Source organism: Panicum virgatum, chromosome 6N (genome assembly GCF_016808335.1).
Source record: "Panicum virgatum strain AP13 chromosome 6N, P.virgatum_v5, whole genome shotgun sequence".
In the NCBI taxonomy this organism is placed as follows: Eukaryota; Viridiplantae; Streptophyta; class Magnoliopsida; order Poales; family Poaceae; genus Panicum; species Panicum virgatum.
In genome coordinates, this window is record NC_053150.1 from 24,485,825 (window position 1) to 24,556,614 (window position 70,790).

The following is a 70,790-nucleotide window of genomic DNA, read 5'->3' on the forward strand; positions in this document are numbered from 1 at the left end:
TCCTCCTGTACTATCTGTAGGCCGGGGTGTCACATCCCTACCCCCTTACAGAAACCGACGTCCTCGTCGGTGAATCCCTGGATATCACATCCTCTTCGCACTATCCTTCTTCTCAACAAGCAAGACAGGAGAAACCCAAGGCATGATAAGGTAGAGAGGATAGAGTGGATGGTTTTACCCCCAACGATCTAACTCAATTTTATTAATTGATTAAACTTTAACTTAAGACTGGTTTTCATTAAACAAATTTAACTACTAAGCTATGCAATCAACCAAAGATCCAAATCAAACATTTGCATAATCACAAGCATTCAAATTTACACTTTAGCTGAGTTTAACACACAACTCAATTAACACAACGTGTCGCAGAACGTTCTATCGTGCTATTATAAAGGGGTCATTTAGCATACACCTATGATGGTCAGTCGACTTACTTCAGGCCAGAGATCTACGAAAACAATTCTATAGAGAAAAATCAAGGCAAGACGAGTAAAAATCTCAGAATTCAAGGAATATAATAGCAAAATAGTTTCAGCAGACAAGGCTTAGAGAGAAGAAGACCTAAAACTCGACCAGTTCTATCTAGGCTTTCGTCCTACAGTCGATATGGCTCTGATACCACTCTATAACACCCGTATTATAAAAGGACATAAACCGAGCAATCATATACGTGCCAGGATCAAGTCACACGTATATACAACAGAATGAACAATATATCACAGCACATATCACGTAAAAAGATATAATAAAGCGAGTACGAATGTTATTTATTACATTAATGACAAAATGTCTGATACAGCGGAAGCGCAAAAACATATACAAAAACTCTCGGAAGCTGGGCGCCACAGGGACGTCGACTGGGAGACGAACGCCTAGAAGTTCTCGTACTCCTGGTAGCTCCGGGTGAACTCCTCCGCGTCGGCAGGAACTGAGCAACAGTAGAGTATCCCCAAAGAGAACAAGAGGAAAAAGAGTAGAGTAGGCAAAAGTGAGTGCACAACTTGTACTCAACAAGTATAACACAAACTACGAGGCTCTAAGGTTGGCTGACTCAACTGCATTAGCTTTTAATCTTGGCAAGGTTTTATTAAAGCTATTTACTACAATTTGATGAGTTACCATACCCCAGTTATATAGTAATTAATCAGAATTAATTATGAACTACTGAGAACCAAACCAAACCACCCGGGGAACCCCCCCTAATCAAAGGAAGATAACCCCACTAATCAAAAGGAGGATCTGGGCCGCTCATGACCGTGAGCACGGCTAGTATACCAGTTTTACACTCTGCAGAGGTTGCACATCTTTACCCACAAGCCGTGAGCTACGCTAGTTGTTCATCACACTTCCGTAGGTGAGATGACGAGCAAACTCACTACGAGGCCTTTACAAAGAATCTCGTTGGTAAGGAGTAACCGCGGGGGTGGATCGGCGACTTGGAGCAGGTCTAGTGGGCGTCAAGACACAGAAGCACAGACGAGGCCACTCAGTACGAGGGCCATAGAAGCTTACCTCCCCTGCCCCGCAGGTAAGTTACTCCAAACCAAAAAGACCTAATTAGTAAGCCAAGACCGTCCCATTCCAGTCTTGTGGTAGCGCTGTTATCCCAGGTTGTCGCTCTATGAACCGGTCCTTATGGAGAGTGGCCAACCCAGCACTAAGCACCGTGCTGGCCCCATAAACCATGTTTCTAACAATAACCAATTTTTAACGGGATGTGAGCCAATCAAGCACAGATCACAGAGGGCCACTCCCAGAATTAAGTTGCATATACTATTAATCAAATTAATTAAAAAGGACCAAGTGTGTTATAGTGCGGCACCTAACACAACTAACCAAAATGCAACCCAAGGGATATATAAAGGATATAAAGTGGCTAGGAAAGTCCTTATAGGCATACAGTATTAAAATGCAGTATGAAATTGTATTTAAAGGTGATGGGTGTTGTTCATGGTATACTTGCCTTCCTCAAAGTTCTCTTGCTGCTCAAACTGCTCTGAAGACGGTGGCTGCTCCGGGTATTGGTACTCCTCCGAAGGATCAACGTCTACTCACGATCCTAACGCCAAAACAAGTCCAGTACATACACATACATGCAAACAAGAGCAAACACTAAGAAACAGTACAACAATATATAAAAATAGCAAACAAAACTGAGCTAGAACTATTCTACGCGTTACAACGATTGCGTGGACTTAAAAACACCTAGAACGGAGCGAGAACGCGAAAACTAGGCTTAAAACAGGGTCTAGGGGCTTTTCTGCAAGAAAAACTACGTTTCTAGGGGTTTTCTGCAAAAAAACCAGGGACCTATACGTAATTAAAGGGTAGATCAAGGGTCTAACTCTCAAAACTACAGGGGCTGGATGGCGGGTTCTATTTCTGGAAAGCTCAGGGTCCTAATCGTTAAAAATCGGACCTAACTGGAATTATTTTTGAACTATGCTGGACTGCGGCTTAATTTTGAAGAAAAGCAGGGTCTCTTTTGGAAAGTAGCGGGCGCTGACCGTTTTCTGGTTTATCTGACTTCGGCCCAACCGGATCCTGACCGTAGGATGCGATCCGGCGGTCCAGGATGCCCGAGCGAGGGCCGCGGCGGCGCGGGTCGCCGGTGCGAGAGTCCACGACGGCGAGTTCGCCAGCGTAGGCCGAAGTTGGCCGTCCGGGACTGGTTTGGCTTGATTTTTTGGCCGGGAAGCACGAGCGTGGTTCGACGAACACCACCCTGGGCTCGAGAAGATGCGTGGGGGCTCCGGCGAGGTGGGCGGCGGTGCAGGGCGGCGCTGGTCGCCAGGGTTCGCCGGTGTAGGCCGAGATCGGCCCCCACAGCCGGGTTACGCCCTGATCCCGGCTCGAAATGGTATGCGCAGCATGCTGAACGCGAACACGGGCTCTGACCAGTGCTGCAGCGACTGGAAAGGGCAGGCCACGGCGGCGCGGCCATCGCGCTCCGGCGAGGCGGTGCAGGGGCGCTGGCGTGCCAAAGGAGGGAGGGTAAGAGGCTGGTGAGAGTCCTCACCATCCCGTGAAGCGCTCGCGGTGCTTGAATTCGACGCAGAGGGCTTGCGGCGGCGGATCCTCGGCGGTGTGGCGGGTCGGTGAAGTTCCGGCGAGCGATTCCCGCGCGGAGCTTGGAGTAGGGGCGGAGAGAACGGACGGCATCGACCTCCTCCACCTCGCGATGCTCCTGTGGCGCTCGGTGGCCGGAGAGGGGCGCTGAGGAGGTGGGTCTACGGTGGCGCAGCGGCGGTTCTCGAGCGTAAGGCTCTACGGCGGTGGCGCTAGGGTTACCGGGCTGGGATCACAAGCGCAAATTAAAGGAGAGGCCGGTGATAATGGGCGGGCGTGCGCGCTGGGGAAGGCCACGGTGATCGCGGCTGTGATCCGTGCTAGGAAAGCGGATCGCGCAACCGCTCAGCGCGATCCCGGGCTTCTGGGATTGCGGCCTCTAGAAGGAAGGGGTGCGGTGGTGCTAACCAGAGGGTCCACAGGGTTGGGATGGCCCATGGGCTGGGAACTCGGGCGCGGCTAGTCCACGGGTAGGGAGGCGCGGCAACGCGGAGCAGCGCAAAGGAGCGGGCGTCACGGTGGGGAAGAAGGGCCTAACCGGTAGGGTCGTTGCGTCTCGGGTCTATCGGGTCCCGGGCGCGGCTTCTAGAAGGTCGGGGGCGTGCGGAGATCTGGCGTGCGGCCCCCTGGGTGGAGTGGTCCACGGCACAGAGGAGGGGGCTCGAGCGCGGCGGTCCCGCGAGCAGAGACGCGGCGTGGGGAAAAAGAAGGGGAGGGGAAAGGGATGACAGGTGGGCCCTACCTGTCAGTCGCATACACGCGCGACGCGGGCTGCGGAAACTGGGCTGGGTCGAGGATGCGGAAACGGGCCGAGTGCGGGAGAGGGGGGAGTGGGCCGGGTCGGCTGCTGGGCCCGGTTGGGATTTTCTGTTTTCTTTTCCTCTTTCTCTTCTCTTTTCTTTTTCAAACTACACTCAAATCTAATTTGAATTCAAATCATATGCACTCAAACAATTAAAACTTATGCACCAGCATGAATGCACAAACATGTTTATTCTAGAAAAAATTTAATTACTCGTGGAAAAAATTAAATTAAATGCAAGGCTAAGCATATAAATCTTAGAAAATTAAATAAAGCCAATTAAATTTATTATTAAATTCTGAAATTCAAATTAGGGTGTTACATGGTGTCGAGCGAGCCCTGATGCACGATCTTTCCTTACCTTTGCCCTTCGCTCTTAGCTCTCTCTGTTTTCCACTGCCCTTCGTCTGCTGTCCTTCGTTGTGTCTTCCCGACGGCTTCGCTCAAAGAGATGGCGCCTCGCACTACTGAGAAGCCACCTCCCACTCGTGCATTGGGTTACAGCCATGTGACCCCCGAAGTCCTCGAAGGGATGATCCTTCACGATTTGGTTGACCGCAGCCAGGTGCGGGCTCCGCCTTCTGACTAGGCCTCGGCGAGGCCCAAGCCGGACGAAGTGCTAGTGTTCCGTGACTTCTTCACTGCTGGCCTTCGCTTTCCACTGGACCCGGTGATCGTGGACATCTTCCGACTTTTCACGGTCTACCTCCACCAAATGATGCCCACCTCCATCGTCAGGCTTAACCTCTTCATGTGGCTTTGCGAAGACAGGCCGGGTTGAGCCCACCGCCAAAGCCTTCGCGCACATCTTCCGCATCCACTACCAGCCGAAGTCCATCGTCGTCACCAAAAAGGACGGCAGCAACGGTGATGCGGAGCCCCAGTACGGGTGCTACACCTTCGCGTTTAGGCAAACAGCCCCGAGCCCCATTCAAGCATACCGGAACAAGTGGCCTGTAGAATGGACCAACTCCTGGTTCTATCAGAAGATTTGCCTAGACCCAGAGATGAACTCCAGCCCCTGTGGGTTGAGAAGATTCCTCTTCTTCCGAAGACCCCGGTGGTTGCACCGCCGGACACGGCAGAGGCTAATGCTTTCGTGGCATTGTTGCGGGTGGTGGTGAAGAGCTTCAGCACCCGAGATATCGTCGAAGAGGTCTCGGTGTGCCAGTGCTTCGCCATCCGGGAGGGGTGGGCGGTCAGCTCCTGGGCGCCCGAAGAGAAGTGGATCGAAGACATTCTGATGCCTGACTTTATGGAGAGCTTTGGCCTCCACCGCGACGGTGCATTTTTTTAATCTGTTGTCTTCAACTTTGCTTACAGACGTTGATCCAAAGGCCATCGAGGCTGCTACTGACAAATTCGTTGGCCCTGTGGGCAATGTTGAGTACAAGCAATTGATGGAGAAGCTCGGTGGCACTAGGAGGAACCGAGTTTTTAGCTTCTTCGGAATTGATCCTCCCTGCCGCGACGCCGAGGCAGTGCTGGCGGAGGCCGAAGAAAAGAAATCGTAGAAAGCCGCTGGTGGTGCGGGCACCACTAGCGCCCTAGAAAAGAAGAAACGGTGAGGAAAAGCCGCCGGCGCGAGTGCGCCGAACCGTCTGAAGCTTCTGGACTCTTCGGCTGGTAGCGTCCGAAGCTTCGGCTCGGAGATGCTCTAGTCGAAGGGCGACTCCGAAGACGACGTGGAGGAAAAGGAGCATCTCGGAGAGCCTCCTCGTCAATCTCTGACTATTCCCGCTCCGATTGCGGTGGCTCCCATCATCGTGAGACGTGCGCCCACGCTGGAGTACAGCGTGATGGCAGAAGAAAGCGACGAGGACGAGGGACAAAATGCCTCCCCTATCCAAGTTGAGTCGCGACCACCCACGACGACTCATGGTGTGCCTCCTACAGGTGCTACTGCCGAGGCCAATGTCCGAGAAGATTCCGAGTCTTCTTCGACGTCCGGCAACGACGGCGAAGGCAAGCCTCCGGGTGACGCTCCAGAGAAGGCTGCCGTCTCTACCTCGAGCGCGAGCTCGGGCTCTTCGGGCGACAGCAGTGCCTACCGTGTTAGCAATGCTGATCTACGCGAGGTGGCTGAGACCCTTGATGCCTCGGGAGCCAAAGTTATTGGGGGTCAAGTCATTGGAAGCCTCCGTTTTGAGAGCTGCAATCGGGAACGCGAGTTCCTGGCGGAGGCCGGGGGGTCCTTCTGCTTCCACCTAATTGAGAAGAGACTGATGAATACCAGGGCGGCCAATGCCCTGCAGTGCGTGGAGGACCTTGCTTTGAATTCCTTTGTGGCTGCCCGCTGCGCCCGAAGGCAGTTGGAGGCCGAGGCTGGGGCCTCATCGTGTGTTGCGAAGCTCGAAGAGATGGTCTCCGTCTTACAAAAGGAGAAGAAAGATCTCAAAGCATCACTGGCCTCTGTGTGCATTAGGGCGGAGACCTCTATAAAGCAACTTGATGAGGGGCGCGACCGGGCAAAAGCTGCCGAAGATGCTGCCGAGACAGCCGAAGAACACGCAAGAGTGCCGAAGAGCTGGTCAAAGCCTTCCGGCAAGCTGTTACCAACGAGGTCGTTCCCCTTCAGAGCGATGTGCACAGTCTTCTTGAGCGCTTCGGCATCGAAGCCCTGCCACTGGCTGGCGACGACGCGAGCTCTGTGGAGCCCATTGAGCTCTTCCGTTGGCTGCGATGTTGTGTGGCCATGACCGATTGCGGCAGCCAATTCTTCGGTGAGCTGAACGCCGGCATCACGGCCCACTCGCTCATAGCCGCGGTCTACTCTCTGCTCGAAGCCCCGGCGGGTGGCGAAGCCTCTATGTCGAAGACAAGACTTCGCACCCTTTGCGATCCCGCTGTGCAGTGGCCGTCCACTGATGAGGTGAAGCCGGAGACGCTGGCAGCTCTTCCCCGCAACATTGCCAAGAATTTCATGGTGACATTCTTCCAAGAGAAGGGGCGAGAGCTTGTAGCGCACGAAGGAGAACGCATGAAAGTTCAGATAGGTCCGCTATTCGTTTGTTGTTGTCTTCGGCTCTTTTCCACTTGGTGCTGACATCCGCTGTGTTTAGCTACAAGAGAAGGCTACGGGGTGGGCCGCCGAAGTGTTGAACCTGAGGCGAAGCTCTCTGTCCAACGATGATGGAGACGCCGAAGGCGAGGCTGGAGCTGGCATGGACGAAGATATTGGAGAGGTGTTAGCCTTTTGAGAGTTGATTTTTGTGGAATGTAATCATAACTCCTGATTAATGCCTTCGGTGACTGCGCAGGACCCTGCGTCGGAACCTGCACTGATCGCCGAAGGTATATTGCCCTTGCGGATGAGATGTGGGAACTTTGTTATTTCTGGTGCTATGTGGCACAAGTTTAATGTGAACAGGCCTTGGCTGACCTTCGCTGAGTTCTGGTTGACCAAAGAATGTGCTTATAACCGGCGCAACGTGCAGTCAAAGTGTTTTTTTTCATAATTTTACGTGTGACGCGGAGAAGCATCGCGAGATTCTTCGCGATCGTTTTATTCGTCGCGAAGTCAAGCGCATGTTGAATAATGATGTTCCGTACTCGCCACCTGCTGGTCTTCTTGAGCCGAAGGCGGAGCCCGTGGAGGAATTCCAAGGGGACTATTACTTCATGTACAAAGAAGAGGGTGCCTTCGTTCAAGGCGACTGATGGGAGCCATCATTTATTGCAGGGCCAAGATTCGAAGCATATCTCCGAAGTCTGGCCGAAGAGATATTAGACATCGCGGTACGCAAAGTCATTGACGAATTGGACCGCATTATATTCGAAGAGGAAGAATCTGTTGTAATGTCGGAGTGAATGGGCGAAGGCCCTATGTAATTTTTATGTTGCACTATAAAAAGAAACCATTGTGTAATATTGGTCGAAGCTCCTGTGTGTAATTTCTGATTTCGAAGCGCCACCCCTAACGATGGAATTTTTCGATCCTCCGAGGATGCATTGTATTTTATTTGCAAAGTGCCACCCCCCCTTTTTGCGTTATTAGAGGGCGACTCTTTATGTGAAAGAAGGGGTCTTCGGCTACGCGAAGGCGCCTTTGTGTTCTTTTTGTGCCAACAGATTTTGTCCCTTCGAGGACGCATTTTATTTTGTTTGCGAAATGCCACCTCCCCCTTTTGCGTCGTTGGAGGGACATTAGACTGGCGAAGAATATTAGTGGCAAAGCGCCATTCCTAAACTGGCGAAGCCTTATATTAGTGGCGAAGCGCTGTTCCTATTTGCTTCTTGGGGTGACTCATGGCTGCAAGTACGCAACGTGTTTGTTCGCAAAACACCACCCCCCCCTTGCATTCTTGGAGGAGTGGGGCATGCTACATCCGTTAATCAAATTGCATGTGCCTTCAGAACTAAGTTCTGAAAGGCTTTTGATATGGGGACCTTCGGCACTTTTGCGCGCTTGGGAGATCCTTGCCTTCGGCTTTCGCTCGAAAGGACTTTCCATGCCCTTGCCAACTTGGCGAAGAGGGACTTTTATTTGTAGGGGGCCTTCGGCTCTTTAGCACGCTTCGGCAAGCTCTGGTCCTTCGGCTACGGCACGATAGGACATTTCCTGCCCTCGGCGCTTTGGCGCGGAGGAGTTTTTCTTTGTATGGGGCCTTCGGCTCTTTAGCACGCTTAGGCGGGCCCTGGGCCTTCGGCTTTCGCTCGACAGGACTTTTCGTGCCCTCGCCGACTTGGCGAAGAGGGATTTTTTATCCCTTCGGCGCTCTGCGCGGAAGGTCTTTTCAACTGGGGGAAAATAAGAACTGAGGCCCAAGGGTACTGCGGGCCGTTCAGCTCTGTGAGTCCTGGGCTCATTCTCAAAGTGTTAATCACGCACAACGAACCGATGACTCCCCACTTCACTGCGATGAAGGGGATAGATGCTAGCTTTTTATGGGGACCTTGTTTATATTTCATAAGGGGTTACACAGGGTTGCCGCCTCGTTAAAAACCTCACACCTTCGGCAATCACAACGATTGCGCGAAGGCTTCCCCTGTGAGGAAAAGAGTAAGGGCCCTTGAATACATTGTTCAAGCTAATGCAGAAATAAGATTACAATTTATTACAAAAAAGGAAAAAATGGTCGGAGACTAGATATAATAGCGCTGAAGCATGTCTTTGTTCCAGGAGTACGGCTCTTCGACTCCTTCAAGTGTGCGAAGCCTACAAGCCTCGGGTCTTGCCATCGAAGTGACCAGAAACGGTCCTTCCCATTTGTTGTACACTTTTCCTTGTTGCTTGCTCTTCAGGATACGGCGAAGGATGAGATCGCCCTCCTTGATTTCCTGAGGTCTCACCTTTTTGTTGCGCCACTTTCGGGTTTCCTCCTGGCATCTGCCAAGGTTGATTACCGCTTGTGTTTTGACAGCTTCGATTGTATCGATTGTTGGCTTGATGTCTTCGTCAGGTGCTTCGGTCCTGTAAGACCCATGGCGAAGTTCTTCTGGTGTCATGGCCTCTTCGCCATAGAGGAGCTTGAAGAGAGTAAATTTTGTGGCCCTTGACTCTGTCGTGTTATGAGACCAGATTACTTTTGGTAGCTCGTCAACCCACTTGCACTTCGGCTGTTCTGTGATATTCTTTTTTATTCCAGAGAAGATGATTCTGTTTGCTCTTTCTATTGCCACATTTGACAGCGGATGGTACACTGCGGCGAAGCACAGCTTGGTGCCCAATTATCGACATAATTCTCTGAATGTGGTACAGTCAAACTGTTTGCCATTGTCTACTGTGACTTCTTTGGGTACGCCGAAGTGGCATACAATATTCTGCCAGAAAAATTTCTGAAGGGTAGCGGCCGTGATATCGCGAAGTGCCTTGGCTTCGATCCACTTTGAGAAGTACTCTACAGTGACTGCCGCATACTTAAAGTTTCCTGGAGCTGTTGGGAGGGGACCCACAATGTCGATGCCCCACCGAGCGAGGGGCCAGACCGGAGGTATGAGGTGGACTTCTTCTGGCGGGAACTTACTATAATGGGCGTGCTTCTGACAATTTGGGCACGTGCATACAATTTCATGGGAGTCCGCCACGGCCGAAGGCCAATAAAACCCTTAGCGGAAAGCCTTTCCCACCAGAGCCCTTGTTCCGATGTGCGAAGAGCACATTCCTGCGTGTATTTCTTGCAATAACTGTCTGCCTTCAGCTTATGAGATGCACTTTAGCAGAGGTGCACAAATGCCCCCTCGATATAATGTGTCATTGACAAATGAGTAGCTTCGCGCTCGAAGGGCAAGTCTTTTTTCCTTTTTCTCGTCCTCCGGGACGAAGTGTCCCCGAAGGTAAGACATTATTGTTGACCTCCAGTCTTCGCTTGAGATTGCATTGAAAAACTTCGCTGGCTCTTCGGCACAATATACTGATCCACTCCTGAGTGTTTCAAAAAACACATCCGGAGGCAATGAATCATTTTCTGCTGCTGTCTTCGCCAAGACATCTACCTGTTTGTTCTGTTTTCTAGGGAAGATTCACACACTGAAACCCAAAAAATATTTTCCCATGCTGTGGACTGCTGCCAGATACTTCGCTAGTTCTGGTTTGAGTGCTCTGTATGTTTTGCCAATGTGGTTGGTGATGAGCTCGGAGTCAGATTTGATTGACAGTCTCCTGGCTCCAAGTGCTCGTGCCTGCGGAGGCCAAGAAGCAAGCCTTCATATTCAGCGACATTGTTTGTGCATCCTGGAAATTCCAGCCTAACTGCGTACTTGAGTTGAGTTCCCGAAGGTGCTGTGAGGATTGCCAAAGCGCCTGAGCCATTTTTGCAGTAGGCTCCGTCACATTCTAGCTGCCAGATTGCTTCAATGACCAGAGAGATCTGCGAAGGTGCTGATGGTGTCCAATCTACCACGAATGCTGCCAGGACCTGGGACTTGATTGCGCTTCGCGGGACAAAGTCAATGGTGTGTGATGCCAACTGCATTGCCCATTTTCCAATTATTCTTGAGGCTTCTCTGTTCTCAAACATATCCCGAAGGGGGAAAGATGTCGGGACCTTGATCTTGAAACTCTGAAAATAATGTCGAAGCTTCTGGCTGCCATTACCATTGCATAGGCTATTTTTTCCATTTCAGAGTACAGTAACTTCGATCCGCTGAGGGCTTCGGATACAAAGTAGATTGGTAACTGCTTCAAGGTGCCTTCGACCATTCTCTCTTCGACTAATGCTGCGCTTACCGCAGAGCTTGAAGTTGCAACGTATAATAGGAGCTCTGCCCCCGGCGAAGGACTTGTCATTACGGCGAGGTTATCCAGGTATCTTTTCAGATCTTCGAAGGCTTTGTCTTGCTCAGGACCCCAATGAAACTTTTTGTGTGCCCTTCAACACCTTGAAGAAAGGGAGGGACTTTTCTGCGGACTGTGAAATGAATCTGTTCAGCGAAGCCAGACGACCTGTCAATTTATGTACCCCCTTTTTGGTCAAAGGTGGTTGCATTCTTCTGATGGATTCGATCTTTACTAGGTTTGTTTCGATGCCCCTCTCTGTGATCATGCATCCTAGAAGTTTTCCCCTTCTAACCCCGAAGACACATTTTTCTGGGTTCAGTTTGAGCCCGTGCTTGCGAAGGTTGGCGAAGGTCGCTCGAAGATCTGAGATGTGGTCTTCGCGTTTTTTGCTTTGCACGATGACATCATCGACGTATGCAGAGATATTCCTGTCTAGCTGGGTGTCAAGCACCACTGCGATGGTTTTGTTGAATGTGCAACCTGTGTTGCGAAGCCCCTCAGGCATTCTTACATAGCAGTAAGTGCCGAAGGGAGTAGTAAAACTGGGCTTCTCCTCATCTGACTTCTTCATGAAGATTTGATGGTAGTCGGAAAAACAATCTAACATGCTTAACATTTCTAACCCTGCTGCTGCATCTACCAAGGTGTCGATGCGAGGCAAAGGAAACTCATCCTTTGGGCAAAACTTGTTGAGGGTGGTGAAGTCGATGCACATTCTCCAACTTCCATTCTTCTTCGGGACCATGACTACATTAGCCAGCCATTTTGGGTACTGCACTTTGCGGATTACACCCGCATCAAGTAACTTCTGAACTTCACTTTGAGCGGCTTTGTTGCGGTCTTTGGACATCGTGCGAAGACGCTATTTCTGGGGCTTAACTTTTGGGTCCACCCTCAGTTCATACTCCCTGACTTCTCGACTTACTCCTCGCAGGTCCGAAGATGACCATGCGAAGACATCCTGGTTATTTCTCAAGAACTGGATCAACCTAGACTCTTCGCCTTCCTCTAGTAAACTTTTTTGGTGTGCTCAGCTGGCATAACCCCTTCTTTGTCGTCTTTTTCAAAACTAGGTTGCTTCTGTTCCTCCTCTTCCTCATCATTATTATCAACTTCGATTGCATGAACATTTTTCATGGCGCATGCTGCATTGTCTTCGCATCTCCTTGCTTCTTCTTGATTACTGAGGATCGTGATGACTCCTCTGGCTATCGGGATTTTCATGCATAAGTATGCTTGATTGATCACTGCTGCGAACTTTATGATGTTGTTGCGGCCGAAGATGGCATTGTACGGGTAGGCAATGTCTACCACGTCGAAGGTTATGAGCTCTGTTCTTTGGGTATTGCCTTCGCCAAAGGTCACATTCAACTCTATTTTGCCAAGGGCTTCGATTCTTTTGCCTCCGAAGCCAACAAGCAGGTACTGAGTCTTGTGCAGGTTCTTCTCTATGAACCCCATCTTCACGAAGCATTGCCAAGTGAGAACATATGTGGAGCTGCCGTGGTACACAAGGATCTGACCTACGTCGTTTCCCGCGAAGTGTACAGAGTTTCTGCCAATGTTTGCATGGATAACATGGGGATCGTTGTGTGGGCAGTGTTGAAACCTGAGGTCGGCTTCGGAGAAGGTAATTGGGACGTGAGACTAGGGAGTGCAGAAATGTTTGCCTTCGCAGACATGCGAGACGGTGCGGAGGTATTCTTTCCTTTGACGCTCCATCTCGTGTACTGGCTCATTTGATCCGCCGGAGATGGTATTGATGACGTTCACCGTGCCTCTGACTAGATCATTGGCTCTCTCTAGGATCGTACCAGGTTCTAGCTTTGGCGGTGGTGGGAGGTAGGTTTGTGGCTGGGGTTGTGGGTGCCACCCTTGATGTGGTGCCGAAGGTGTTTGGATTTGCGGGAGTTGTGGCGACGAAAGTGCTGGAAGGGCTGGTGGGGTGTATGTGGGGTTGTAGTGGAAGGTTGGGAAGGATGGTGATAGGGTGGGATATGCCGAAGTCCAGTGAGGTTGTTGCGGAGGCTGACACTGAATTTGTGGTGGCGGGCCTCGTGGCTGGTTGTTGTGGGGTATAGTTGATGGGCTTCGGCCGTGGTTCGGTGTTCGCGGCTCGGTCCAATTCTTCTTTCTTCTCCTTGATGAGGGTGCACTCACTCGTCCAATGACCTTTGTCTATGCCATGAATACAACAATAGGGTACTTTTTGCTTTCGGCCGGAGTTTTCCCTCTGACCCCGACTGGAGTTGCTTCGGTCGCTCCACCCTCCTCTGTTGTTCTGAGGCCGGGAGTTGCGGGCTTCGTCACCAGAGACCGTGTTCATGGCCTTCGGGGTCTTCGCTTGTTCAGCCTGATGTGGCTTCGGTCGGTCGCGATTGCGCGATCTCTTCTTGTTCATCTCTTCGATTCTCCGGCGGTTTCCTTTGTCTGAGATGCAATATTCTTGCATAATCTCGAAGAGCCTGTTCAGGGTCTTCGGCCTGCGGCGCTCAAGGTACTCTCCACATGAGCCAAGACTTAAGCCTACGATTGTGGTATCGATGATGGTCTTCTCCGCTACATCTGGTGCCCTTGCGCGAAGCCTGATGAGACGGTGCAAGTATTCTTGCAGTGTGGATCCTTTTTGCTTCAGGTTGTGGAAGTCACATGAATTGACTTCTTCAGACTTCAGTGCTCTGAAGGCGGCTGTGAGCTCTCTTTGGAGCTAATCCCAGGTGTGGATGTGGCCACCTGGGAGGTTGTTGTACCAATGCTGAGCGAGGCCCTTCAGCGAGAGGACAAACGCTTTGACTTTGCATGCCGGGCCGCCTCCGAATGCTTCGATGGCCGCTTCGTACTTGAGGAGGAAATCTTTTGGGTCGGAGTCCCCATCGAACTGTGGGAGAATGGTGGGGTTGAAGCGTGGAGGCCACAGGAGCTCTTCGAACTCTGTGGAGAGAGGCGTGGCGAGGCCTTGTTGTGGTCGAAGCTGTTGCGGTTGAATCTGATGTGGCATCACGTACTCGCCTTCCTCTTCGTCCGAGTACTGTTCTTCAATGAGAATGGGTTGTTGGCGGAGCCTATGTGGCTGAGGCGCCTGTTGCATGGGTCTGGGGTCTTGGCGAAGGGGCTTCGTCATTACCAGACGATCTAAGTTCTTCTTCTTTAAACTTGTTGAGTTGCTCCTCCAGCTCTTCGGCGGTGAGCTCATGACCTTTTCCCTTCGTTCTTGTTTCCACCGGCGCATTCGATGTGCCGGCCTGTGCTTGCGGCGCTTGACGGATATGCTCGGAGAGGCATGTGTCAATTCTCTTCATGACTTAGATGTCTTCGGTGGAGATGCCGAGGTCATGGAGATCGACCTCGAAGTCCCCGTCAGTGAGGTATTCTACCTCAAAGTCTTCGCCGTGGTCTTCGCTGTTGTCGCCGTTCGTCGTGACGAGGGTGTTGTCTGTCGAAGCCGGGGCTTCGGTAGAAGCGTTGGCCTCCGAAGCGCCAGGGTTTGGTTTCTTCTTCGCTGTCATGTGGTCGTGTCGAAGACGAACTGCGGGTGGGCGCCAAAACTGTTGGTGTAGGATACTCTCCGGGACGAAGAGATAACAACAGCCCAGGTCGCAAAGGGCGAAGCCTCGAGAGATTAGTAATGAACACAAAGACAGCACGAAAATCAAAGTGACAGTGTAATTGCCTTGTATTCAATCTCAATCCTAGTTACAGGGGGGTATTTATAGCCCAATGGTTCACCTACTCCTTGGCTAAAATCCCTTTACTACCCCCTAACTGCTAGCATCTGGGAATATTCCTAGGGTAATTTCGTGATGTTACAACATTCGACACAAAGTAGTAGAATTACAGCTGGACACGACACTCCGTACAGATTTTTGACAGTGGGTTTGCCTTCGTCTTCGCGTTTCCTTGCGATCAAGGTCTTCGCTGCCTCGTTCGAATAGGCTCTCGGAACCGCTTCACCGTACGTCCCTTCGCCATGCGCGCCGCCTCTTCACTTCTCTTCAGGCGAGACCTGCCTTCGCTCTTCACCCTTCGCCCCAGGGCCTCCAAGTGCGTCCTTCTCGCCTTCACATTTCGCTTTGCCATTTCTTCCGCTTCCTTGCTCGCAGTTGACTGCCTTCAGCGATGGGCGAAGGTGGCGTCCCCAACATCTAGATTTACCTCAACGGGTAAAACGGCCTCTTGACCATACACAAGCTCAAAAGGAGTAACTTTAGTAGCGCCATGTCGAGATATGCAATGAGCCCATAATGCTTCGGATAACACTTCATGCCACCTCCTAGGATTTTCTTCTATATTCTTCTTGATAAGTTTGATCAAAATCTTATTACTAGACTCGGCCTGTCCATTGGCCTGAGCATTGTATGGAGATGAATTGAGCAACTTAATCTTGTAAGATTCGGCAAAGGCACGCACCTCTTTTGATATAAATGAAGAACCTTGATCCGTTGTCAAAGTTTGTGGAATGCCGAATCTATGAATAATATGCACAGTAATAAACTCAATTACCTCCTTATGTGTCATATTCTTCAAAGGAACTGCTTCGGTCCATTTAGTAAAATAATCCATAGCAACCAACACGAAGTGATGCCCCTTCGAAGATGGAGGATTAATTTGTCCAATGAAGTCCAACCCCCAACCTTAGAACGGCCATGGTTTAATAATAGGATGCATCATTGCAGCGGGCACCAATTGCAAATCACCAAACCACTGACATTCTTCACACCCTTTATAATATTTGAATCAATCGGACATCATGGTAGGCCAATAGAAATCGGCTCTTCTAAGTAGCAACTTCATCTTGGGAGCCGATTGATGAGTACCACAAATGCCTTCATGAACCTCACGCATAGCAACTTCGGCCTGATCTGAGCCCAAACACCTAAGAAGCAAATCTTCCGCAGTTCGACGATAAAGCTCGTCGTCAATCAAAATATATTTGAAAGCCAAACGCCGAATATTTCTTTCTGCACCACGACCAGGATCTCTTAAATATGATATAAGAGGAACCCTCCAATCCTGATCTCCGGCCTTGATGATCAAATCCTCTTTCACGGCCGAATTGGGATTTCCAGCATCACCACCGGTCACACCGGTCTCTAGACCGGTCAGACCGGTCTGTGCGGTCAGACCGGTGTCACCGACCGGTCGGACCTGTGCGTCCATAACCAAGAATTCGGCTTTCGTTTGCATCGGCTTGCGAATGTTAAAATATTTTTTCATAACATTATAGCCAGATGCTTGCTGAGCCAGAGTATTTGCCTTTCCATTCTCCTCCCTCGGAATATGTTTTATAATAAATTCATCAAAGGAAGAAATAATATCAAGGCATTTATCAAGATATGCTTTTACAGAACCATTATAGCATTGGCATACCTTGGATTCTTGCATGTAGGAGCTTCAACTTTCTTCATGGCCTCAATTCTCTTAGGATCAATCTCAATACCGCTCTCATGAATAATGAAGCCAAGAAACATCCCAGCCGATACACCAAAAGCACATTTGAGCGGGTTCATCTTCAAACCATACCGGCACATCCTCTTAAGAGCAAGTCTCAAATCGGCCAAATGATGATCCAAACCAGCCGATTTAATGACAATATCATCAATGTACACTTCAAAGTTGCACCTGCATTTTTCAAACCAAAAGTCATGACAACCCACTCAAACAAGCCGACAAATCCAGGACATCTAAAGGCCGTTTTAGACGTATCTTCTTCGGCCAGAAATATTTGATTGTAACCAGCGTTACCATCAAGAAAACTAATAACACTATGTCTGGAAGACTCATTAATCAACATATCGGCTGTGGGCATAGGATATTCATCCTTGGGAGTAACTTTATGGAGATCTCTAAAATCAATGCACACTCTAATTTTCTCCGAATCTTTTTTTCTCAACGGACACAATATTAGAGATCCAATGAGCATAACGATAAGACCGAATAAATCCAGCATCAAGTAAATGATTAATTTCAGCTTTATTTTGGTCATACACAACGGGATTGAAACGCCTAGCCGGTTATTTTATAAGGTCTAAAACCAGCTTTGATCGGTAAACGATGCTCAACAAGATCACGACTCAAACCAGGCATTTCATGATACTCCTAAGCAAAGCAATCAACATATTGTTTCAATAAATTAATCAAATCGGCTTTATATTCAGCCGATAAATTCTTGTTTACAAATGTCGGCCTTGGAATAGTTCCATCACCAATGTCTACCTTTTCTAAAGGATCAGCCGATGTAAACCCTTGGCCCAACTTGTCCAGATCATCAAAGTCTTCAATGGCTTCACAGATATCGTTCATACGCGCCCCATACTGATCTAGCCTCTGCTGCAGCCACTCTGCATTGGACCGGTCTGACCAGTCGTGGTGTCCGTTCTGACCGATCAGCCCTGTGCGCCGAACGGGATCGGACCGGTCGGCACAAACGGTCTGACTGGTCGCTTCTGGAGTTTCTGTTGAACTCATTTGATTTATATTAAATGATTTAGCCGATTATCCATCGGCTTTAGTACAGCAGAAACAAAACCATCCTTAGTGCAACTGATCAAATCATAATCGGACAGATCCACGCCTGATAACCATTTGACGCTGTCATGTGCACTAATAGAATCGGAATCAGCCAAAGCAACAAAAGATGAAGTGTCTCCATGGACCACCTCAACCTCATCGCCGATCCACTAAACAAGAAATTGATGCAAGGTAGAGGGAACACATTGATTTGCATGAATCCAATCCCTCCCAAGGATCACGTTGTAGTTACCTTGCACCTCCGAGACGAAGAAGGCTGTAGCAAGCGTCTTACTTCCAATGGTGAGCTCCATGGAAGCAACTCCTTTGGCACTAATGGCCTCGTTCACACCAACGCCACTATCCATCATGTTCGTCTTGATCAAGTCTTTGTCTTGGCCACCGAGTTTCTTGTACTACGAGTAGGGCATAAGATTTATAATGGCCCCACCATCCACCAGCATGCGAGTCACCGGTTTCCCGTTGATGTGTCCCCTCATATAAAGAGCTTTGAGATGGTTGTCCTTCTCGCTTGGCTTCTGGAACACAGCTTCACGGGGCCCAAACTGAAGATGCACCATGTCTTCCTCCGGAACTACGAAGTAATCTAAAGATAAGTGCAACACATTGACTTCCAAGTTGGTACGCTCCGGAGACGCTTCATAATCCACCAATTCCTCATCTTTGGATGCTGGAGGAACTGCTAGGGCTTCATCAACAGAAGGAACTGAAATAGGCGACGTTGATTCGGCTGCTGGCTCTGCACTGGGCTCGACCAGTATGACCAGTTGGTTAGAGCGGTCTGACCGGTCGGCTGCGGCGGTCCGACCGGTCTCGCTGGCTGATCAACCGTCTTCATCTGCCAAGCCTTACCTTGAGGGATCATGGGCCTATACTTGTTGAAGTGATCATCCCTCATCTTCTCTGCCTCCTGCTCCTTCTTCTGCTTGTTGCGAAGGCGCTGCAGCTTCCTCTTTTGTGTATGAGTTAAACTTGAAGGGCACCACCTAGGCTGGTGGTACTTGTCTGCTACGCTCTTGCTGCTACCAGCCTCATGATCATTGGCCTTGGCCGGCTTTTGTGAAGGAAGATCAACCGATTTCTCAATATCCATCGGTTCTTTGCCCGCATCTTTTATGGGCACCTTGATTTCATCGATCTCAACGACAGCATCGGCTTTAAGCTTCTCCTGATCAGCAATAGACTTCTGCTCCTCCTTCCTCTCCTTGACACAGTATTCGAACCTTGGAACAAGAGCTCGGCCCGGCCTCTGATGAGACTAGTCTGACCGGTCGTGCCTGGGTAGCAGACCGATTTTATAATGTAACAACATCACCCCTGTGCCTGTTGGATTCCCTCCTTGGGGACACTAGACAATCTTGGCGTGGCGGTGATCGTGGTCTCTTTTTTAGCGGCCAATCCTTCTGAACGGCCTTTGTGTACTTGTTCAGCAAATGGTTTAAGGTAGGCTTCTGATTAGCAACTCTTCCCTGCACCTTCACCTCGTTGGTCTTCCAAGTACCCACTTCTGGATGCTTCGGCTTGAAAGTCCAGGGACGGTCACCAGACCGGTCTGACCGGTTGGAGGGACCGGTCTGACCGGTCCTGCCTGAGCAGCAGACCGATTTTCTGGTGGAGAGCTTCCTTGCACCCCGAGCCTTGGATTCCTGATGGTGATCTTCAGAGTGTCTTTGCCATCATCAGTTTTTTTCTTGATAACCTCTCTGGCCAGAATCTTATCACTTGCATTCATCGGCCTCGGATTAACAATGACAACGTTCTTTCCCTTTGCTCCTTCGGCTTGATCCGGCCGAATAAGCACCTTTGGATTGTTCAATTCCAATGTGTGAACAGGGAAAGGAGTCTTGTCAATTTGCATCTCGGAAAGTATCAATCGTACCTGTCGACGGAAAACATTACAATCGTTAGTAACATGAGATGTAGAGTTATGCCAATTACAATATGCATGTCGTTTAAGCTCCTCGGGAGATGGTATAGCTTGTGATAATCAGATGTTACCATTTTTAAGCAATTCATCAAAAATCCAATCGCACTTAGCTGTGACACCCTAGATGTCTGAAAGTGATTTAAGTTGGCACCAAGCATAATTATCTTGCATAACCACTTCATTCATGCCATCATACATTTTTGCATAAGAGCATTTACTTGTATATGTTCACCTTTCTTAAATATTGCATCAATTAGAGGCAAGTTACAAACCAAAAGTAATAGAAAAAAAAAGGAAATAACCCCCCAAAAAAATAAGGCTCAAATGAACTTTTGCCTAAAACCAAAATTATAGAGTTTTAGATTTGGAACAACTTTTATGTTGACATATTTTGAAGTTGTTACACAAAATTTTGGTGGAGATTTGATTTTAAAAAGGGCAATAATGCACATTCACAAGAATTCAAATTTTAACTCTTGAAATAGGATTCAAATGAAGTTTTGCCCAAAACAAAAGTTGTAGATCTTGGAATTTTGAACAACTTTTGTATTTAAATTTTTTCAAGCACAGTTCAAAGTTTTGGAGAAAAATTGAAGTCAAACCGGGTCAATTTCTCTCTATAATTTCTCTCTCTTCTCTCTCCCCTCCCCTGTTTTTCGGCCGAGCAGAGCTCAGGCCGCCGGCCAGGTGGCCGACGAGCCCTGCCCGTCGCGCCCTGCCCCAGGCCACCGCCGCGACAACCTATGGCCGTGCGCGGTCTGCACCCGACAGCCCCTGCCCTGCCCCGACCGGTCACCGTCACGCGCCGCCCTCCACTTGCCACCACACGGCACAGCACCTCTGCGCCGGCAAGCCACGGCGAGCCAATCCCCGGCCTCGCCTGCGCCCTCGCCATGACACCGCCCCGCTCGCCCACTCCCCGCGCGTGCAAAGCTCCATTCCCCCACGCAAATCCTCGGCAGCCAATGCCGCTCAGGCGCCGAGCACACGTCGCGCCGGTGCTGTCCACCGCCGCCCGCACCCAATGATGAGCTCAGGGCAAACCCGCACGGCCCAGCCCTCCCTTGGCCTCCCCACGCCATCCTCCCTCCGCCCTGTCGCCTATAAAAGGGCTAGCATAGCCCCCTCGCGCGCCAGCGCTCCTCCGCCCAGCCATTAGCGCCGCCGGGCCCTGCCGTGGAGCTCCACCCTCCGCCCTCTCTCCGCCCACGAGCTTCCCCGCCCACGAGCTTCCCCGAGCGCCACTGAAGCTCACCAGCTCGGCCACCACTACCTAGCGCCGCCGGAGCGCCGACGCCGCCTCTTGCCATCGCCGCCGCCCCTGTCCATCGCCGGCAAGCCCCTTTCCTGCCACCCCCAACCCATCCAAGACCACTGGAAGGTAGCTCTCGACCTCCTCTTGCTATTCCCCTACTCCACCTCGCCGCCGGAGAGCCTAGCCGTCAGAGCCGACCGCCCAGACCCGCCTCCTCTGTTTTCTCCGGCCAAGGGCCCCATTGCAAGCCCCCAATTCTTTCTAGGGGTCTTTCTGCAGAACCCAGGGACCTAAGCGCAATATCTCAGTTTGTTTTCAAATTTTCGTAGCAAACTTATAAATTCAATTAAAAATCATAGAAAAATCATAAAAGGGTAAATTAAGCCTTTTTGGAATCCTTGACAAAATCTCTAACCTCTGGAACCATAATATGACAAGTGTTAGTTAGAAATTTTTGCTGTAGAAATAAGATTATGCTTAATAGTGTTTAAAAGCTAGTTGTACTTGTCTTTTTAATAAATACTGTTTGGAGCCACGTCAAGCTATGAAATTTTTAGGGTAGTGTTTTCCTGTGATTCTAAAGTTACTATAAAAATTTCAGACCCACTAATATTACCTAGAAATAGTTTTTGATAAATCATTTGGTAGCCAAGGAAATGGTGAATCTATTTGTGCAGGTTATATTGTAGCTATACTTGTGAAATTTTTACAGCATGTTAAATATTAATAGATAATATCTGTGTAAAATTTTGAAAGGCTTTAGACATACTTAACCCTAGGTTTGAATAAATCTTGTTTTATACTTGGGTTTGATAGATTTATTTATTCTGATTGTTATAATATGTTTAATGAGCTGAAATTTTTAATATAGCCTTATTTAGCCTCCTTGATTCTGTAGAAAAATTTGTAGTATTTTTTAGCATGTCTATCTGACCAAACCAATTTATGCTAAGGGAAATAGTGATAATTAGGTAAAAATAGTTTATATGCAGGGGAAAATCTGGTATTTGTACTGTAGACCTTAATTGGATATATAAGCATGCCTGAAAATTTTGAGCTTCTGTAACATAGTAGTTTACTTTGTATAAATTTATCTTTACACATGCTTTAGAAAGGAATCTTATTTTTCATGCTTGCTGTGTAGCTCCGTTAAATCTGGGAAAGTTACAGCAAGATCATCTTAAGAAATCCAATCTTCAGTTAAAATATCATTACCAGCACTTACATTCTCTAGCCTGAGGAATTATTTTTGTGTTCCTAGTAATAACTATTTCAATGATTTTTTTCTGATTTACTTGATACATAAAATGGCCTGAAAATTTTACAGTAAACTCATTACTCACAGGTGCATCTCACCTAAAAATATCAGCACCATTACATGCTTTTAACATTAGATATTGTTTTTCCATAATGCCCTAGTGGTAATTAGGTAGAAATGCTTTTTCTGCACTTCTATAAAAGAAAAACAGCACACCCAGCTCTTTTATGAGTTAGTATAGATAAACTTACTACTCTATAAATGACTACTCAGTAAGAAGAAAATGAAATGGTTGTTTCCCTTGATTTTAGTTTTGTTGGATTACAACTTTATAGGGAAAGAATAACAGTGTCATCATCACACCACTCATGCATGTGCATTTCATATAGAATCGACGACTCTCGCTGACGGAACGTATGAGCTGATGCCAGAGTCCGAGAGTGAGCCGCGTGAAGCCTAAGTTAATCTAATTGAAGTTGCTGAAGACCTGAACCAAAGTTCAGAAGAGCCCAATGCTAGCTCTGCTCAGGAAGGCAAGCCCCGGAGCATAACCCAGTATTTTTACCTATTATGCAACTTACTATATTTATTTGCTTGTGCATTTAAGTTACAGGAATTGCTTAGAAGCCTAGTTGCATAATCCTAGGTACCTATGTTTGAATACTAACTTGTATAGGTCGCTAGATGGCTAAGCTAATAATTCAGTAGAAGTCGAGTGATTTTCTGTCACTTACGAGAATTATAGGAGTTGGATGTTTACTACACACTGCAATATAAGGTTTACAGGCGGGGTTGTGGTACTTGTGATACCCCGTCTGTTTAGTGAAAATGAATAAGGCAACGGTGTGTGGTAGTGGTAGTTAAGTATTTGAACGTACTAGCCACATGCCGAGAATATGGTAATCGGTAAGCAGAATACTTGATCGGCCCGGCAAGTGGACTCTCCTTTCACCTTCTTTGAACGTCGTTTCTCATGCGCGCACATGCGGGTGCAGAGTCGTCGTACTCTGTAGTCGAGGACGGTGACCCTGTTCCACGACCCAGAAGGAAAGGGGAAATGTTGTCCGTGTGACGCCGGAAGTTACACATGACGTGTGAGTTAGGTTTTCCTTGCAAGATTAAGAAATTCGATTCGAATAGCCCGCTTCTCACGGTATGGGACTGCTTAAACACTTTTACCACATAGAGTAACAAGTGGAAGATATGATGATGAATATTGTTGGATGATGAAAGATAATTGTTTCCTACCATGTACGCTATTGGATAGATGCTACTGTAGAATGGTTAATTGAACTAAAACTCGAAAGCTAAAATCTGAAAATAAGGACTTACTCTTTACTGCTTTTTCGGCAAAAATAAACCCCTCAAGCCAAAAATCTTGCATGTCTAGTTAGAGGATTAAGAATATCCCAGTCGGATAAGCCTTGCTGAGTATTAGTATACTCAGCCTTGCCTGTGGCTCAATTTATTTCAGGTGATGCTTTTGAAGATATGATAGCTGGTCTGACTTGGTCGTGTACCCTTCCCCCTGGTTGGTCGGTGGAGTGGGATCCGACCCCGGCCAATGATGATAATGCCGAGTGATGTCTTGTACGGGCTTCATCATGACATCCTGTATCGTCGATTAGAACTCGTTTTATTTTCCGCTGCAGTTAAACTTTGATTTACTACTTTATGATTTCAAACTTTGAAGTACCTTTATGAATTCGAACTTGGTTTGTAATAATAATTCAGTTAAGACTCTGTTATGTAAGAAATGATGCAATGTTGTAATCTCTGGTCCCGCCTTCGTGTGGGCTATTTGCTTTGCCGATCCTAGAAGCTAAGTGGTTTTATCGGGATTTTACCCGAGAGACTGTCAATATGAGCCGTCTGAGGTGCGAGTTAAACCCCATTTGCCTTTGCGATGGTGGTTAGCACACTTAAGCTGGTTTTGTCGGGCGGTTCTGCCACATTAGAGACATTTAAAGTAAATTTCGGCTCCTCTTGCCGATTCTTTTGAATCGGATTGAGAGACGGTACTGAACCGGGTTTGGCCTTTGATGGCCAAACAAACTCAGCGGCGTACACTTCTTTATTCTCATCGTCCGAACTATCCGAATCATGATCAAGAATATGAGTATTGGACCGATGAGGTTTGAAAGTGTCTTTGGCATTTTTAAGCTTAAACTCTAAACCTATGACTTTGACTTGCAAGAAATTCACCATATGATATTCAAAGCCCTCGAGTTTTCTTTCAAATAAGAATGTAAATCATTAAACGCCAAATCCGCCAAATCTTTTTCAGAAATTGTCAAACTAAAATACCGATTTTTAATTTCTTTAAATCTCTTGAAATAATCAGTAGCAGGCTCATCACGGCCTTGCTTAATCGATGTCAAATCCAACAATTTCGCTTTGGTTTCCCCGCTAAAGAAGTGATCATGAAACTTATGCTCCAATTGACTCCAATTGCGAATAGAGTTCGGAGCACGCGAAGAAAACAAAGAGAAAGCCATTCCAGTCAAAGATAAAGAAAACAAGCGCATGCGCAAAGCATCATTGAAACTGGCTTCCCCCAACTACAAGATATACTGACTCACATGTTCCCAAGTTATACGAGAATCATCACCATTAAACTTAGTAAACTCAGGATTACGCCAACCAGTAGGAAATGAAACAAAATAAAACTCAGCGGCATAAGGTTTTTTATATAAACACGTAGTACCCATATCCACCCCAAGCTTACTCTTAATCGCATTAGCCAGATCCTCTTTGAACTAAAGGAGATCAGCTTGATAGTGCTAGCTGGTATAAAATTCAGAAAATTGACGATGTGCATTAGGATTTACATGCGTCATCATCTGTGAAGAAATTGGGATTGGTCCTTGGTTAAGTCCAGATCCTCGTGATCCACCTACCACAGTGGTACTGCGAGGTGGTGTGTATATCGATAATTCATTGATTCGGTTAGGGGCAGCCGAACTTGGAATCGTCTCGAGGGGCGTCGGTGATGGCAACATTCCTGGGTAACTGGTCTGACCGGTCGGACCGGTCTGACCGGTCGGTGAGACCGGTCCGGCTGGTGCTGTGTACACGGTCGACGGTGGCGGGGTTTGCCCTAGGAACGAGTTCAGCGGCATACCATATAGTGGTTCAGATGTAAACTCAGGGATAGCCGAACTCGGATCTGATGAGTTAGGATCTACCATAGGTTTATTGCCCTTAAGCGCATCAATATTGCTACTCATCTTAATTAAAACGTCACCCGCAGCAGCTTGTGCAGCAACAATCTTCTGATCCATCATGGATGACATTTTATCAAACATATCAGAGGGAGAGAGGCTTACATTGGGTATCTCTTCAATCTTATCCTTGTTAAGCTTGAGTGATGGCAGCACGAACTCCTACACCCTCTTGACGAGGCCACCGCGATCCTTCTTGAAGCCCTTCAAGAATTGCGTCCTGACGTGCTCCTCGACAAGAAGTTAGGCCTTGCACTCGTCCTCAGTGAGCTCCTCCAGTGTAGTCGTGATAATGTTCTCCTTGTTGATCTCTGAAGAACCCATCTTCTTCGAGGACTAGATTAGATCGGTTTTAAAACATGATTAACCTTTCCCTAGCAGAGTCGCCAAAAAGTATATTGACACAAAATAGCGCCAACACACTCGAATGCGCTAGAACGCGCAAACGATCATCATAACGATCAACACTTGTGATGCCCTGGGCGAACCGGTCTGACCGGTCTTGTGCAGAGAACCGCGACGAGCCTAGAAGCGCGAGCTCGGGAGGGACCCCGTCGGAGCTTGCACAGCTAGGGTTGCTCTAAGGTCGGCAGGCCATTCAGAACGCCTTCAAACGCCGTCGAGACGTAGGAATAACAGAATTAGGTTTTGGAAAAGCTAGGGTTTGAGAGGAACAAAAAGTAGATGTAAATTGATTTGATTCGATTGGGAATACCTCAATCGGCCTTAGCCTTTATATTTATAGGCCGGGGAAGTCGTACCCCTTCTCCAAGTCGGATTACGTAAAGATTCCATCAATAAAACAACTCCTACCCGGATTAGAATTGGGCAGACCGGCCTCTGGGCCTGCCAATTTTGCCCGTCAACAATATATACTTCATCCATGTTGGTAAAGGAAATCGTTTTAAGTTTGTCTTAAGTTAAATATTTTAAATTTTAACTATACATAATTTCTTTTGGGTTGAGTTTAAAAATATAAAAGTGATGTAAGTAGATTCATCTTGAAATATTATTCGTAAAGTATATATTGACTATATTTATAAATTTTTATAGCAAAAAGATAGAGATCAAAGTTGTTTTCTGACATCGTGTCAATGTCCGAAACAATTTGCTTTACAATGTCCGAAACAATTTGCTTTACCAACCCGGAGGGAGTAAATATACTACCAATATAATTCAGATGTTCACACCACAACACTTATACATCAAACATGTCACAGTACAAATGGATCAGATATACGCTTATGAACCCTGCATAGTAGCAAAATAAGGACATTAGGGAGCCAACCCTACACTACTACTAAACCACCACATAGATTAGGGCTGCTTTACAAAGATATAATAATAATCGCATTAGATTGGTTGAGTTCATGGCGGCGCCGGTAGGCCATGGCTTGCCATGTATAGATACCAGATGGACCGAGTGGAATTCTAGAGCTCGCCTAGGAAAAGAGATGATGCCACACAACACAACTGGCTACAAGTGAAAAGTAGAATGGATACACTCTTGCATAGATAATTTATCAGAGACCGAGTTATGTTTGTTCGCTCTGATAGTCTGATTACAACGTACGAGAATATAGAATTGATCAATTTCTATCTCTTCTCTATCTCTACTATTTCTAAAGCAAGCAATGATTCCTTGATCTGTCAATCGGAATTCGGAAAAATCAATCTGACTCCTAATCGGAAACCGAACAAATCAATCTGAATCCCAATCAGAACCAGACAATCAATACCTCGCCCAGTCACAACATACGGGCATGGGTAAATCTGGGTAAGATTTATATTACCCGAAGCAACATACGGGCATTATGCTAGTCTATAATAACTATTTCTAAAGCGACTAAGTTTTCATCTAAATTTTTAGTTTGATCTGCTTGGTTTGGTCCGTCTTGTATTATTGACAGGTTGGTCTTAGTTCATCCCGTATTCGAGTCGAACCAACCGCCTCCATCTATGACTCGATCATACAGATCACACCAAAGCATGGGCACCAATACATATCCGATACTCATACTAAATTTATTCGTAGCGACGTACGGGCATAATTGCTTTTGCTAGTAATTCTAAAGCAAGCAATGATTCCATGGTCTGTCAATTGGACTCCTAGCCGGAATCCGAACTAATTAATCGGAGTCCTAATCGGAGCCTAAACAAATCAATTGAAATCCTAATCAAAACTTGAATAAATCAATCCGAATCCTAGTAGAAATCCGGACAATCAAATCCGGTACGGTGACAGCATAGCTTACTCATGGAGTGAAAGAGCATAAATTGATGATCTCATATAGATCTGGGTAAAATTTATATTACCATACCAACACATCGTGCACAATAATAGTACAAAAATAAATATTGGAAAGTACGAAGAGACAAGTTGTACGTGCTGGGGCTCTAAACTCGTCTCATGCTGACATGGCTTGGAAGCCTTATTAAACTCGCTCTAATTGCACATAGACGTAGAGCTCGCACGCATATCCTCGCATCGATGGGGAGCGTCACGGGCACGCCGGCACCGGCAAGGCCTTGAGCGGCGTCACCATGTTGAGCGAAGTGCCGAACCGGTCCCGAACGTCCACGTCCCCGGGCTGCATCCCCTCAGGCAGCCTCCACTCGAAGGCGTGCAGCATGGATGCCAGGAGCAGCGGCACCACCCGGGTGGCTATGGGTGTGCCGGGGCACGCCCTCCGCCCGCCCCCGAACGGCATGAACTCCAGCCTGTCCTTCCCGCGGAAGTCCGCGCCGCCCGCGCCCACGAACCGCTCTGGCACGAACGCCTCGGGCTCCGGCCACAACGCCGGGTCACGCATGACCGCCCACAGGTTGACGATCACCTTGGTGCCGCTCGGCATCGTGAAACCGCCCACCTCCGCGCCGTCGGCCATGGCCAGGTGCGGCATAAGCATCGGGCTCGGCGGGTGCAGCCGCATTGACTCCATCACCACGGCGCGGAGGTAGGGCAGCCTATCGACGTCGGACTCATCAGGGTGAAGCTTCGATCCTAGCGCTTCCCTTAGCTCGTCGCGGACCTTGGACATCACGGCCGGGTGCCGGAGCAGCTCGGCCATCGTCCACTCGACGGTGATCGCATTCGTGTCCGTTCCAGCGGCAAAGAGATCCTGCATGCGCCCGTGGTCCAAAGGAAAACCTGGACGTTACTTTGGAAGAAAAACGTGTGGCCGTGTTTTGTTCAGTGCCTTTGACGAATCAGCAAGATCGCGATAAGGTGAATGCGAAACTTGTGGACCGTGCTTTTGTCAGTTCGAACTTCGAACCCAAAGGAGACGAATAGCATGGCAACACGTTGAATTCCATGGATATCGTTCAAGCTTTGGCTATCGGACAGAAACTTACCAAAAGAAAGGACTTGATAGTTTGCAGGCTGAGCTGATCCACCGAGTGAAGCTGAAGCAGCACGTCTAAGAAATCCTCCTTCTCACCGCCGCTGCCGGCGTTGACGCGTCGCGTGATGATCTCGTCAAAGAAGTCGTAGAACCTGCCGATAAGCACAGCGCTGCGCCGGCCGCCGGCCCTGCAGGTCGAGCTTGGAGAGCACGGGGAAGAGGTCCGAGAGGTTGGGCTTGCAGGCCTCCTCCACCGTGTCCCTGACCAGAATCTCCCGCTCCTGCGCGCGGTCCGAGCTCAGGTCGGCCACGTCCTCGGAGAAGAGTGCGTTGGACACGACGTTGAGCACGCACGAGAACACGACGCGCCCCACGTCCACGGCCTCGCCGGCGTGGCGGCGCAGGCAGGCGACCAGCTCCCTCGCCTTCTCCTCCCGCGCGGCGCGCGTTGCGTCCATCCCGCGCGCCGAGAAGAGGTGGGTGGTGCCCACGGCGCGGAGCCGCTTCCACAGCGGGCTGGTGCCGGGGAGCCAGATGACGGAGTGCTCGTGGTTCCCCAGCGCGCGCCCGGCGTCCGTCACCGACCGCGCCGCCAGGACGTGGTCGTACCTCTGCAGCACGTCGCGCGCCGCCGCGGCGGAGGAGGCCACGACGGCGTCGGTGCCGCCGAGCCTCAGGGACATAACAGGGCCGTGCGTCTCTGCAAGCCTGGCGAGGGCGTGGTGCGGCTCCCCGTGGAGGTCGAGGATGTTGCCGAGGAGCGGCAGAGGCGCCGGGCCCGGCGCCTGCCTCGCCGGACCGGAGCTCGTCTTGTTTGAAAGGAAGAGCTTATAGACAAAGCAGGAGGCGAGTGAGACGTAGAGGAACCACAGATGGGTTGAAGCCTCCATTTTTCCTTGGGATCGGTAGAATGGGTAGATGGGGAATGGATTCTTCATTGAGCTGTATGCACGGTCCTATATAGTGGCGCAATCACCAGTCACTGAGCTTTCTTTTGAAGAAAAAATTAGCCTAACAATGCTTGCAAAAGTCTTTCGTTGAAAACGTTTCAAGAAACGTCTCAAAGTTTTTCTGATAAGCATCTTATAAAAAAAGCGATGAAATGACTTCAAAAAAACTTTCCCTACATTGGAAAAGGTTAAGAAATATGAAAAACAGGGAGATTGTATTGTCAGATTGTGCACGAGTCGATTAGCTAGGCTGTTAGTGTGCGTGTGCAGATTAGGACGGCCCACATTTGGGCATTAGAAGGAGCATTTTCTCCCTCATCCATCAAACAATTCATGGGTTTAAAAAAGTTCATAGAAGCTTAAAACCCGGTTACATACATACATACATAGATTCCAAAACTCTACAGATCGATCACGATTATTCTTACAAATTAACACACGTATATTCCTAAAACGACTTATATTTAGGTTGTAGGGAGTAATTTGTTATTCAATGTTTTTCAACATTTGCACTAATGCTATGGCTTTTATTGAAGTAAAATAAGTGTAGTGCGTAGGAGAAAAATATTCACCATTTGCAGACCAGGATAGTGCGTAGAAAGGCATACTTTGTGTCCTGGTAATATCTACGTGGTGAAGCCTGTAGTCTGGCGTGTTCTGCAATCTGCAGTCCGGTTACATCCATACATTTAACTATTATGCATCTGATGCTTGTAAAAGATAGGCAAAATAGCTAAAATCGTCTCTAAACTATTGAGCTCGGCTCAATTTCATCCCTCAACTATCAAAAAGTTCAATTTAGTCCCTAAACTATACAAAAGGGTCCGTTTTCATCCTTATGCTGAGTTGGCACGCCATGGTGGACTGCTTCGTCAGTGACGAGCCAACTTAGAATTGCATCTCGTAGTGAAACATCTATTTTACGCCTGAACAAATGAGATTCATGTAGTTTGAAGTGCCCAGTTCATGGCACATATATCATTTGCATTAAACATTGGCATGTTCTGTCACTTTGAATGAACAACCACTTTATGGACACATGGTTATAACTCACTACGAGATGTCCTAGGGTAAAATCACTATTTAACTACGAGATGCAATCCTAAGCTGACAAGGCAGTCCACCGTGGCGTGCCAACTCAGTATAAGGACAAAAATGGAATAATTTGTATAATTTAGGGACTAAATTGATCTTTTTGATAGTTGAGGGATGAAATTGAGTCGATCTCAATAGTTCAGGGATGATTTTAGTTATTTTGCCTAAAAGACAGTACCTACACCAAGCATACTGGCATTGCAAATGCTTACAGGAAACGATATGCATAACCGGTATCGGGATTTTATCACCTAAGTAGCAGAGTTCGCATGAGGGGAAAAAATAAAGCGAGGATAAGGGCAAGAGACGGATGACCTTACCTCTCACTGGCTTCCTGTTGCCACCGGATCTGGAAGGTAGAAGGGGAAGATCCGTAACATGGGCAGCTGTTGGAGGCAAAAATTGGCAAACACCAAGGCCGACCGGTCTGACCGGTTGGGCCGACCGGTCTGGGCCTATGCAGTCCGAGTAGAGTTAGGGTTTGTGTTGTGGAATCCGTTTGTAACTCAATTTGGAAGGGGTACGTCTTCCCCGGCCTATAAATATAAAGGCCATGGCCGATTGAGATCCTTCTACCCAATCGAATCAATCAATCTACAATTTTCTTATTTTTCTCCAAACCCTAGCTTTTCCACCTCATGCTGTTCTTTGCTCGTCTCGACGACGTTCAAGGACGTCTTGAGAGGCCTGCCGACCTCAAGACACCCCTAAATCTGCGAGCTCCGACGGGTTCCCTCCCGAGCTCGTGGTTTTAGGTCTTCGTGAAGCTCTCTGCGCCCAACCGGTCTGACTCGTTGGCGCGACCGGTTTGACCGGTCTACCCCGACCGGTCAGACCGGTCTCAGCAGAGACCGGCCCATGTTTGTCAAGTTCGCCAGGAATATCGTGTCAATAAAAAGAAGGACGAACCAGTGCCAATGCAAGTCGATTCTGAGAAGGCTCCAGTCAAGATTGTGCAAATTGAAGATGGAAAAAGAAAGGCTCGAGATGCACAAAAAGGACCGGTGATTGTTGAGAAATCGGTCAATATTTCCCAGAAGCTTATGTTGGCTAATGATCATGAAGCCAGCAGTAGCAACCTCAAGGACCAGAGCAAGGAGAAGTACTTTCAGCCTAGATGGTTCCCACCAGGGTTGACACACACTCAGAGAGGAGGTTGCAGCGTCTTCACCGCCAAAAACAGAAAGAAAAGGAGGCAGAAGTGTTGAGGGATAGAGAATTCGACGAGTATAGACCAAGATTCCCTCAAGGCAAGGTGTGGCAGGTCAAGGCAGCTGGCCAGCCCACAGGACCGGTCGGACCGGTCCAGCCGACCGGTTAGACCGGTGTCCCAGACCGGTCGGACCGCTCAAAGCAACCAGTCAGACCGGTCAACCCTGAGCCTGAGCAGAAGGCCGAAGAGATCGTTTCCACTTCGGCTCCTGGCGCATCAGAGATTCCATCAACTCCTTCAGCAGCAGAGGACGAGGAGTTGGTGGATTATGAGGATTCTCTGGAACGCACAAACATGGAGATCAATGTTCTACGCTTTTCTGATGACTATTGGGCGATATCGGAGGAGGAGACGGCACATCTAGACTTTGGGCCCCGCGAAGCTATATTTCAAAAGCCCAAGGATTCGAACAACCACTTGAAGGCTCTCTATATGAGGGGGCACATCAACGGGAAGCCAGTTTCTCGTATGCTCGTGGACAGTGGGGCAATTGTAAATTTGATGCCCTATTCACTCTACAAGAAGCTTGGCGGGACGGACGAAGAGCTCATCAAGACAAACATAACGGTCAGCGGTGTTGGAGGAGGTGATCCCATTGGTGCCAAGGGGGTTGTTTCGATGGAGTTGACCATTGGGAGCAAGACGGTTGCTACGACGTTCTTCGTCTCCGAGGTGCAAGGTAACTTCAACCTCATATTTGGACATGATTGGATTCATGCCAATCAATGTGTACCATTTTCCTTGCACCAGTTTCTTATTCAGTGGATCGGCGATGAAGTTGAGGTTGTGCATGGTGATGCCTCTTCCTTCATTGGTACCACCGATTCTGAATTCGTTGGTGCACATGATAACATCAAGTGTTTATCGGGCCTAGATTTGATCGATTACAACTTGATCAGTTGCACCAAGGAGGGTTTTGTTTCTGCAGTCCTAAAGCCGATGGAGAATCGGCTACATTTACTTCTATGATACAGCAGGGCAACGACATAGAGCTGACCGGTCAGACCGCTTCCTCTGACCGATCAGACCGGCCGAAGCCGACCGGTCAGACCGGTGCACCAGACCGGTCAGACCAGTCCAACGCAGACTGGCTACAGCAGCGCATTTAGCACTATCGGGACAAGGCGAATGATATGTGCGAAGCTATTGAAGACCTGGGCGACATAGATAAGTTAGGCCAAGGTTTTACATCGGCTGATCCTTTAGATAAGGTAGATATTGGAGATGGTTCTATTCCTAGGCCGACTTTTGTAAATACAAACTTATCGGATGATTGTAAAGCCAATTTAATAAAGTTATTAAAAGAATATGTCGATTGTTTTGCATGGGAATACTCTGAGATGCCTAGTTTGAGTCGCGATTTGGTTGAGCATCGGCTGCCGATTAAGGCCGGTTTTAAACCTTATAAGCAACCTTCTAGGCGTTTTAATCCTGTTATGTATGACCGAATAAAAGAAGAAATTAATCGCTTATTAGATGCTGGATTTATTCGGTCTTGTCGTTATGCGGAGTGGATCTCTAATATTGTGCCCATTGAAAAGAAGGATTTAGGCAAGATTAGAGTTTGCATTGATTTTAGAGATCTTAATAAAGCTACTCCTAAAGATGAATATCCTATGGCTATAGCCGATATGTTGATCAATGAAGCTTCTGGACATCGTGTTATCAGTTTTCTTGATGGTAATGCTGGTTACAATCAAATATTCATGGCCGAAAAGGATACGTCTAAAATGGCCTTTAGATGTCCTGTTTTTGTTGGTTTATTTGAGTGGGTTGTCATGACTTTTGGTTTGAAGAATGCTGGTGCTACTTATCAAAGAGCTATGAATTTGATCTTCCATGATTTGATTGGCATTATATTGGAGGTCTATATTGATGATATTGTGATTAAATCGGCCGGCTTAAGTCATCATTTGGCTGATTTAAGACTTGCTCTTGAGAGGATGCATCAGTATGGATAGAAGATGAACCCGCTCAAGTGTGCTTTTGCTGTATCGGCTGGGAAGTTCTTAGGCTTCATTATTCATGAGAAGGGCATAGAGATTGATCCGAAGAGAATTGAAGCCATGAAGAAAGTGGAGGCTTCTGCTTGCAAGAAAGACTTGCAAAAGTTTCTGGGCAAAGTGAATTACTTGAGAAGATTTATTTCTAATTTATCCGGAAAGGTTGATGCTTTTACTCCTATTCTTCGGTTAAAGAATGAAGCTGAATTTACTTGGGGGCAGAACAGCAAGAGGCTTTTGAGAAGATCAAGAAGTATTTGTCTTCACCACCGGTTCTCAAGGCGCCTAAGAGAGGTATTCCTTTTAGGCTTTATGTGGCTGCGGAAGACAAAGTTATTGGTGCTGTTTTGACTCAAGAAACCGAAGGAAAGGAGTATATTATCACATATATTGGCCGGCGACTTATTGATGCGGAAACAAGGTATACATTTATTGAGAAGTTGTGCTTATCATTATATTATGCTTGTACCAAATTAAGGCATTATCTTTTATCAAGTACTTGCATAGTTACTTGTCAAGACGATGTTATTAAGCATATGCTACAAAAGCCGATTTTGAGTGGTAGAATCGGAAAGTGGGCTTATGCGCTTGTTGAATATGATTTGGCCTATAAGTCTTTGAGAGCTATTAAAGGCCAAATTGTAGCGGATTTCATTGTTGAACATCATATTAATACTGGATAGTACTGGATGAAGATCTTATGGCAGAATTATAGGTAGCCAAATTTACTATAGAGATAAACATAACTTCGTTTTTTATGGTAGATGTACAACCTACGTATCAAAATATATAACAAACCCGCCCGTGCAACACAATGGTATCACTCGACCGTATGCCTGGAGCGGCACCCGCTGCTGGACCATCCGGTTGGCGCCAGCGCAACCGGCCCAAGCTCGCAGTCACGCCGTCACGGGCCACCACCTCACTTCGCCGCATGCCCGCGTAACTGTATCTGCAGCGCAGGCGAGCAACCGGACGGAAGGCTGGATGGAAATTGATGCCCGCACGGGGGCACCTCCGCCTCCCATGCTCTGCTCCCAGCGGCGGCGTGACCGGTGTCGCGCGGCCAGAGCGGAACGCAGGGCACGGAAACAATCACCGCCACATAGGCCCGGCCGTCACTCCCGTCCCTCCTCCCTCTCTTCGCTGACTACCTCCCACCACAACCCACCACGGCAGGCACCCATCAATGCCCCGTTCCGATGAGCATATTCGGCTGGGCTCCCCCAGCTGGCACACCCCGCAGGCGTTCGGCAGCACCAGCTGAACCACCGTGGTCATAATCGTGAGCTACCAAAGTAAATTTAATCCGAAACCGTTAATTCCAGCCAACACTGTTCATCCAGCCAGCCCAGCTAAGCAGGTTTCAGACTTTCAGTGCATCCGAACGGGCTGCAAGATCCCGAAGCTGCACCTGCCCCAGTCGCTGCTGCTGTGGCCCGACCCACCGGCGGGCAGTACCACCCGGACCCGACCAGAGCAGAGGAGGCGCTGCGCTCCGCTCCACCTTCTGCTAGGCTTTACCCACCACACCAAAAGCTATCCTCCTCCCTCCTCCAGCCCCCCACCACCCTCTTCCACCATCGCAGAAAAGGAAAAGGGGAAAGGACCCTCAGATTCAAAACGGTAAAGCCTGCCGCACCCTGCTCCTCCTCGCAGCCCACTCTCTCGGACGGACTCCCCCCTCTCTGGTTCTGCTCTGACCTTGAGTGCGGCGCAAGCCAGCAGGAGCAGAGCTGAGCAGGGAAGGAATTTCCCGAGGGGACAGCCCGCAGCTGCCGCCAGAAGAGAGCACCCGGAGGGGGAGCCTCCAAACGCAAGCAACCAAGCCCACGCGGCAGGAGCGCGGAGCCGAGCACCTACAAAATGCAGCAGCAGGGGAGCGGCGGCGGCACGGCTAGTAGTACCACCACCAGCGGCGGCCGGAGGCGCGTGTTGGTGCGGGGCGCGGCGGCGGCGGCAACGGCGCCCGCGGGGTCGGGGTCGGTGTGGGAGGCGCGGATGAGGATGGACGAGGTCAAGGGCGGCGTCAAGGTCTTCAGCGCCGGGGGCGGGGACGAGCCCGCCGACGAGGAGGGGATGCGGGTGTACCGCCGCCTGCGCCGCAACCAGAGCGACGGGAACGCCGGCGCGGGCAACGGCGCGGCAGCGGCCGCGAAGAAGCGGCGCAACTGGAAGGCGTCCGAGCCGGTCACCGCGATCGGGGACCTCCGCAAGTCGCACTCCGACGCCATGGCCGCCGTGAGTACGACGACGACCACCACCACCGCGGTGGTCGCGAGGCGGGCCGTGGCGAGGGTCACCACGCCCGAGAAAAAGATTGCGCCCGTGGCGGCCGCTGGTGGGGAGGTCAAGGAGGTGGTGGTCGTCGACGTGCACAAGGCCCAAGCGGAGGAGGAACCAGAGGAGGAGTTGGACGACGACGCCTACGGATTGGACGACGAGGAGCTCGAGGCGGAGGAGGAGGAGAAGGAGATGCTGGATCAGGATCACATGGCCGTTGACAAGGACGAAACTGCTCTGCACCAAGGCAAGGAATCCGTAGCTGCCCCCCTACTACTGTTGTTGCCAGATTTGTTTCTCGATCAACTAATGCGACTGTGCTCCTCGATTGTTCCCCGGTTGCAGTGGACGATGACGGCAACAAAGATCTCGAGCCACCGACAAAAGGTGAGACGAAAATTCAGAACAACTTTTTTCCCAGATTGTTGCTCTTGTCTTCCAATGGCGTCACTCCTTTTAATGTAGCAGGGATCAAGTCGACGCTGTCGGTGGAAGACGAGAGAGCGGCCAACCCAGAGCCAGTGAAGCCGCCTCCAGGTGAATTTCTACTCTTCAGTCTTTGACTTACTTTACTCCCCCCCCATTTTTGCATTTTCTGTTGCAATGGAGTTAACGGAAATTGCATTTCAATCTCCGTATTTGGATCTTGAATAATTCAGAGAAGAAATTAGCTTCCGCCATCGATCTCCGAGCAATCAACCCGGAGCCCATGACCCCTCCTCCAGGTCAATTCCTCATAATCAGATGCAAAACTCATGCTAATTGAGGTCAATCTTTTGTCTCACATCACCTAGTGTTCCTTCGAACCTCCCGAAACGCAGGGGAGAAGAAGACGACATCGATCATAGTTCACCGCATGACGAACTTCGAGCCGGCAAAAACTTCTCCAGGTACCTTTGATTTTTTTTAAATGTTCAGAGAATACGACAGCAGTCTAGTTGCAATTTGAGCAGTTCCCTATTTTCTTTTAATTTCAATGGTGCACTTTCCTGACTTATTCAGAGAAGAAAGCTTTGCTCGCTACTGGTGGCCGGATTCCGAAGCATGATCCTGTCAGCAATCCTCCCAGTGAGTAGCATTAGTTTCTCTTCACCATGCTTTGTTATTTTCTGGTTAACTGAAGTTTTTTTTTCCTTGCCTTGAAGTTGAAGAGTATGAGGAGATTCAAGGAAGGCCATCTCAACCCAGCAGAAGCCATGAAAGAATGCAAAACATTGGTATTGGTTACTAGCCTCTTTGACAACCAATTTGATATATTCTTTCTCTTAGAACACAATAAATTTGTTATGCTACTTCAGAGAATCAATGATTGACGGCTCTTCTCTTTCATTTATTGCCCCAGTGAATTTGGTGATGTGGAGAGATGTGTCAAAGTCTGCACTGGTGTTTGGATTAGGGACTTTCTTGCTCATCTCGTCCTCCTATGTCAAAGACCTAAATTTCAAGTAACTCAGTGTTCAAATATTTGCTGCACCTGTCACTCTGAATTACCAGAATCTAAAAGCGTTGACAGAAACAAAATGTGACAGAAGTTGCCTAATAACCTTCTCTGCCAAACTTCTGAATTCTGCAGCACAATCACGGCAGCGTCATATGCAGGACTAATCTACCTTGGCCTAAGGTTCCTGCGCAAGTCCATACTGAACAGGTAAATAATCATGCAAATACAAATTCACAGTAGATAGATTCTTCTTTTTTCCACGAACTGTAGATAGATTCTTCTGCCATTAACCATGGTAATTTTTCACCGCCAAAATTCAGAGGTGAAACTGTGGACTGTGAGGATGAGAGAGACAGCGAGAGGTGCTACCTAGTTGGGGAGGAGGAGGCCATCTGGCTGCTGAGGCTGGTGCTGCCGTACATCAATGAGGTGCTCCTAAATCTGAGGTCTCTCTTCTCTGGAGAGCCCGCGACAACCATGAAGGTAAAACCCATGAAAGATATCTGGTGTGTTCTTGTGACTATTGGCAAGAAGACACTGTACCTGGCTACCTGCTGGAACGTAGTACCACCTGGCATAGATTGGACATGTCTGGATTTGTACTGACTAGGGGACACATGTGCTCTGGTCTGCAGCTGGCATTGCTACTGTTTGCGATGGCCCGGTGCGGCAACTTTGTCACCCTCTGGACCCTGGCCAAACTGGGTAAGTACCATAGAGCAAACAATACATGCATCACCATCTATGTAACATCTATCACTCTTCTTTTATTTCAGAAAAAAACATCTATCACTCTTCTCACTTCTCAGTAAACTCTTGAGAGCCTCTTTTGTTTCTTCATTTCAACAGAAAAAAAAAAGTTTCTGAACTCAGACCTCACAGCCAGTGATTTTATGAACACTTCGCAGGAAACAGTTTTTGTAGTTATGATGCAGTAATTTAACTGTAACCATTGGAATGCATGTTGGGACCAGGAGCATCAGCAACTTTACATGTACAGCTAAAGGTACATGGAGAACCACTGCAGTCACTGACTTTTCGTGCCTTTGGCCTGCCTTGTGTGTGCAGTGTTCTTTGGGGTCTTCATCATCCCGAAGGTGTGCTCCTCTTACTCCACGCAGCTGGCAAGATACGGTAAGTAAAAAAAAATCTCTTCATTTCATCTCTAGTGTTCACAACAAATTATGAACACCACAAAATGTTCTAGAACACTGAACCCAGTCACTGACAAATGACCCCGCCCACTAGATTCCCACGGTTCGCTGGATCAGCTCGTCAGCTATTATAACTTACCCCGGTTTTTCTCAACCGTGGATTCTTTGTTTTTACTAGAATTTTGGTGTTGGATCCAAGTTTTCTCCTCTATAACCGTGGTGCGCACTTTTTCACTTTAACTGGTCCCCCCAAGGCACATGAGCATGTGTATAGGTAGTACCATAGTAGCCACCAGCCGGCAATTATGAACAAGGTAAATTCTGGAGTATAGTAGGACATATAAATTTTTGTGAATGTTTGGCACATAGGTTTGTGAGACAGCAGTCACGGCACACATATATACATCCACATTGGTAGTACTCCAATATAATAAAATGCCTTGCGCTTCTGGTTCAGACTTCTGAGCAGTCCATCTGAATGTGACTTCTTGCCTTGCTTCTTCTAGGTCATGGCCTCATGGGTATGTATTAAGCCAAATCGTATGGTTCCAAATTCGAGCCAAGAGGAACATGTAAATTAAAACTAGAAATTTGGAAATAGCAGAGCAATATAATAATTCTATGCCATTTTATTAGGGCATCTTTGATCCTTGTATATACAGACTGAATATCATGTATATAAAAGAAGAATGATTTGATCTATGCCTAATGTTTACGATTTTCGAGGAGAATTATGACTTGTTTGCATTCTTTAACCTAGGTTAGCTAATAAACTAAAAGCGACAGCATAGTTAGGCCTAGTATTGTTACTGTCGGTCGGTAAAAGTAAATCAGTAACTTCTTCGGATCCGAGACTACACTCTGTTTGTTTGGCTGTGTCTGGTGGTTGGTGATTTGTTATGAAAAAAGTACTGCTAATTGATTGGTGTCTGGTGCTGATTTGGTGTGAGTTGAAAAACACTATTGGTTGGTTGGCTGACTACCTGGTAACTTTCGCATCGGAGGAGCGGGCACGGTTACTCCCCTTACCTTTTGCACGTGCGATGTGTCGCGTGGTCAAGGAGGTCTTGCTTGTCATTTGAAGCCGTGGCCCATGCTCGAACGGCATGAAGCTGATAGATGGTGTTCCTTGTGGCCCACACCTCCTTGTGTCCTTTCCTTTCCGTATTCATTCGTGAGGCAAAGTAAGCGAGAATCTTTCCAAACGACTAGCGATCATCCTCATCACTGGTGCCACGACTTACCAAGGACTGATTTAGTAACAAAACCATGTTAGTTTTGAAATTACTTTTCGTGGATAGGACAATAGTAGCTACATGTAAGGCAAGTGCTAGTCGGTGTGTGTCACTCTGGCCACCTTGTCAATCTTGGGGGAATACATTTTTGCTGATGTTATAATTAAAATCTACTCTTCGACTTTTCTGCTTGGATCATAGCACTTTAAACACAAACTTAATAAATTTGTGACTTGTTTAATCTGCCCATACAACACTAATGCATTATAGTTTAATCTGCCACTCACAAGACTATGGAATACTAGCTTGTTCACAGGATGGAACTACAGTGCTAAAACATTTATTTGCTAGCAATACATTTTTTTAAAAGCACCCAGGAGCACTGGAGAGTCATGTAAAAGGTTGGGTGCCCACGCTAACCCGACTTAACGCAGACTAGGCTGCCCGAGCAGTCTCGGAACGCGCCTACCGAGCAAACTCACACACACACGCACACACACCCACACACGCACACCACTTGCTCGGTCCCAGTGCGACACTCGCGTTGCTCCCGATGGGAATCGAATGCGGGTGGGCGCGCTCGCGCACCTGGCGAGCGTGCCACTCGAGCTACGGCTCGTTCGCGCTAGCAATACATTCACAAAAGAAAAATATTTGCTAGCAATACTATGAAAATACTGTTCTTCTGGGATTCTTTCACCCACAGCTATGTACTGTCAGTATTGAAGCTTCCTAGCTTCACCCTTTTGGCTTTTGCAGTTTGTAGCGTAGGCTCATGAATCCCTCACCTGCAAAGATATTTCACATCTAGATCTGGTCTCCCATCCTCGTTAGCTGTCCCCTGATCCCCTCTGTATGTGGGGTCATCTGTTTGGTGTTTGCTCACCAACCCATCTGCCATTCAGCCCACACAAAAGTAAACAACAATAACAGGCTCGTGAGTCGTGCGTGACATACTTACTACTCGCTAAAGTTTGCATGTCATATTAACAACCACACAAGATCATGATGTTTTCCGTGTGATGTTTGTTGTGCTACCACATCTGCTACTTTGATCCTTTTAGCTAATGCTGTTTTTATTCCTTTATTTGCCGTCCGTACCAATTAGGGCCATAACAAAGTGGTAAACATCATGTGATGAAGTAGTTGATTGTGATAGATAGAGAATTCCTGTGATTCTGCCACATGTAGTCATCTATCAGTCATCGAAGTCTGATGGCCTCAATGAGCGAAGATGTTAGCTAGCTTGTCACCGTCCGCAACCATAATTGCATCCTGTTTATTCCTCCTAATTCTATTTGATCCTATGATACTGTTTCATGTTAATGGCAGAATCAAACATAACTTTCTTTGCTGTTATCTCCATCAACAAGAAAAAATATGAAAAAGTAGGTTCGGAAAAAAGTAACAACGCAGGGACCTTTATGCTTGATTCCTTGTCTATCTTCTCTTTTTCATGGTAACAGGGCACTAGCACTTAAACTGGACCCTACTGCTACTACTTGTCCGGCCCTCATAGTGTCTAGTCCCATGCCATGATAGCATGGGCAAAGCACGTCAGGAGCCCTTCTGGACAGGCATGAAGCAAACAGTAACCAGTTCAGCATGATTTGGCACCTCTGCGGAGTGCTGATCCATCCACGAAGGACAGACCACCATAATATAATCCTACGGGTTTTATAATATTTTGCGTAACAATAAGAGCAACAAAAAATGTTATAGGACACCATAGCTTTTTTGGTTGCCATTGTGTAGTTTAGTGCTAACTTTGGATGCTTCGGCGTGCAGGCAAGTTTTGGCTGGATAGGTTCAGGGACGCCTGGGAGTCGTGCTCCCACAAGAAGGCGGTGGTGGCGGCCGTCTTCACCCTCGTCTGGAACGTCTCCTCAACGGTGGCGCGCGTCTGGGCGGTCTTCATGCTGGTGGTGGCCATGAAACTGTACCAGCATCGCATGGTGGAGTTCGGCTGGAGCAGCACGGTAGAGGAAGGCGGTGCTGCGGCAGACGAAGCGGAAGCAGACGATGAGGTACACAGCGAAGAGCAGGCGGCAAAACCTAGCCTGTCCAGGGCCCAGGGCGAGGCGCAGGTGTTTGGGACGGCGGCGGTGCCGCGGCATAGACGAGCGCCAGTCTCCGGCGAGTTCGCCAAGGAGAGGCTGAGGGCAAGGGGCGGTATCCAGCCGAGGTGACATTTAGGAATGAGATTAGGCTGTTTTTGCTGGGTTGTTTTTCTAGGCTACAACGTTGTCCAGGTGTGTTCCGTGTGTCACAGAACCGCCAAGTTAAACGGCTTAATTAAGCGTAATTGCCATCATTTGAACGCATCAGACGCATTAGCTTAATTAAGTGTAACCTGACAGCCTATTTTCAACCCACAGGCCGATCGAAACACACCAGAAGTCTCGCGCGACGGCGAGCACAGACGGTACCAGCATAATATAATTTCACAAAAATAGATAATAACATAAATATTTACAAAACAGCTTTAAATTTAGAATTTACATAAAATAAATTACAGCAGCGGAAGAGAATATGACCTGAGAGAAGGAAATTTGATTGAGAACCAATAAAACAAAACAATATCTAAATATCTATGAACACGTGAGGACGTCACATCGAGCCCACTGATGCGAATCCTGGTTAGCTTCTATACCTGAAACAAGGTAAACAACAAACCCTGAGTATACTAATACTCAGCAAGACTTACCCGACTTTTGGGTATACTTAGCCCACATATCTAGACATGCAAAACTTTCTGGCTGGTGGATTTATTTGCAGAAAAGCATCTAAGGTAGATCCTTAATTTCAAAATTTTAGCTCTAAATTATAGTTATAAAGTTGCTACACATCTATGATTTGCAGATCTATAACAATCAATGTGAAAACATAATTGATTAAATAACATCAACATGTATCATATCATTTCGTTTCATTTCATTACTACGATGTGACTCGGAGATCAAGGTGCTCATGTCCGAGAGCGACTGACGGCGAATCGATCCGATTTAACCTTGCAAGGTAGACCTAATCAACACGGCACATATTTGCCCCGTCGGCCAATACGAGCCAACCATTCCTCTCCCCGCCTCGAACTACAGAACCGCCCCACCTGCATATAGTCAACCGAGACCTACGAGAGACCACCAAAAGTAAACATATGCATCCCAATTCTCCGCGGCCACTCGACTGCCCTAAGGGGTGGGTAGAAGTTCTGTACTTTCGAAACAAGGCAGTACTAGGCTTACCGGTTTCGACTACCTCCTACTCCCGGTATGCGGTTAGTACAATTCAAACATGATCAGCAGGGCCAACAACTGGTTACGGTTCCTCAATCGACTCGGACAGGGGCTAAGATACCCAGGAACCCTGTCTTGCTGCCATACCTATACATCATCATCATTCCCCGCCCGGTCTCATATTTCCATGTCAATTTCAACAACTCAGGTACTGTATATAAGTATATAACTTATATCTCGCGAGTAACAGGAAATTACTCGACTTCGAAGTATCCTATATCTCGCGAGTGCAAAAAGTCACTCGACTTCTATCGAGAAGTATTAAGCATAGCATTTCTATCGTCCTATACATGCTAGTATAATTCAGGGAAACCTAGGGATCATGCAACTAGAGTTCCAATCAACTCCTGAAACGTAATGCACAAGTAATAAATACATATATAGGTGTCATAATTTCAAATAATAGGATGTGCACCGGGGCTTGCCTGAGGGTAACACTAAGTTAGTGTTAATACTAGTAAGGCCTTGGGCCCTTCCGACCATTGGGCCGGGTCTTCCCGAATTCCTTCCCGGGCCTGCTTTACTAGCTCTCGCAGGGCTTCATGGTTACGCTTGTTCCACGGTCACGAGCTCGCATGTACCAAAATCTACATGTATGCAAATGCACAATGCATTAATGATATGAATGCAACACTCATTATTAAGTGCACAAAGAATTGTAAGATTAAAATTCACAGACTCCGAACAATCATGTATTTCCCTTTTTTTCCATGATAAAGGGCAACAGATTAAGATTATAAGAGTTGGATTTATATCAAAAGTAATTACCATTAATGAGATGTACTTTAAGCAAGATAAATTACTACAAAACACAATAATTCACCAGAGGCACATGGATATCATGTTTCAAAGATCCTATCCAGAAAACCTAAACCAACAGAAGTGGTTCCAATATTTTATCATTTTTTCTGCTATATATTATAAAAATTACAAGAATAAGACAACAAACAAGCAATAGATCAAAAATAGTATAACAACTTTATATTCCACCTATACAAGTTTCAGATCTAAAGTATAAATGATAACCGTAAGCTAACACAATTGATTTCATAATATTTGGACTAAGTAGCATAATTTTTATCCACAAGAATTATTTTTTATTAGCAACCTATATGTTCCTAACATAAAATATTTACTAGTGACAAAACAATAGAAAACATTCCTAGCATGAAGTTTTCATGATTCATCAGCAAGCATAATTATTTATGCATATTCCTATTACTCATAAACTATTTATTAAACACTAACCAAGTTAAATTAATAACTCATGCACACGTGCACTAATAAATCTAAAACTTTTACCACATCACATACATCATATGACTAATCTACCATAAAAATTTCACAGCAAAAAGAGCAACATAACTACATATATGATTTTATCCCTAACAAGCATGAATAAAATTCTAGGACAATATTTTTCCACCAACACATGTCATATTATAGGTTCATTGCATAGATCTAATCACAAGTATTCCAAAACATCTTTATTTTCTATTTTATGATTTTTCCATGATTTACTATGCATTTTCAAAGTTTACAGCCACTTAAACTAATATTTAAATTAGAGCAAAACTATTTAGAAACTGAAAATCAACCTGTAAGGAAAGTTGTATATCTTAGGACAAGGAATCCAACAAATTTTTGTTTGCATTTTTCTGATTTTTCTATGATTTACTATGATTTTTCAAAGTTTCACCCAATTATTGCAAAACAACCCTTCGCAGCACTATTCATTTGAGTCTATAGCTATGCAAATAACCCCCTGAACTTGTTTAAATTCTTGCCCGAGGTCCCTGGTCGCGAAACAGAGCAGGGGCGGCGATTTCTGGCCCGATTCCGGCGGCAGGGCTCAACGGCGGCATGGGGGAAGTTGGGGAAAAGCTAGAGGGACTCGAGAGCTACCTCTAGGTGGTCTCGGTTGATGCCGGGGTGGCCGGAGGAGGGCTGGCGACGGGAGCAGTACTTCAGATGGCGATGGTGGCGGCGTGTGGCGGCGCTCCGGTGAGTGGCCGGCGACAGGGCGGCCATGGGAGGGTTCAGTAGGGCTGGACGAAGTGTGGGCGCTTGGCGGCGCGGCACAAAGGCACGTGCGCGCGTCTCGCGGCGAGCAGCAGCATGCCGGCGGCGGCATGACTCGAGAACGAGCGCGGAAACTCGCGGAACGCGCTGGAACAAGGAGAGCATGAGCTTCAGGGAGTCGAGGAAAGTCGATTCTAGTCTTTGGTTGTCAAAGATGATGACAGGAAGTGGGAGTTCACCGCCGAGCGGATCTCAGTGGCCATGGCAGGCTGCGGTGGCGAGCTCAGGCGCAAGCAAGAGAGGCCGGCGTGGTCTGGGAAGGAGAGGAGGGAGTGAGGCACCTGGACGAAGGGATAAGGGCGCGGCGGGATGGGCACGGCATGGGCGCGGGACACGTCGCGCGCAACGCGTGCGGGCGGCGTTCGTGGCCAACTTGACCATGGAGACGACGAGCAGCAGAGAGTCAAGCCAATTAGTTTTGGGTTAAGCATGTTTAAGTTTTACTAATTTCGTAGTAACCTCTGGGGTGTTACAGTGTGTTGCTTCAAGGACATTTTGCGATTGGCAGGCAATAATAAAAAGGCGTTTATACCTATAAACCACATCAGTTGCGCTCATGCAGAGCCTCAACCAAACATGAATCCCTTCAGCCTCGAGGTTTCAATTAAAACAAGTTAATCAAGCCAACTGATACTCCGTGCCTTGTTTGAATTGATAATAAGTTAGCTCCATATGGATCCATAGACTAGGCCTGAAGTTTAGTCCATCAGGTGATCCAAATAGGTGGGCTAAAACATAGTAGACTTTAGTTCAACCCCAACTAAGGTTTAATCCATTAGTCATCAAAACCCATCTAATTCGGACTAAACCAACCAACGAACTGCAAAAAGATCAAACCACCCTTCACTATCACATAGAGGCACAACAGCAGCAACATCCAAAGGCAAAAATAGCATTTCTATATATGTGCAACCGAAAGTTTAGTCCATGTATCCAAATAAGCATAGACTAAAATTTGGTCACTTAATATTTAGTTATCTAAATTATAGTCCTAGGTGATCCAAATGCCGGCCGTTTGGGAGAGCGGAGGTCTTCTAAAATATCTGTGCCCTTGGTTCCAGCTTCACCAAATATTCCATACAGCTGCAAAATCGGATCCTCCAAACCCGCAACCAGAAACAAGCCAGAGCCTGGCTACCATGCCAAAGCTTGGCATCTAAACGCCCCACCCCCCCACCACACACGCGCACACATTTTGGCCAGTTTTAATCACCAAAATAAACTAATTCGAAAGGACTGGCTACCATGCCAAAGCTTGGTATCTAAACAAATGGTGGCTAAAATTGTTCAAACATGACAAACTTTAGTTTGGTACCTTAGGTAAACATGGGCACTCATGTACCAGTATTTGCACTAGGCTGGCTGATTTACAAGGTTCTACATCTACTGGATCTGGGATGTACAATGCAATAGTTCCATGGATTTAGTCTGAGTGCTAACAGCTCCCAATGATTCACTACCGCATCATTTTACACTACAGATCTGTCTTACTTTATATTCACCCTTTCAGGATAACACTCAGATTTGGCCTATCTTCACACCATTTAATGACTTATATGCCTAATACTGTTCTAATAATCAGCCACATTCCAACAATTCATGGATCACAGTAAAATTACACCCACAGCTACCAGATTCATTGCTCCAAAGAGCTCATCTGTGAGACTGACATCCATCGACTTCATGCTTTTGAAATTGAATAGCAACCACTTTGGTCCTGTGCTATGTGTTTGAAAAAAAATATATATTTCCATGGCTGAAAAAGAAGCAGCACAGCATGCATTAGATGTGCAATACACTTTCAGGATTAGTGAGAAAACATGAATGCCTCTATGATTATGCAACCATACACTACTGAAATTACAATAATTGAAATGTACACAAAATTCACTGAGAACCTCTGGGATTTCATAATGATCTCTGTCATTAACTAGAAGGTTAAAAATACGATGCACTTACTCATCTCAGTTACAAAAGTGCATCCGGTTGGAATTGCAGGGGATCATGGGTTCCTAGAGGACGGCATCTGATCTAGGACCTCATGCAAAAAGAGATCCCGCAGCTCCAAGTATCTATCTCTCCATTCTGTCCCTTGTTGGTTAGGTGTGCAATTCTGAGTACGCAGACCAGAACCAAATATCAAAGACGTACCACCATACTTCTGCACCAAAATAGAATGATAAGATGCAACAGAAGGTAATATCGAAGTATCAAATAAGAGACAAAGCAAAATCAGCCAACCTGAAGTTCATCCAAGTAGTGCTCCATAAAAATTGAGGTTCGATTTCCATGAATAGGAACATCATTTTCAGGCCGAGGCAGAATTACAGCACGTGGTTCAACTTCACCATTTGCTGAGCAAACTTTCCGCAATGGATGTAGTGGGGGCAGGATTACACGTTTTGGTGTTACTATCAGAACATTGGTTACTGGACCTGCCAAACAATTATATTATCACTATCAGACCTCAATAGTATGTACCTTCTGAAAACATGGTAAAACATAAATACAAAAAAGTACCGTCTCAGTACATTTTGATATCCTAAAAAACATGGACGTAGTTTTTTCCTCTCCACATGGCTGTAGTCACTTTAGCAGTCCAGAGTTCATGTTTCAGTTATAGTCAAGACTCCCAAGAGAGTTAAGAGTTAACATTTTTACTTTCAGAATTCTTTGAGATTAGGATTGATTGATGGTATGCAGCCTAGACAAAGTATCACCATTCACCCAACACAAGGACCATACATCATGCAGCAGATGCCTTCTGGTTGGACTGAAAACTAGCGACAGGCAAAAATACATATTTTCCCTATTGAGTGTACCAGGAAAATATGTGATCCTTAAGTTTATGAGGGAAGTACATTAGGTACAACTTCAAGACAGAAGGTTTTCAGTATGAACAAAGTCTTCATGATGTAAAATTAAAGAGTAGAACCTTGGGAGTGTTTGAATTTTCGGGTTACTTGCTGACTTCTAGTATCCCATACCCGAACATTACCATCCTCAGATCCAGAAACTAGTAAAAGTCCATCTGTGCTTGATGCCAAGCTTGTTACTGCCTTGCTGGATCAATTAAACAAATTACCAGAATTAACTTAATAGATCTCGCTCCATAAATGCTAGGCATTTGACATTGTAGCAACCCAATTTAAACAGAGAAAGTAACTGCAAACAAATTTCTTTAGCAAGGCACAAAGGTAATGAAGATCAATCACTACCTAAGAAAAAACTGTCAAGACTAACTTCCTGCCTACATGTAGTTTCTAAGCAGTGGAGCAACAGTGAACCAGATCAAACAGAGAAGGGGGAATCCTTTTGCTAGAAGTTAATTGCAAGTATTATATACGTTTATGGAATCTGAAAGCTCAAGAAAATATTTTTTATTAGTGCGGTTAATAGCTATTGTCAGCGTAATTATATATAGGCAGTATCCAATTTTTTAATAAGAATATATGCAAAAAGGGTAAACTCTAAGACAGTTGGAATTGCCTATTTCCTTCTATGGATCAATGTAAATAATGTAACAACCTGGATGTTCCCGACAATGAATTTTTTTGGTCCGCTCGACTCTAATGCAAAGGTTGAAGATAGGGAATCTTGTCGCAACTAACAGCTATGCCCACAACCCAAGTACTTCCCATGGGTAAATATAGGAGGCCATGTTCTTTTAACTGGTCAATGATTATCTCATGGGTTTAACTGGTTATTGATTATCTCAGGGAATTTCATATAGGGGGTGGTACAACAGCACAGCTAATCTCCAAGAACAAATATTTCCGAGTGATACGTATTATAGTAAATGGCCATATCGATAGATTTATATGTACAATATCCCGACAGCAAACCTACATGATATCACGATAAAGGCATCCAGAAAATCCTTTTAACTTTCATATTGTTAGCGAGGTGTTTAGGGAGATGATGGTTAGCAGGCCCTGTTGGGCCTTGGGTGGCCGGCGCCCAGCCTCCTTGGCTCTGTGCACCGCCCCCTCCTGGTTGGTAGATGGCGGCAGGGATCCCCCTGATGGTTCTGTTTCTATAAGCCATCTAGGGTTCCCTGCCTTTATATGTACACCCATTGAGCACCTCTATCAATCAGGAGGGGGCGGCGCACAGAGCCAAGGAGGCTGGGCACCAGCCACCCAAGGCCTAATAGGGCCTGCTAACCATCTCCCTAAACACCTCGCTAACACATATTTTCAAAATACCATATACAGGCTACAGTTATGTGTCAGTCAGCTCTAGCCCCAGGTCATATTTGTCTGCTTGGCTTGCGATGACAAGCTTGGAGCTGCAAGCAACCATGCAGGCATTAGTCTGGGTATCCATGGCTCTACAATGAATTGATCACAGGCCACAAGCCCACAATATTGGGAAAAATATCCCTTTTATGTTAGCAAAAGTCAAGAAGATACAGCTCAACTTGGGTAATGAGAGGGTGACTGAAAAGATGTTAAGTGTTTTAGTTAAATACTCTCTCCATTCCAAATTATAAGTCGTTTTGGCTTTTCTAGATACGTAGCATTTGCTATGCACCCAAATATATGTTCTGCCTAGATACATAGGAAAAACTATGTATCTAGAAAAGCCAAAACGACCTATAATTTGGAATAGCGATTACCATTTTCACCTTCAAAACATTTTGACAAATTATCTAAAACTGTTAGATGGAACTGTAAACTCAGGTCGAACTGTTTTCTTACACATTTACGTGCAGCAAACAAATTGCATTATCATAATCTGCGAGCAGTCAAATGAATATCAGAAATATAGAACAGAAATGTATTACTTTGACTACTTGTACGCAAACAATTGGTTAAATGTTAATCATACATGAGAATTTCAAACCAGCATAACCATAAACGAAGTCTTAGCACTTTGGACCTAAATAATGAATTTGTTCAGAGTAACAGGAGAGTAACTACTGATGAAAAACTAGAAGCAGGCAAACCTTTGGTCATCCAAAGCACCAAGAATAGCTGACTCATCACTACCATGAGAACTGATATCAACACCCATTGCAGTAACATATATCTTTCCATCTCTACCACCAGCATAGAAAACATGACTTCTTGGGTCTAGTGCTACAGAATCAATGCTAGTAGGGAATGGAATGCTTCTTAGCATCCTACCCTCAGATAAACTCCAGATCTGGGGAAAAGAAAATGAAATTAGGAACAAATAGCCCGGATGTTACTAGGTAAATAATGTACATAGAATAGTTAGAAATAGGAACAAATAGACAACAGTCTTGCATAGCATAATTAGCCCGGGATGTTACTAGTTAAAGTTCAACTTTGGACCTAAATGATGCGAATAATTAGCCCGGGATGTTACTAGGTAAATAATGTACATAGAATAGTTAGAAATAGGAACAAATAGACTACAGTCCTTCATAGCATTCAATTCAAGCCAATAGAGTCGCTTACGCACTTTGCAGGTTCGATCTTCTGAAGAAGATACAGCAATTGCTCCAAGGAAACAAGCAATATCAGTTACAGGCAGTGCATGCTGATTGAAACTGTAGAGGTATGGTGTCTGGGCCTCCAACCTTGACTGCTCATCAAGCACCCTGTAAACAACAGAACTAAACTCAGTAAGGGACTATACAAAAATAGCTACCCAATGTTACCACATTAAACATACATACGTGATCAGATCCCAGACTTTGATGCTTCCATCCTCTGATCCTGAGACAAGCAGATAGTCATAAAGCGCGAGGCACCTAACAGCACGATAGTGTGCATGCCATGTCTGGAGAAGCTCTCCACTAGCCACCTATACATCAGCATCAAAAGAATGTCATTTAAGCTGGAAGAGTTCCCAACAATGTCATTTAAGCTGGAAGAGTTCCCAACATTAACTACAAAGGTGTTCTATTGATCACACACATAGAACAGACAATGTTGAACTTTAACTATAAAAATGCTGGATAGATCAGGCACATAGCATAAACTACAACAGAACCCGACAAATAGGGCACATAAGACACCAGCAAACAGGGAAAAGAAATAATTATCGCCTAATATATGTGAAACGCACTGAGAAAACAAGCCAAATATTTCACACAACTTTGAAACAAAAGCATGGACTATGCTGTGTTTCATCTGAACTTACTCTTAAATATCAATGCCCAATAGAAAAAATAGGAAAGAAAGGAAAAATACATCATACTGTTTGGAAAATGTCATTGAGAGACATGTGGGTAAAACACCTAGTTGCATTTCATTAATCATAAAATTGTAAACTGGCATATATGCAAATGCCATGTATTTTAATAACATAGTTTCTGGTGTGTGTGTGTGTGTGGGGGGGGGGGGGGGGGGGGGGGGGAGGTTCCAAGAAATAAAACTCATCTTATTGGAGACACTCCTAAGTTGAACAACCGGAACTATCCACCACCTAAAGGTATCCATTTCAGACCATCTCACTAACCAAGCACACAGCATACATTTCACATCAACCTCAAACGAAAGAGCAGATAGCAATCAACAATACGAACTCTTCCCCCCATCAGCAAGAAACCAGAATGCCCTCACCTCCCAAAGGAATAAGTTGCCGTTGCTGCCACCGCCAATGAGGTAGCTCCCCTCCTGGTCCGCAAGAAGCGCGCGTATAGGCTCAGCGGGGAAGCTCTTGACGGCCACCTGTGGCTGCAATCGAAGCCAATAAACAGGCCCGGGGTCAGGGACCGGAGTTCCAGGGCGCCGTTCGGGGCTTTGCGCGAAGGGCTTACCTTGTCCCAGTGGTAGAAGTGGACGGTGCCGGAGTTGCCGCCAGCGGGAGGGGCCTGTGCAGCGGCGAGGAAGCGGTCGGCGACCGAGGTGAGCGCGCGAGGGCGGGAGGCGCAGGGGCGGTGGCGGATTTCCTCCGCGCCGGTGCGGAGGTCCCAGGCGGCCACGCCGGCGTCCGCGGAGGACGCAGCCAGCACAAGCTGTTTCGGCGGCGGCGGAGGCGGCGCCATAAGCAGAGGAGAGGGGTTTAGGGTTTTGTGTCACGGTTTTAGGGCGGAGATGCTTAAATTTCATTATTTGGAACTCAATTCGCAAGTCTTTCAGAATTTGACACTTTGACCCACATGTCAATGACTCAGAATGACTCCACATATCATTGTGATAAGAATGTCAAATTCTGAAAGACTTGCGAATTGAGTCTCAAATAATGAAAATTCTTGCTTTGTTAGGCTAGGACATATCAAGTGCAAAATAATCTCTCCGTGCAAACCATGCAAACTCCAATTTGGACCACCGGCATCAAAAGAACACGAGGGGATTAGGTAATTTTACAATTAACCGCCCGCATTTGGATTGACTAATCACACTTTTGCAAATTCTCCTTCCCACTCCTGTGCTCCATGGATGTTAATCCAATTGACTAAATTAGAGTTTGTATAGTTTGGATGGAGAGTTTGCATCTAATATGTTCCTGTTAGGCTGTTCGCGGTGGGAACGGTAACCCGTCCGCTGCCAGACCCTGCGGTATGAGTTTAGCTTAAAAAACTCGCAGCGGGTACTGGAGCTCCCGAAGTGAGTACTGCGGTCCTTTTTGGCGGGGCTCCGGTTGCAGCTCTAAAACCAGCTCCGCGCGAAGGCCTGCCAAACCGGTGCTCATACCACAGCTCCAGCATCGAAGCCCCCCAAATCCCGCTCTCTGGAGCTATTCGGGAGTACGGGAGCCAGAAATAGTGGCTCCGTGCGGCTCCTCCCGTTCATGGATACCCTTTGTCCTCGCAAGGCAGTGAGCAGTGGGCGGAGGGAGTGAGGTGCGGCGCGTGTAAGCGGGCAGGAGCCGAGCGGCCGACGGCGTGACCGGCGGCGCGCGGAGGCGGGAAGGAGCTAGAGAGGCAGCGGCACTGTCCGATCGAGCTCCAAGCGGCGATAGCGGCGCGAGCAAAGGCAGCATGAGCAGGCAGCCACGGCGCAGGGGCGACGTTGATGTGGTGGCCGGTGGTGATGGAATCGAGGATGAAGGGGTTGGCGCTTGGCGGCGTTGTCCGATGGAGCGGACGACGGAGGAGGTTGGGAAGCAGGAGAAGAAAGAAATGGATAACGAAGAAAGAGAAGGTTGGGAAGCACCGAAGCAGGGGAAGAAATGGATAACGACGAAAGAGAAAAAAATCAAGGAGAAAAAAATAGGAGGAAGAAAAAAAAGAAAAAGAGAAAAAGAATAGAAAAAGATAATCTCAAGGGTAAATTGGTCATTTTATCTCTTTTATTTAACGAGTGAAGTCTTTTACCCAACGTTTTTTAAAATAGCTCTACTTCTATCAGACAAACCGTTCCACCAAAAAAAGTCAGAGCCGGAGCTGTTTTCGAAGGAGCCGGAACCCTGCCAACCAGCCCTACGTCCGTTCAGCTAAAATAGCCTTTGGCTCCGACTAATCATCGGCCTCCCAGGAGAACGACATCTCCTCATGCCGCCCTCCCCAACCGCCCAACCCGCTACCCGCGCTCGACCTTGCCTCCATGGGTGCCCCTCCCTACCCTCGCCGCCGATGCCCTGACCCTGCCGCCTTCTGCAAGTGCAACGCGCCGCCACCGGCTCGAGGTTGAGGAAGCGGAGCTCCGCCGCCGACTACCGTCGTCGAATCGAGGCCGGCCGCGCCTGATCCTCCACCGAATCGAGGCCAGCCGCGCCTGATCTGCCACCTTTCTCGCCTCCGTCGAGTTCCGATTGTCCCCGCCTCCACCGAGTACCTTGGGCGAATCAAGGGCGGGCACTGCACGGAGGAGCGGATTCGCTTGGGGGGAGGGCCCACCTCGGCCGGATCAGAACTGCTTCGCCTCTGCCGCCTCCTAGATTTGATCTAGGCGTTGAAGAGAAGTTAGGGCCGGCGCTGCCAGCGGTCAGTGTGCTCGCGTCGACCCCTGCCCTTGAGGCCGTCCGGCACTGTGAGGCTATCCTGGAGAAGATGGGTCTGAGCAGCCGTGGGCGCAAGTGGCTGCGGCGATGGGCAGCAGTTCAGCCGGCCACATCAGGGCAGAGCTCCACCGTGCGCTCCGACCGGCGTCGTGCCAAACTCAGATACATGAACCTTTTTGTAGCCCTGCGTCTGTCAATCTCTAATGCAAACAAGTGCCTGCATTTGTCAAATGCATACATTATCTATAGGAACTCCAAATGCATAGATTATCTATAGGAACTTGTGAGTCGAATCTGTTAGCATCTTGGCAAATGTGGGTCTTTGAATGAAACTCCTATGTGTGTCCATGCATGATTTGTTTGAAATACCGGAGGATGGCATGCAAATATTGGACATGGTTGTGTGTAGCACTTCTTATGCACATCCATCACTCCTCTCTGATTTGGAGACTGTTTTATCTGTTAGTAATATATCTAGTAGTAGCTTGCTATATGTGTGTCCTTGAACCTGTAAGTTGACTTAAAAAATACTAGTACATTTCAAGACTGATGTGTCTATGATATGATTTTGATCTTTCAACAACACAACTTATTTTGGCCTTGTGCAATGTGTTGGCTATTTTGTGCTCACAAATACAATGAGTACAATGTCACTCAGATGTTCAAAAAAGGCCCTTGTGTGTAGCACTTGTTTCTATGCACGTATATTAATGGCTCTCCAGGCTAATCTGGGGCCCGTTTGTTTCTGTTGCCCTACTCGCGCTACAAAAAGAATTTTGCGTGCATGGAGTACTAAATGAAGTTTATTTGCAAAACTTTTTCGCAGATGGATGCAACTTTGCGCGACGAATCTAATGACGGTAATTAATTGATGATTGACTACAGTAATGGTATAGTAACTAGCGAAGGGGCACACGGTGCAGTGGCAAAGGCCACCCGCCCAGGGTTCAAACCCTCGGTGCCACACCTAATTAAGCTTTAGGGGTTTCCCTTAAAGTATTTCTATAAAAAAAAATGCTACAGTAACCATCCTCTAATCGTGCGGTCAAATGCTTGATTAGATTCATCTCGCAAAGTAGCGTAGGGGTCTGCATTCATTTAATATCCATAATTAATAGTCAAACTTTGTGCTACTTTTTAACACAAGCAAACCAAACAAGGCCCTATTTATCGTTTTGACCGGAAACTAAGGTGAATATTTACCACCATCTTGTGCATGACCTAGGGAAGACAATTTATTTCCATGATCACTGAGTTATTGTGGGGCATGTTGGGCTTGTTGACTGACACCCTAATTTTTTAAAAACTATTTCAAGCTCCAACTGACAAATGCTATTGATGAAAATGTGGCCTAAAAATGTCGCCATATTTCCTATGATTCAAGAATATCCCTTATCTGCAATTATGTTGAACTGAGAGCAAGATTGAGGTAAAACTATGGTGCCTACTTTGCTCTGTCTAATTGCATCATGTATATTTTCAATGTTTCATGGTTTGATGCAAATGCGTTTGAATTTAAACCAGCAAATGAGGTCAGTTTAGGATCCAGGATTTTGTTGTGCATGCATATCTGAAGAAGGAATTAATGGTTATGGGATATATTCTTCTAACATTTTACATGTTCATTGATATATGTGTTTTGACTCTGATTTCAGTATGGACCCTAACGAATCCAATGATGGGTCACAGGGAGCTTTTACTGGTGGCAACATTCCTCCCTACCAGGCTGCCTGGAACCCGTACATGTATGGGTACCAAGCTCCTCCGTCCTGGTTCCCCCAAGGAGAGCAGCAGGTTCCACCCAATGTCTCAATGGTGTGTCCAGGTACTAGCAAGGTTTTTTTCCCAACCGGTTAACCCAAACCGCCAGCCACCGGTTCCGGTTTACCGGACCGGTTGGACCGGTAACCGGTGGGAACCGGTTGAATTCAAATCCAAATTCAAAAGCTCCCGTGCAACCGGTTCCAACCGGTTTACCGGTCGGTTTGAATTTAAATTCAAATTCAAAAGCTCCCGTGCAACCGGTTTACCGGCCGGTTTGACCGGTTTACCGGCCAGTTTGACCGGTTTGACTGGTGGGCCTTAATGGGCCGGCCCATTTTTTTTCTTTTTCTTTTTTGATTTAACTTTAAATCCCCGCAAACTATACTAAATGAACGAATTTTTGAGAAAATTTGATACCATTAGATTCATCGCAACTTGAAGTATTTTTAGGAATTTTTTGAGAATTTTTCATTTTTTGAATTTAAATTTAAATTTTGAATTTTGGCCGGTTGGGTACCGGCCGAAACCGGAACCGGTCCGGACCGGTTTGACCGGTAACCGGTCAAACCGGACCGGTTCCCACCGGTTTGTTGAACCCTGGTACTAGTGCCCCACAAGTGTATTCTCTTGCTGAAAACACAGAAGCACGTATGCAAAGCGTTGAGGTAGATGTGGAGCAACAGCAAGTCTGCCCAGCACCTACAGGAAAGAGCGCAAAGAAATGCATCAGTAGGACCAAGTTAGGCAATTTCAACCCAGAAGATGTAAACCTTGTCAAGTCATGGCTTGAAATAAATTGTAACTCTTTTTCTCAGCTTCTGCTCCCTCCTCTTTCTTTCTTGTAAGTATTTCTTCTTGTAATGTTCTTTTTAATGCAATTGCTGTGGGGAACTCCCCACAGTTTCCGTTCAAAAAAATAAGTCATAGCTTGAAATAAGTTGTGACCCAGTTGCAAGTACTCTACAAAAAAAAAAAAAGATCGCATGTGGGAAAGGATTATGCAGAGATACAACTTCAGGCGGGGATCACATGCAGAAAGGAGTGTGAGGTCTCTACCGAGCCGCTGGGACATTATCAAAGCAGAAGTCGGGAAGTTTTCATCATTCTATGCTGATGCCATTCGAGAGAATCCTAGTGGGATGTTGAATGCCGATAAGGTAAGCATGTTATATATTTGTCTCTGCTTTTTTGTTTCAACACAATCTTTACTGGTTGATAGTAGCCAACTAATTTAATAGCATCCAAGTATCTGAATGTTGTATAACTCACTAATTTATGTGCTTCTGAAGAGCCGATAGTCCTTCCTTGCCAGTGACATCACACGTCTTTTTGAAGTAGTTATCACGACTTTTCACCGCCTCTTTTATGTGCTTGAATAAATGGCTACACACCTGAAATCTGCAATAGCACTTCTCATATGAGCTACTACAAACATAGAGTGATCGATGTTCGAAATATGCTCAACTTTACCTTCTACAGAACTGCTTATCATTGTCAACACGATCTAGAATGAAGTAGTCAGCTTTGATCCTCTTGTGACCAGAAGGAAGGTCCCTCGGCCGAATGACCGTTGGTGGCGCATTGGATCAACGACGCGTGCGAGAGCTCTCTGCTTGCAACAGCTGGTTGTATGTCGCGACCTCCTCTTCATCTTCATCAAACCTTTGCAACGAGCCTTTGCATCTAATACCTTTGCAACGAGCCGAGGTAGTCGTCCATGGCGAGAAAGTTTAAGTTGTTTGGTGCTTGGCCACTTGATTGGAGGCGTGCAAGTTGTCGAAACTAGTCTGTGCAGTTCATATACTAGCAACAACGAAATGAGCAAGGAAGCCTCGGCTGCCGCCCCACCCCACTCGCTAAAATCGCTTTTTTCAATTTCACAAGCAAAGAAACAAGGAACACACAATCCAATTCCTGCATCTTTTTCTTGGTTCCCAACACAGTTGGATCAAACCGATCCTGAACACAGAAACACCACCAAGAATCCCCCACCGGAGGCAGCAGAGCAGCCACCCCCAAACCCCACACGGGCCCCGCCGGCTGCTGTGCCACGGAGGGACGCCGAGGGTGGCCGCGCGCCGCCGGATCTCCAGCCAGTACCGCCCGACCGTCGTGCCTTCACTACAGGGACACAGGAGCCTCCGTGCTGCCGCAAATCGCCTCACTCCGCTCGCCTGCTCCCAGCTGCACGCGCGCCGCTTCGATTCGGTGACGCGGACGGAAGGAGCCAAAGGGGCAGCAGGGCGCGGATGGGAGCCGGCGGGCGTCCCAGGGGAGGGGCTGCCACGGGTGCTGGCCTGCTTGCTACGAGAAACGAAGGTAGGGAGAGAGAAGCTACCTTTGGAAGGAGGAAAAAGAAAAATGCTGATGTGTGGACCCACCGTCTGATAGTTGGTATAGGGGGAGATATATAGTATGAATGAGTGTGAGAGAACTGAATATAAAGGAGAGAATTTCAATGACCAGACAAGAATATTAATTTTAGAAGATGAATTTAGAATATGATGAGCGCAGACAATTTTATTGGATCAACCAACTCCAATGAATTTGGAATCCGCCGATCCAATGAATTTGTGCAAACTCAATAGAAAATACTATGCTGTAGTCGAGGACAAAGACCCCGACGCCATTTTGATATGGCTTCGCCCCTGCTCGGTTCTAGGGCCGGCGACACTGGCGAGCAGATATGCTCGAAGGGAAATCAGACATTTCCTTGACTGAACTAATCCAGTGGTCAAAGTAAATCTAGTTTATTTATTTTTTTCAAAGGAATAAAACCAATTTATTGACAACAATTTTCGAAGCATTGCACATATCACTTAAGCTAGTTTCACTGGGGGGATTTATGGAGAATTTCATTGCCTTAAATATTTTCAACTTTTCTAACATAGTAAGGAGAGAGAATGATGGAGTTTTATGGGATGTGATGAGAGTTTCATCACCATAAAACTCATCTAGCATAATTATTTAGTTTCCAGTTTAGGTAACTCTGAGTCATACTTGTTAAGACAAATTATTTGGCAAAGCTCCTCAATTTGACAACACTTAAACATTATTTTGCCTCCGTTGTAGATGTGGGCCCCACCGCAACTACCTCTAGCTTCCATCCACACGGTGGTGTCGACCTCGGCTAGCCTCCCTCACCTAAGACGTGTCGTCGGCACTCCATCTTATCAAGACAGCGCAGCAAGCAGCTGAGAGTAGCGTGGTTGGACCGCTGCAATTGAGCTCCCACCAGTAGCAGCTGCAGAGCCACACGCCGCCGCCACTGCAGCTGTAGAAGCCTCGCGTCGCCAGCGCAACAGCAGCCGATGCCGGGGCCGCGCTCTGCACAGCGCCAAAGTCGCGCACCGCTATAGATGACCAAATGGGTGGCCCAGCCCAACATGACACTAACCCGCTTTAGGCACAGCCCACTTAGACACGCTAAGTTAACTGTGTCGTGTCGTGCTGATTCATGGGCCGAGGCAGCGGCCTAGGCACGACCTGAAGGTCGCTGGACCGTGCTGGGCCGGCCCATCTAACCCATCAACACGCCAACCCGCCGGCCGATCCAGCACGCCTCCGCCACGGCTCGCCAGCCGCAGCCTGCACGCGTCGCCGCCGCTCGCCGGCTGCAGCCTGCGTGTGCCACCGCTGCTCGCTGGGCGTCCCAGCTCGCGCTTGCCCCGGCCTGCGCACGCCGGCCGCCCCATCCTGCACGTGCCGCTGCCGCTCACGGGCCCATCGCGCGCACGCCTGGCGCCGCTCGCCGGCCGTCCGCAGCCCGTGGCTATGCGCCCGCCGACCGCCTCCGGCCCTCCCCTGCGCCGGCCGCCGCCGCTTGCAAGTTTGGTGTGCACGAGAGAGAGAGGGATCGAGAGAGTTGAGTGTGGCGGCTGAGTGGATGGAAGTGAGGGAGAGATAGGGATTGGGGTTTTAGGGTTGAGGGGGGGAATATGGGCTATTAATGGGCCAAATTGTTCCAGACACAAAATAAGTCGTGTCTGATCGGGTTAGGCCCGTTAGTTGTGTCGCGTCCTGGTCAGCACTATGGGTCGGAGTCCAGGCCCAGGCACTACCCTATGCATCGTGTCGGGTCGACCCTGACCCTATAGGTCGCCTGGCCGGTACTAAGTGGGTCGTCACTTAGTACCGGTCAGGCCGGCCAGTGTTACCAACCGGTACTAAAGTGCATGCAACGCAGGCGCTGCAGGTGTAACCATTTAGTACCGGTCGGTGATACCAACCGGTACTAAATGTTTTTTTTTCTATTTTTTCATTTTTTAGGTTTCAACTAATTCGTATTCGTGTATGTTTGCGTATTCGTGTACGGCTGCATATTTGTATTCTTGTACGTCTGCGTATTCATATATATTCTTATCTAGCATACAATAGAATACATTTATTATAATTACATAAACTTGAAATATTATATGTACTTCTAATATATATATGTTAATAATGAACTCGGGATTCATAATATATTTACAAGTCGTCGTGAACATAAGTTTTGTCCAAAAAATTTGTACAAGATACTAAGTGTTCTTAGGCGTCTCATCATCGCTGATGTCCTTATTCGGATCCACTCGACCCACACATATCTTAGGATCCGCATAAAATTCTCCATTTGGATTTATGACCTCATCTAGGAGGAATGCACAGATTGATTCTTAAATTGCTTTGATTCTTTCCGGTTGGATGAGGTCATCTGCCATAGTAGTAATCTGTCAGTGCAAACACCAATATTTTCAATTAGTACCTAGATGGAACTAAATGCAAGTAATTGTTAGTAATGTTGTTCTACGTACATTGAAATCATGTTGTGACATTGAGCTGCGGCAACAAAAATCCATAATGTACTCACATACGTAGTAGCCACATAGGTTGTTTCCTGGCTGCTGTCTCATAATCTATATATACATATATATATGTATATAGATGGGTTATGAAATATTTATGTTGATTAAAGAAATGACAGTAGATGTGCGATATGTATTCGTACCGTCCAGTTAGTGTTCAATTCTAGCAGGGCTGGTGGTGACGAGATTCTTATATGTTTTTGGAGGAAGCGAGCCCATACCCTTTGCATGATGTTTATGAGGTCTTGGTAATAATATGTTAGCTTCCTCAAGGAGTCGTACCCGAACTCGGCATTTATCGATCTCGATAATAAGAAGGATCCAGTGGAACCTATTTCATACACATATATGTATAAGAAATGTTGGATATATATACACATATATATAGTCAAGTCAAGAAAAAAAGATAAAGAACTCACTCGAAGTTGTATGGTAACAGAATGTATGGACAAGTATTCTGCTTATGCAAGGCCCTGAGTATGTTGTTCTCGGCCCGATTAGGCCATTTCCTGACACTCTCCTTATGTATATTATATGGGTCTATGAAGCCGACGTGATAGTACTTTTTTTTCTGGCATTCTTGAACCTTCATCCTACACGATTAAAAAAGAAGAAAGAGGATGAGAAAAGACATAATTAGTAGAGCTAGAGTACTATATATAAATTTACAAGCTGAATACATCATGAATTGACACACAATCCAACAATAAAAAATTTACATAATATAACTATGCCATTAACTATTTAAATTTACAAGTTAAATACATCATAATGCAACAATATGAAAATTATTAAACTCAGATATATAATAACATGATTCTCCAACAATTTTCTACGATTTTCCATGATTCTCCAACAATTTTCAACAATAAGTACATGATTCTACTATTTTCTATGATTTCCATGATTCTCCAACAATTTTCAACAATAAGTACATGATTCTACGATTTTTCAACTATTTTTTATGATTTTTTAGAAAATCATACAATTTTTACATAAATTTCTACAAGTCTCTAAAATTTTCCTATAATATCCAAATATTTTCTACAATTTTGTACAAGTTTCCTATAATTTCCAACTAATTTCTGCAATTTTCATATAATTTCCAACAATATCCAACTATTTTCTACACCTTTTTCTATAATTTCCAACTATTTCTAACCATTTTCTATTAAAAAATACATATGTTGATGTCAGTACTGGTTGTGCTGACGTCAGCAGAGGGCTTACGTCAGCCCTCTCTCTGCTGTGCGCGGGCAGCGGGCGCTGGCGGCGCGGTGAGGCCGGGGCGGCTGCTGTAACATCCGTAAAAATTCATCCAACTAAATCACTCGCTAAAAATCATTTTCAAAATCTTTTTCGTCGACGAGCTCAAATCGTTTCAAAATCTTTTTCCGTCCGAGCTCCCAATCTCCCGAAATTTTCTCCTAGCATTTCGCCGTTTCGACACCAGTAACGATTGCTGTCTCGTCTCTCTGTTCTTCCTCGATCTGCGTGCATGTCGCTTTCCGGCCGAACGCCGCGGCACAGGCGTGGCCGACCGCCGCCGCGAATCCCGCCGCGTCTCTCTCTCTCTTTTCCTTTTTTCTTTTTCTCCACTTTCTTTTCCCTTTTCTTTTTTCTTTTTCCCTCCTCCTTTCTTCTCCTTCTTCCTTCTTCTCTCCTTTCCCGCACGCGCGGTGCGCCGAGCGCGCTCGACACCAGCGCCCAGCCCTCCCGGCCACCGCCGCCCCCACTTGGACCACTTGCGCGTCCTTCCTCTGCCGCACCATCACTCCGCCGCCACTACGCGCCACCGCCCTTCCTGCTCGCTTCATCGCCCGTGCCCGCCCCGGCGATCCGCCCTCGCCGCACACCGCCACCACCACACGCGGCCGTCCTCTCTGCTCACTCCCCCCCACTTGCGGCCTCTCCCTGCTCGCCCGTCCCGTCTCGCTGTGCGCCGTGCCCCCTTGCCCGCCTCGACACACGTGTGCCCAAGCAGCAGCAGCAGAGCTCGCACGGAGCCGAGCTCTCGTGCAGCACGCCGCCGCGCGACACCTCGCCGTTGGCCGCCGCACCACCCCTGGGCGCCGCCTCCCCCGCTACGCGCCACCGACCAGTCGACTACCCCTGCACGTCGTCGCCTCAGCCCCACCACACCGCTTCGCGATGCCGAAATGGCCCCCACCGCCATTAATCGCCCGCCCTCGAGCTCACCGGCCGGCCACCGCTCTCCCCCCTCCTCCTTGCTCCACCCGGCCTATAAGTAGGCCCTCCATCGAGCCCTCCATCCCCACGACTCGCCAACCACCGTGCACCTCCCTCCCTGGCCTCCCAGCGCCGCCACCCCGAAGCTCCACCGCCGCCTCCATCCGGCCACCGTGGGCGCGCCTCCCCGCTCCACCCCAGCCCGAGGTAGTAGGGGGAATAGAACCCCCTCGCTCTCCTCGTTCTTTTCCCCCACCTCTCGGCCGCCGCCACGGCCTAGGCCGCCGGCGAGGGCCGCCGCCGTACGCCCCCTCCTCTCTACTGTTCGGGAGAGAGGAGGAAGAAGGGCGATTTTGCCCTGAGCCCCTGCCCTTTTCCTCTTTTTCCAGAAGAGCCCTTCCACTCTTTTAATTCTTTTGCAAAAGAAGCCCTCCCTTTTTCTATTTTTGATAATTAGCCCTCCCACCATATAAACATAATTTTAAATAGACCCCTGCCCCTTTCTGGAGTAACACAAATATTTTCAGAAATTATAATCAAGTCTTTCCACCCTCAAAAATATTTACAAAGAAGCCCCTGAACCCCGGTTTAGCCCCTAGACGCCTCTTCGACCTATCATTTCATGCGCCAAAAATCCTCTGTTTGCCCCGAAACTTTACTACGCCATTTCTAACATGATTTCAGCCTTGGCATTAGAAAACCACCCAAAAATATTACTCCTATCTCCATATCTTAATTTTTTTTTCCGATTCGAGCTCAACGACAAAACCTTTATTTCTTTTTCTTTATTGTGTGCCTGTTTGTGTGCGTCGTAGATCACGGTGTGAACGAGGGAGAACCCGTCTACGAGCAGTACCGTGACAAGTGTGTGAGGACCAGTACCGCGAACCCGAACCTGAAGGACAGTACCTTGATCAGGACTTCCAGGAAGGCTTTGTGAACGGCAAGTTCAATCTCATCCTTTGATGCATATTTTGTCCCAATTTTATAAACACAACCTACTGGCCTGTTTTATAAAATTGCATATGCTTTTACTACTAAAACATGGTTGGATAGCCACCCCTTGATTTGTTTTAACCATTCCTTGACCATCCAGATTGATGTCTACATATGATTCGTTCTATGTGGATGTGAATCACTGCTAGAATTGCTTGGGACCTTATACTCGTTCTACTACACATCAAATGTGATTATTTATAAAAGAAAATGTGTGAGCGTGTGGGAAGGGAAAACGGTGGATTTGTTGAAAATGAATGAAAGACGTGTCTCGATGAGATGGATGGCATTTCTGTGTGAATTGCCAGAATTTGTGCTCGTACCTATGTGGTTGAGTAAGATTGGGAGATATCCATCTTGTCACCATTAAGGACCGAGTTGATGTGTCATCTTGCCTGACTCAACTATCATGCAAACCACTCGACCGTTGTGTGTGGCAATGGCTCAGCATAAACCCCACTAGTTAGTCTGATAGTCATCAGGAGGACTGAGAGCAACGGGTGATCAAGGAGAAGGGATAAGCTCTATGTGACTTCTGCCCCGGTTAAACCTCAGTGATATGTCAATGACCCCTTGGTGGATCCCGTGGTGGCTAGTCAGGTCTAGCTAAGGCGGGTAATAGCTTTGTCGGGATCTGCACCGACACTATGGTGACCGTGCTGTGGTACCCCGCTTGTGGGTAAAGTTGCACACCTCTGCAGAGTTAAAAACCTATTTGAATAGCCGTGCCCACAGTACTGAGCGAGTTACGGTTTGGTCACATAACTAGTGTTTCTTCTAGGAATTGTTGGGATGGCGTGAGTTGTTTTGGTAAGGTGTCCGGCAACTGTGCCGTGTGCTACGGCGGATGAGGAGTCCGGTGGCAACTTTTAAAATCTTGGATCCTGTGTGGATCAACCCCACCGATTAGAAAAGAATTGTTTTAAAAACCTGTTTCAAAAAAACCCTTGCATGTGTTAAAATTAGCTTTCCGCAAATTAAACCCTAGCCTTATCCTTGATTTATCCTGTGCATGAACTCTGTTTATACCCCCTCCGTGGGTGCGGTTGGACTTACTGAGTACGTTTGTACTCACCCCTTAATTTTTACAGAGGAAGATTCAGACTTTGTTCCCAAGTACGTTGAGTAGGGGTTCCGTTCTGCACCCAACCTTGCCTGTGGATAGCATCACCCGCAGGAAGCTTCGTATGGCGCAAGACTCTGATGACCTCTTCGTAGTTAATATCATTGTTTGGGTTTTAGTTGTTATCCTTGCAATAGTGGCGCTTCATTGCCCATTACCGCGTAGAGTTGTACGGTGATGTACCATCTGATGTAATAAATGTGTTATCAGCCTCCTAGGACTGATATTTGTATCACATTTAAGTCACCTCTTGTGAGGGGACGCTTTACGTGGTATCAGAGCCGTAAGTTGGCCGTAGGACGTGACCCCTGGGATCGAGACCCTTTTTCTAAGCTTTTCCACATTAGAACTTTCCTTGCTTAACCCTTTTTCAACACAATCACTCACCACTGACTCTTGCTTGTTCTAGATGGCTGACAACGGATGGAGTAACGGAATCTTTTTCGCAGTGCCTGGCCTCCCTAAGTTATTGCTACTCAGCCTGGAACGCGTCGGAGTTGTGGACACACCGGAGTACATCTACCGGGAGTTGTGGACATACCGGGAGTATGACTCCAGGGGCACCCGTCGGTGTGACATAATGATCTTCGTGGGAAAGAGCACCCGCTATCCTGATGTGGAGCCCTGGTTCATCTCCACCACTGGCTTTTGCTTCCCAGACACCTACCAAAAAGCCCTACGACGTCTGCGTATGGTTTACAAACATCATCTTCAGCGGACTCCTATGAGATTTTTCCCGCCTACTGAAGGAAGAGGATGCTCATGGATTGCCCGGATGAGAGGACTTGGAAGGGAAGAAAAAGAACTAGAGGATACAGTCTCCCACCTATCCATCTACCTCACCGGCTTGGACCAACTCTACCGCGAACAAGCGGCACAACTGAAATACCAAATCCGCAGGGCAGAAAAGGCAATCCAAGAGATGGAGTCACAACGGATAAGAACCGTACAATCCAAGAATTCCCTAGCCACTCCAAACCCATTGGCAAAACCATGAGGCTCACAGAGGAGCAGGTGGATGGTTAGAAGAAGAACCCGAAAAAACCCATTGGGATAAGGGTACTCAGACCGAAGATGAGATGTTGGAGCAGTGTCTTCCACTAAAGAAGCGCCCTATCCAGATCGAGGAAGAATCCCCTTGATAGGAGAGTAGTACACCTAGGCTAGAGTCTCTATCCTAATAATCATGTATCCATGGAAAATGTACCACACTCTGTTGTAATAATAAGAACCATCTATCTCCTTTGTACCCGAGTATCTGTGCAAGGCTTGTTCACCCTATCTTTGTTTTCAGATGGCTGAGAAAGGATGGACCCAGGGCATTTGCCAAGCTGCCCCCAGCTTCCCCAGCCTTTTGATCAATGCCCTGGAGAGTCTTGGTGTGTCGGAACACCCAAGGTACTACAGCAGGGAGTACGAGCACCATGGTACCCTCCGCTGCAGGGTGATCCTGGTCATCGCCAAAAGTGACCGCTACCCCATCATCCAGTCATGGCGAGTGACCACACCGGGTTTAGGTACCAAGACACCTATCCCTTAGTCGTCAAGAAGGTGCTCCGTTATCTGTGCCGGATTTTCGAGGGACATCTCGCCCCCACACCATTGAGGATCTTTCCTCCGGCCATCAGAACCCTAGTTTGGGAGGCTCGCATGAGAAGCCTGGAACGGCGATGCCAGGAACAGGACCCCCTGTACCAAGTGGCTACTTACCTAGCCTCCTTGGATCAGCTCTTTGACGAGCAAGCTAGCATCCCGAGGGAGTAGACCCATCGGGTCGAGGAAACAGAGCTCGCGATAAGAATGCATCAAATCCGGGTGGCTCAAGCCGAGGCAAGAGCCGTAGCCGCGGTCAGTAGTGAAGCGGTTGCCCAAGAGAGCCTCAGGCTGGCCCGGGACCTGCGTATACAAGAATGGACCAGAAGTGGAATGCCAGTCCCGGCAATTAGAGAAATCCATATCCTACTTGGGACGCCCTTCATTGGATGAGGACCACTTTTTGGGACCCCACAAGCCCCACCCGAGAACCCTGAAGGGCCTACTGCCGCCGTTGAAGGATAAGCTGCTGAGCAACCCCTAGAAAACGGAGACCTAGAGAACGGCGAGCAGGGAATGCTCATTCCCCTGGAGGATGTGTGTTCTCCTCCAAGGGGAGAACCCACTCAAGCCAATGAGTCTGCCTAAGTGCTAGTGGCCGTCAAGGGATGAAGCTGTGTGTTCCGAAGTTAGAGTTGTGCCCCCCTTCTTTTGGAGTTGTGTACCCGGACGTGTAGTACGTGTTTCGGCCTTGCCCCAGTGTTGTAGCCCCCCCTTTGCAGTAATGAAGTTGTTTGTGCTTGTTGCTTGCTAGTCTGTGTGGTTGTTGTTAGTTGGATTCTGCCTTTTCAAAAATACGAAATAAATAACTTAAACATCACTAAATCCTAATCCCAGTCTCACAAAGACTCTATCCAATCTACAGATGGCTTCCCGACATGGTTCAAGAGCCTCCCACAGTCGGACCTTTGCAACCCCAGGCGCGGGAGGACCGCAAAATGAGCACGGACAGGATCCTATTCAGAGAGAGCAGGAGGTAAACTAGCCAGGAGAAGGAAACCAAGGAGAAGTACCACTGCCACCAACTCCACCCATCAGGGACCTGGCACAGGCGATAAACAATCAGACCCTCATATTGGAAGCCCTGGCCAATGCCCTCGTCAATAAGCGGCCACGAGAGCAAACCATGAATGACAAGCTGACAGCTTTCCTGAGAACCAAGCCACCCACCTTTGCCGGATCCAGCAACCCCTTGGAGGCAGATGATTGGCTGCGTGTGATCGAAAGGAAGCTCGAGCCATTTGAATGCCAAGACCGAAATAAAGTTCTTCTGGCAGCTCACCAACTCACCGGAACTGCCTTAGCTTGGTGGGAGAATTACTGTGCCGCTGCCGAAGATGCCACCACCATCACTTGGAACGAATTTGTGAAAGAGTTCCGCCGCTACCATATCCTCGCAGCCACCATGAAGCACAAGGCAGATGAGTTCTGCACACTATAGCAAGGGAGCATGTCTGTGGAAGAATACACCTACCAGTTCATGGAACTTGCCCGCTATGCACCAGAGGAAGTGGATAAGGATGAAAAGAAGCAAGACATGTTCAAGAAGGGATTAAGCCCAGAACTCCAGACCTTGCTTACCCCTCAGGTATACCCGGACTTCAATACTTTGATAAACATGGCCATTCTCACAGAAAGGGCAAAAACTGAAGAAAGGAAAAAAACAAGCATAAGTTCCTGGAAAGTAAGGCCCGCCAGCAGAACCGCTTCCAGAAACCAAGAAGTTCCAGCTATACTGCACTAGGATCTCAGGCCCCAATGCAGTATAGGACCCAGTCTCAAGTGACAGGCCCCAGGCCCCTAACACACAGTTCAGGAACCAGAACACCATGAAAGCCCCGCAGAACAATGCCAGCCAAGTCACCACTAACAACAACAATGCTAGGGCCTGTTTCAACTACCATGAGACAGGGCATTACATTGCCAACTACCCATATGCCAAAAACAAGCCTGCTGCATCAGCCTTCTCCATCTCGGTGAATGGGCCTAGGCCACCGATATCTGGAGCCAACCGTGTCCCCGTCGGCAGCAACAACAAGGGCAACAACAACAGCCAGTAGCCTTATGGACGAGCCCGTGTCAACCACATCAACGCGCAGGAGGCTCAGGGTGCACAAGGAGTGGTACTTGGTGAGTTTCTAGTCAGCTCAACTCTGGCAACAATATTATTTGATTCTGGAGCATCACACTCATTCATATCGTCAAACTTCGTGGATAAGCATAAAATACCTACGGTACTACTAAAAACACCCCTATTAACCTGGACGCCTGGAGGTGACATCAAGTGTCAACTAGGTTGTTTACGGGTAAGGATCAATTTAAGTGAGGTAGAATTCCTAGCAGACCTAGTAGTACTTAAGTCTAAGGAAATAGACGTGATCCTTGGAATGGACTGGTTAAGCCTACACAATGGCCTCATAAGTTGTGCTGACAAGGTAGTACACCTAACGAACTCAGATGGGATGCAAGTGACCTGCCATACTCGGGAAAGTGGACCAGACCCAATGATTTTCAGTATGGATCGGAAATCCCTAGATGGAGTTCCAGTTGTGAATGAGTACCCTGATGTTTTTCCGGAAGAGCTCCCCAGAATGCCACCAAACAGAGATATAGAGTTTGTCATAGAGTTTATCCCCGGAACCTCTCCTATTGCCAAGAGACCCTATAGGATGGCAGCCTCAGAACTAGCGGAGCTGAAGAAACAACTAGAAGAGTTACAACGAAGTGGTTTTATCAGGTCTAGTTCATCCCCGTGGGGAGCCCCAGTCCTATTTGTCAAGAAGAAGGATGGGAGTATGAGGTTGTGTGTAGATTACCGTGCACTAAATGAGATTACCATCAAGAATAAGTACCACCTCCCCAGGATTAATGATCTTTTTGATCAGCTAAAAGGAGCCAAGTACTTCTTCAAGATTGATCTGAGGTCAGGATATTATCAGCTCAAGATTAAGAAAAGTGACATCCCAAAAACATCTTTTGTCACCCGTTACGGGCAGTTTGAGTTCACTATGATGTCTTTTGGACTCACCAATGCACCTTCTTATTTCATGAATCTCATGAACAAGGTGTTTATCGACGAGTTAGATAAGTTTATCATAGTCTTTTTTGACGACATACTCATCTACTCCAAAAGTGCTCAAGAGCATGAACAACACCTAAGAGTGGTTCTGGAAAAGTTGAGAACAAACAAACTCTATGCTAAATTCAGCAAATGTGAATTTTGGCTAGAGAAAGTGACTTTCCTTGGTCATATTCTGACCGCAGACGGAGTAACAGTGGACCCTGAGAAGGTTGAAGTAGTTTCCAATTGGAGGCAACCAACCAATGTAAGTGAGATTAGAAGTTTTCTGGGCTTAGCTGGGTACTATCGGAGGTTTATTGAAGGATTCTCCAAGATCGCCCGGCCCATGACAAAGCTGCTTAAAAAGGAAAAGAAGTTTATTTGGACAGAAACCTATGAAAGGAGTTTCCAGTAATTGAAGAGAAGATTGACAACCACCCCGGTACTCACCCTACCGGACATTCATCAGGATTTTGTCATTTATTGTGATGTATCCCGACAAGGACTAGGGTGTGTATTTGTAACATCCCGGATTTTTCCGGAATGTTATAAGTCGAAAAATGTGAATTTCAAATTTTTTTCGTGGCAATGCTGTAACTATCACCCTAAGTAGGATTTCTGCCTTCTCAAAAATCCTAGAAATTAAAAACTTTGTTTATAATTAAGGTTATTGTTTGCTAGTGTGAAATATTTGGAGTTACTTGGATTTTTATTTGGACCTACCTTGTTTATACGAAATTGATTTGGATTTATTTTCTTGATTGAAAATTTGTGTGAAAATTAAATTGAGGTGTGCCCCCTCAATTTAATTTCAAAACACTAACTTCTGCGTGGGGTTTAATTTGAATCGAACCTTTCAAATTAAATCCAAAACCCTAACCCTAGCCCGGTTCCAACCCGTTGACTCAAGTCCAGCCCGAAATAGCGACCAGTTCGATGATCTAAACCCAACCTCAGCCCCGACCCAATCTCTAACCAT

General features: G+C 47.2%; 2 protein-coding genes, 2 long non-coding RNA genes and 1 pseudogene across 11 annotated transcripts; 2 read left to right on the top strand and 3 right to left on the bottom strand.

Annotated features, from left to right (window-relative positions):
* Positions 1-26,343: 26,343 nt before the first annotated feature.
* On the bottom strand, positions 26,344-29,571 carry LOC120679584 (annotated as a pseudogene).
* Positions 29,572-35,415: 5,844 nt separating this feature from the next.
* LOC120678532 (reticulon-like protein B21) lies at positions 35,416-42,355 on the top strand. Of its 6 annotated transcripts, none has more exons than XM_039959770.1 (13): positions 35,416-36,420; positions 36,519-36,560; positions 36,639-36,710; positions 36,833-36,898; positions 36,995-37,063; positions 37,176-37,241; positions 37,319-37,390; positions 37,516-37,618; positions 37,747-37,821; positions 37,935-38,097; positions 38,250-38,319; positions 38,683-38,748; positions 39,275-39,499. In XM_039959770.1, the coding sequence occupies exons 1-13, from the start codon at positions 35,757-35,759 to the stop codon at positions 39,298-39,300; spliced, it is 1,554 nt and encodes a 517-aa protein (XP_039815704.1). In that variant the 5' UTR covers positions 35,416-35,756; the 3' UTR covers positions 39,301-39,499. The 6 variants fall into 6 exon arrangements, with proteins under 6 accessions (XP_039815704.1, XP_039815700.1, XP_039815702.1 ...); XM_039959766.1 differs by lacking the exon at positions 39,275-39,499 and adding an exon at positions 41,792-42,355 and having other exon boundaries at positions 35,417-36,420; positions 37,325-37,390; XM_039959764.1 differs by lacking the exon at positions 39,275-39,499 and adding an exon at positions 41,792-42,355 and having other exon boundaries at positions 35,418-36,420.
* A 4,333-nt stretch (positions 42,356-46,688) lies between these two features.
* Positions 46,689-53,486, bottom strand: LOC120678644 (protein ROOT INITIATION DEFECTIVE 3-like). Of its 3 annotated transcripts, XM_039959895.1 has the most exons (9): positions 52,118-53,476; positions 51,921-52,034; positions 51,032-51,159; positions 50,815-50,953; positions 50,333-50,532; positions 48,317-48,444; positions 47,623-47,816; positions 47,341-47,542; positions 46,689-47,137 (listed from the first exon to the last, which is right to left on the bottom strand). In XM_039959895.1, exons 1-8 carry the CDS (start codon positions 52,343-52,345, stop codon positions 47,384-47,386), a joined length of 1,290 nt encoding a protein of 429 aa, XP_039815829.1. In that variant the 5' UTR covers positions 52,346-53,476; the 3' UTR covers positions 46,689-47,137; positions 47,341-47,383. The 3 variants fall into 3 exon arrangements, with proteins under 3 accessions (XP_039815829.1, XP_039815831.1, XP_039815830.1); XM_039959897.1 differs by lacking the exon at positions 46,689-47,137 and having other exon boundaries at positions 47,139-47,494; positions 52,118-53,486; XM_039959896.1 differs by lacking the exon at positions 46,689-47,137 and having other exon boundaries at positions 47,139-47,539; positions 52,118-53,485.
* A 252-nt stretch (positions 53,487-53,738) lies between these two features.
* Positions 53,739-56,924, top strand: LOC120678646. The gene is made up of 2 exons (XR_005676669.1): positions 53,739-56,068; positions 56,650-56,924. It is a non-coding gene; the product is annotated as an uncharacterized LOC120678646 (long non-coding RNA).
* LOC120678645 lies at positions 56,485-58,398 on the bottom strand. The gene is made up of 3 exons (XR_005676668.1): positions 57,478-58,398; positions 57,277-57,405; positions 56,485-56,706 (listed from the first exon to the last, which is right to left on the bottom strand). It is a non-coding gene; the product is annotated as an uncharacterized LOC120678645 (long non-coding RNA).
* Between the last annotated feature and the right edge of the window lie 12,392 nt (positions 58,399-70,790).

What these genes read in the sequence shown, in the direction of transcription:
- LOC120678532 (XM_039959764.1), top strand. Translation starts at nt 35,757, where the DNA reads ATGCAGCAGCAGGGGAGCGGCGGCGGCACGGCTAGTAGTACCACCACC. An exon ending in TCTCGAGCCACCGACAAAAG is followed by an intron (nt 36,561 to 36,638) that starts GTGAGACGAAAA and finishes CTTTTAATGTAG; the next exon opens with CAGGGATCAAGTCGACGCTG. An exon ending in AGCCCGCGACAACCATGAAG is followed by an intron (nt 38,098 to 38,249) that starts GTAAAACCCATG and finishes TCTGGTCTGCAG; the next exon opens with CTGGCATTGCTACTGTTTGC.
- LOC120678644 (XM_039959895.1), bottom strand. Translation starts at nt 52,345, where the DNA reads ATGGCGCCGCCTCCGCCGCCGCCGAAACAGCTTGTGCTGGCTGCGTCC. An exon ending in ACTTCTACCACTGGGACAAG is followed by an intron (nt 52,035 to 52,117) that starts GTAAGCCCTTCG and finishes CTTCGATTGCAG; the next exon opens with CCACAGGTGGCCGTCAAGAG. An exon ending in AAAATTCAAACACTCCCAAG is followed by an intron (nt 47,817 to 48,316) that starts GTTCTACTCTTT and finishes ATTGTTTGGCAG; the next exon opens with GTCCAGTAACCAATGTTCTG.